This window comes from Dunckerocampus dactyliophorus, chromosome 8 (genome assembly GCF_027744805.1).
Source record: "Dunckerocampus dactyliophorus isolate RoL2022-P2 chromosome 8, RoL_Ddac_1.1, whole genome shotgun sequence".
NCBI classification, from domain to species: domain Eukaryota; kingdom Metazoa; phylum Chordata; class Actinopteri; order Syngnathiformes; family Syngnathidae; genus Dunckerocampus; species Dunckerocampus dactyliophorus.
This window is the reverse complement of record NC_072826.1, coordinates 31,600,992-31,670,961: the sequence shown is the minus strand read 5'-3', so window position 1 is coordinate 31,670,961 and position 69,970 is coordinate 31,600,992. Positions and strand designations below refer to the sequence as shown.

The window sequence follows — 69,970 nt, the reverse complement described above, 5'->3', positions numbered from 1 at the left end:
TGGTGGAGCCAGACGTGTTTGATTGGGGTGGCCAAGGTGAGACCGTTACTCACATGGGGGGGCGATAGGTTGATGGCCACTGGGGTGGCCAGAGAGTGTGCAGAGTGACCACGACTGCCTGGGCAAGACACTTCACCCACCTTGCCTCCGGTGCTGCCCACACTGGTGTAAGAATGGGAATGAATGTTTGGTGGGGGTCGCGGAGGCCGTAGGCGAGGACTGGCAGCCATGTTTTCATCAGACTACCCCCAGGCAGCTGTGAATACGGATGTAGTTCACCACCACCAGCTTCACGTCATCATGAAGCGCTTTGGGTATTTCTATTTGTGCTTGTTGGTTTTTGTTTACGCAGCCATCTTGGATCACGCGCCCAAGCCGAAATCCCGCGATACTTTAGTGCGGTCACACTTTACTATGGCACCCTGTGAGGCGCATACACGTAAGACATCCTCCGGAATCCAGGGGCCAAACAAGGACCCTCGGCGTCAGTAAAGCCGCAATGAGTCCAAAGAGGGTGAAGACCACTCTTGAATTCACGAAAGAAGTCAGTGCAAAGTTCGAAGATGGCGTCCGTGTCGCCGATCTCGCCAAGATGTACTGGAAGCCCCCATCAAGGGTAAAGTATCATCCTCAAGAATAACAACGGAATCAAGTGAGCGAATGTTGAAAGAAAGGAGAGACCTCTTTTTGCCTCTCGCGCAAAAAACGTAAAAGACGTCCAAATAGGTCCACATGATTGTAACATAGCTAAAAAAATGAATGAATTAATTAATCTTTTAAAAATTAAAAAAGGATTTCCCTCCAAGCGTAGTCTCCTCCCCTCCCCCTCCCTCTTTGCAAGACGAGGTCAAAGTCCCGTTCATTTGTCTTCACATCATTCTCTGCTTGGGAAACTAGATTTGCTGTGGTTGCTGTTATCATTTTGGGATGAATTGGATTTGCGTTATTTTCTATGGGATAGCTTGCCTTGGTTAGAGTCCGTATTGGTTTGAGTCGGACCTTCTGGAAGGGATTAATGTCGCTAACCAAGCCACGGGTGTATAAATAAAATGATTTCATTTTAGAGGACCTGTGGCTTAGCTTCAAATAAAATATGTTTGAGGACTGCGGAAATGTTGAGGAATATTTGTTGGACTGTTCTACAATTCTTATGAATACCAATACTGCTGCGTTTTCTTACCAGGTTTGGGTTTTTGCTGGTATTTTTGTACTTCTTGTACTTACTTATGTGTGTAAATTCTAATTATTTCTGAGCGTGATTCACTTTGCGTCTATTCTTTGCCATTCCACTCCTTTGTTAGCGTTTTTTCCCCTCCAGCAAGCGCAGCGCGGATGTTACGTTTTTGCCGGCGTTTGTTTGTTTGTGTTCAAAACAACTTGAAAAGTTGTGAATGGATTTGGATGAAATTGTGGGAAATGGGATACATTTCGGGGGCGATCCGGATCACCATCTGGATACAGGAATTTTTTTCAAGGATTCTCTAACGTTGCGAGATAGGACACCTTTCGGCATTTGTGCGTATAACGCCACAAAAAATGGTCAGAGCACTTGGAAACGAAGTAGAGGACTCGTTTTCCTTTTCTATGATTATGTTTTTTGCTGTTGTGTTGCTGATATTGTTGCATTGTTAATATTGTTCTACAGTATGTTTACACTGAATAAGCCTGCAGTTATTTTACACTTTTGACTTTATTTGCCTCAAACAACGTGTGGAATAAAAGGGAATGATTGTATGATTTTGTTGATATCGTTACGCTGTCACATGGTTGCGTTTATATATGAAATGACATTTGTTGAGAACAAAATATTGATTTTTTTGGTTTGCCTAAAATATGTTTTATTCTGATAATCACAATCTAACAAAACAAATGGAAGGCAAAATCACTGGATGATCTTGAAACATTTTCAAGTATCGGTATCATCAATACCTACCTTGTATTAACTTGGTAGCAGATGGATTGGCAGTATCGTTCACCCCAGTCAACACTGGCCCCCCCCCACCCTCCCAAAAAAGTACATTATACTGTATTGTATAAGTGAAACATAGTGATTGGTTTATGCAGAGACCCCCCCTGTAAGTATACCGTATGTGTCACCTCGCTGGTCTCATGACGTCCAATACAAGATTCATGTATTCACGCCACACGTGTGTATTGTTGTGCTTGTCGTGTGCAAAGCTGTACAACTCTTTCTAATATTTTGGTTCCATTCTTCAGCTACTTTCAGTGTGTCCCTAAACCCCCAATTTTGGGTTCATTCTGAAATTTCACCTGAAAGCTGAATATCCCTAACTTGTTGTGAGTAGCGTACGCGTATTTCATGAGAAAGAGGGCAGTAGTCAGTGTGTGTGTGTGTGTGTGTGTGTGTGTGTGTGTGAGGAGGCCAGCTGGGCAGGGATGTGTCTTGTGCTGCTGTGTGAGTGGAGATAAGAGCTTATCATGATGAAAGGAGGGAGGCCAGGAATTAGCCGCTCGCTGACATACACAACTTTCACACACGCGCACACACACACGCACACATAATGCACCGCACAGTGACTGTCGGTCACTGCATCACAAACATGCGGCCACTGGACAACACAGTTATCGTCTCCACGGGACACTTCGGTGCGGTGGCACTCGGTGTCGTCCGTCACTGCAGCGGACCCAAGGGACTGACAGCCAATTCTCAGGAAATCAACTTGTGTGTAGACAGTGCTCTTATCTCTGCCACACACTGGGACACGGCGTCCACCCCAGTACACACACACACACACACACACACACACACACACACTTGACTTTTACTATGCTGGGGACGTTACATTGACTTTTTGCAAAGAGAGGCGCAACCTGCGGAGCCTCGTCGTCTTGACTTTGATCCCGCCGTGGATGGTGTGCGCCTGTAGACCAGGTGTGTTCATTTGTGGTTCCATTTTGGGCGAAATGAAACACGGCCTCACATCACAACAATTCTAAAGTCAGCAGCAATCAAACACAACAATGCTACAATCATCACTTTGACATTGGGACACTGCATTCTTTTTTCAAATGAAGTGACAACATGCAGGAACATCCGTCCATCCTGACGGCCACGTGTCCTGCATGCAGGAACATCCGTCCATCCTGACGGCCACGTGTCCTGCATGCAGGAACATCCGTCCATCCTGATGGCCACGTGACCTGCATGCAGGAACATCCATCCATCCTGACGGCCACGTGTCCTGCATGCAGGAACATCCGTCCATCCTGACGGCCACGTGTCCTGCATGCAGGAACATCCGTCCATCCTGACGGCCACGCGACCTGCATGCAGGAACATCCATCCATCCTGACGGCCACGTGACCTGCATGCAGGAACATCCGTCCATCCTGACGGCCACGTGACCTGCATGCAGGAACAATACAGCAAAAGCATTCGCCTTAACAACTGATCGTTATTTATAGCTCCTTGCTTCTTTTACATTCAACGTTGATTAGGAGTATATCATATCATATACAGTATAATCATGGAATATAATATATGCTGTATAATAATAACTCCAGTATTTACGCGTTTACTCCCTCATCTTCAATCGTACTTCCTTTTCAACCGGTTATTTACGACAGAGTGTTGGGGCCACACTGAAAAAACATTCTGAGATTTCGTCAATTAAGTCGTACATTCATGAGGCTACAAATGTGACCTTTGGCCTTGGGCATGTGGAGGGGGCGGGGTAAGGAAGGAGGAAGTGAGAAGAACTAGCTAGACACGCTAATCTGTTTGTGTTCAACTGCTGTGTTTTGCTGCCACGTTCTAAATAAAAGCTTGCCTGAAGTAAGACGAAAGTTTCCTTCCTTCCTGAAGAGCTACGCTCTGTTTTACCTCTCACACGTTTGATACCATCACACCTCATATCAGCACTTTATTCTCTTAGTATCAGCCCTTTATTCTCTTAGTATCAGCCCTTTATTCTCTTAGTATCAGCCCTTTATTCTCTTAATATCAGCACTTTATTCTCTTAGTATCAGCCCTTTATTCTCTTAATATCAGCACTTTATTCTCTTAGTATCAGCCCTTTATTCTCTTAGTATCAGCCCTTTATTCTCTTAATATCAGCACTTTATTCTCTTAATATCAGCCCTTTATTCTCTTAGTATCAGCCCTTTATTCTCTTAATATCAGCACTTTATTCTCTTAGTATCAGCCCTTTATTCTCTTAATATCAGCACTTTATTCTCTTAGTATCAGCCCTTTATTCTCTTAATATCAGCCCTTTATTCTCTTAATATCAGCACTTTATTCTCTTAGTATCAGCCCTTTATTCTCTTAATATCAGCCCTTTATTCTCTTAATATCAGCCCTTTATTCTCTTAATATCAGCACTTTATTCTCTTAGTATCAGCCCTTTATTCTCTTAGTATCAGCACTTTATTCTCTTAGTATCTGCCCTTTATTCTCTTAATATCAGCCCTTTATTCTCTTAGTATCAGCCCTTTATTCTCTTAATATCAGCACTTTATTCTCTTAATATCAGCACTTTATTCTCTTAGTATCAGCCCTTTATTCTCTTAATATCAGCCCTTTATTCTCTTAATATCAGCACTTTATTCTCTTAGTATCAGCCCTTTATTCTCTTAATATCAGCCCTTTATTCTCTTAATATCAGCCCTTTATTCTCTTAATATCAGCACTTTATTCTCTTAGTATCAGCCCTTTATTCTCTTAGTATCAGCACTTTATTCTCTTAATATCAGCCCTTTATTCTCTTAATATCAGCCCTTTATTCTCTTAGTATCAGCCCTTTATTCTCTTAATATCAGCCCTTTATTCTCTTAATATCAGCACTTTATTCTCTTAGTATCTGCCCTTTATTCTCTTAATATCAGCCCTTTATTCTCTTAGTATCAGCCCTTTATTCTCTTAATATCAGCACTTTATTCTCTTAATATCAGCACTTTATTCTCTTAGTATCAGCCCTTTATTCTCTTAATATCAGCCCTTTATTCTCTTAATATCAGCACTTTATTCTCTTAGTATCAGCCCTTTATTCTCTTAATATCAGCCCTTTATTCTCTTAATATCAGCCCTTTATTCTCTTAATATCAGCACTTTATTCTCTTAGTATCAGCCCTTTATTCTCTTAGTATCAGCACTTTATTCTCTTAATATCAGCCCTTTATTCTCTTAATATCAGCCCTTTATTCTCTTAGTATCAGCCCTTTATTCTCTTAATATCAGCCCTTTATTCTCTTAATATCAGCACTTTATTCTCTTAGTATCAGCCCTTTATTCTCTTAATATCAGCCCTTTATTCTCTTAATATCAGCCCTTTATTCTCTTAGTATCAGCCCTTTATTCTCTTAGTATCAGCCCTTTATTCTCTTAATATCAGCACTTTATTCTCTTAGTATCAGCCCTTTATTCTCTTAATATCAGCCCTTTATTCTCTTAAAATCAGCACTTTATTCTCTTAGTATCAGCCCTTTATTCTCTTAGTATCAGCACTTTATTCTCTTAATATCAGCCCTTTATTCTCTTAATATCAGCCCTTTATTCTCTTAGTATCAGCCCTTTATTCTCTTAATATCAGCCCTTTATTCTCTTAATATCAGCACTTTATTCTCTTAGTATCAGCCCTTTATTCTCTTAATATCAGCCCTTTATTCTCTTAGTATCAGCCCTTTATTCTCTTAATATCAGCCCTTTATTCTCTTAAAATCAGCACTTTATTCTCTTAGTATCAGCCCTTTATTCTCTTAGTATCAGCACTTTATTCTCTTAATATCAGCCCTTTATTCTCTTAATATCAGCCCTTTATTCTCTTAGTATCAGCCCTTTATTCTCTTAATATCAGCCCTTTATTCTCTTAATATCAGCCCTTTATTCTCTTAGTATCAGCCCTTTATTCTCTTAATATCAGCCCTTTATTCTCTTAATATCAGCACTTTATTCTCTTAGTATCAGCCCTTTATTCTCTTAATATCAGCCCTTTATTCTCTTAGTATCAGCCCTTTATTCTCTTAATATCAGCCCTTTATTCTCTTAAAATCAGCACTTTATTCTCTTAGTATCAGCCCTTTATTCTCTTAGTATCAGCACTTTATTCTCTTAATATCAGCCCTTTATTCTCTTAATATCAGCCCTTTATTCTCTTAGTATCAGCCCTTTATTCTCTTAATATCAGCCCTTTATTCTCTTAATATCAGCACTTTATTCTCTTAGTATCAGCCCTTTATTCTCTTAATATCAGCCCTTTATTCTCTTAATATCAGCACTTTATTCTCTTAGTATCAGCCCTTTATTCTCTTAATATCAGCCCTTTATTCTCTTAATATCAGCACTTTATTCTCTTAATATCAGCCCTTTATTCTCTTAATATCAGCCCTTTATTCTCTTAGTATCAGCCCTTTATTCTCTTAATATCAGCACTTTATTCTCTTAGTATCAGCCCTTTATTCTCTTAATATCAGCCCTTTATTCTCTTAGTATCAGCCCTTTATTCTCTTAGTATCAGCCCTTTATTCTCTTAATATCAGCCCTTTATTCTCTTAGTATCAGCCCTTTATTCTCTTAATATCAGCACTTTATTCTCTTAATATCAGCACTTTATTCTCTTAGTATCAGCCCTTTATTCTCTTAATATCAGCCCTTTATTCTCTTAATATCAGCACTTTATTCTCTTAGTATCAGCCCTTTATTCTCTTAATATCAGCCCTTTATTCTCTTAATATCAGCCCTTTATTCTCTTAATATCAGCACTTTATTCTCTTAGTATCAGCCCTTTATTCTCTTAGTATCAGCACTTTATTCTCTTAATATCAGCCCTTTATTCTCTTAATATCAGCCCTTTATTCTCTTAGTATCAGCCCTTTATTCTCTTAATATCAGCCCTTTATTCTCTTAATATCAGCACTTTATTCTCTTAGTATCAGCACTTTATTCTCTTAGTATCAGCCCTTTATTCTCTTAATATCAGCCCTTTATTCTCTTAGTATCAGCCCTTTATTCTCTTAGTATCAGCGCTTTATTCTCTTAATATCAGCGCTTTATTCTCTTAATATCAGCCCTTTATTCTCTTAATATCAGCCCTTTATTCTCTTAATATCAGCACTTTATTCTCTTAGTATCAGCCCTTTATTCTCTTAATATCAGCCCTTTATTCTCTTAATATCAGCCCTTTATTCTCTTAATATCAGCACTTTATTCTCTTAGTATCAGCCCTTTATTCTCTTAATATCAGCCCTTTATTCTCTTAATATCAGCGCTTTATTCTCTTAGTATCAGCCCTTTATTCTCTTAATATCAGCCCTTTATTCTCTTAATATCAGCGCTTTATTCTCTTAATATCAGCCCTTTATTCTCTTAATATCAGCCCTTTATTCTCTTAATATCAGCACTTTATTCTCTTAGTATCAGCCCTTTATTCTCTTAATATCAGCCCTTTATTCTCTTAATATCAGCCCTTTATTCTCTTAATATCAGCCCTTTATTCTCTTAATATCAGCACTTTATTCTCTTAGTATCAGCCCTTTATTCTCTTAATATCAGCCCTTTATTCTCTTAATATCAGCACTTTATTCTCTTAGTATCAGCCCTTTATTCTCTTAATATCAGCCCTTTATTCTCTTAATATCAGCGCTTTATTCTCTTAATATCAGCCCTTTATTCTCTTAATATCAACACTTTGTCTTAATATTAATACTTCATTCTCCTAATATTCTTTATTCTAATAAAGATACAACTTTATTCTTGTAAATGTACAACTTTATTATAAAGTTATGACTTTGTTCTGATAAATTTACATTTTTTTTCTCAGAAATTTACGACTTTTCTCTTGTAAATTTCCAACTACTCTGATAAATTGACAAGTTTTTTCTCATAAATTTACAGCTTTATTCTCGCAAATGTAAAACTTTTTTTCTCGTAAACTTAGGACTTTTTTCTTTTCAATCTAAGACTTTATTCTCGTAAAGTTACAACTTCATTCTCGTAAATATACAAGTAAATGTATAACTTTTTTCCTCAGAAATGTACTATATTCTTGTAAATGTATGACTTTCTCGTAAACGTACGACTTTTTTCTTGTAAAGTTACTTTATTCTCGTAAATTGACTTTTTTTTTCTGTAAACGTAATATGTTCTTGAAAATTGACAACTTTACTCTCACAGTTATGGCTTTTTTTCCTCGTAAATTTACGACTATTTCTGTAAAGTTACGACTTTAGAACATAAACATATGACTTTTTGTTCTCATTTACAACTTTTTTTGTAAATGTACAACTTTTGTGTAAATGTACAAGTTTATTCTCAAAACGTCAGATTGACGCTGTTGTCGATTATATTTTACAACTAAAAAAAATAAATTCAGCATCACATAAGATTTGAAACATTGTCAAAAAGAAAACGAGTGTTTTGTGGTTTAATCAGCGAACAAAATGCAAAAGAATCGTGAGCCTTTCATTAGTTTTTTGGTCTAAACTGAAGTCCTGAAATCCAAGAACCTTTGCAGATTATTGTAACTTATTGACATGCACGTTACCTTTCTTCTCTGTTTCCCCAGATAAGCACGACGCCCGTGTATGTTTAAGATGTTTATTTTTTGATGATAAAAGATACATTACTTCCTACAGTACAAAAAAACACACATTGGAAAATACAGGACATTTCCAGGTAACCTGCGATCGGCCGAGAGAAACAAGTGTCAGTGCTGAGAGGAGTACTCGTCCCAAAGCGGGAGGAAAAGTTCAGAGACACCTCGGCAATGCTGATGATGACCTATCTAACAAGGGTGCAAAAAAGAGTGACCCTGCAAAGGTACTGAGGAAGGAAAGGACACGACTGTATACCACATGGAGAGAGGAACAAACGTATTCAATGTTTTTTTTGTTGCTTTTTTTTTCCTTGTAGAACCTTCGGCTTATGATCTAACTTAAGGCATCACTACCAAAATACACTGCTGTTGCATGCATGTCTAGTTTTGTTCAACAGACACACCGACACGCACACAAAAAATGAACGCATGTGAGGACAAAGTTCATTGGGAGAACAGAAAGCGGCAGAACGGCAGAGGAGGAAGCGGGAGCAAACGAGAAAAAGGCGACACCGGGCCAGCATCATCGCAACAAAAAGAGAGACGGTGCAGTTGGACAACACATGACGTCATTCACACGCCCGGTGATGACAAGCAAATTCTAAACATCAAGGAGACTCTGTATGTATGTATGTATGTATGTATGTATGTATGTGTGTATATATATATATATATATATATATATATATGTATGTGTGTATATATATATATATATATATATATATATGTATGTGTGTATGTATATATATATATATATATATATATATATATATTTCTTTTTTGACAAGTAGAGACAGAAAAAGGCAATGAAAATGAGCATGGCGTAGAAAGGTGTGGTGACGGGTGATTCTACAAAAGGCCAAGTTGTTTTTTTGTTTTATTCTTTGCTCGATGAGTGAAGTCATTTACAAGCGATGCAAGCTTTCCGCCCAAGACCACCTGCAACGTGTTTGTTTGCACACGGCAGCTGGCCGCCACGTCATCGGCAGGTCTGAAATACAGAGTGGTGGATTCACATACATCCTTGGGGTGGGGGGCTACTCATATCATTTGACATCGTAAGAAATAAAAAAGCAGGCGAGTTAGCACATTGATGAGCATAAAAAGCAAACGACTGAGGGGGACGTCAAGAGCGGCAGGGGTACAAACCCTGTGAAACTCTGTGTTTGGCAAACAAAGCAACACATAAGCATTGAGAAAGTGGTCGTAAACAAAGGTCTAACCTCTCCCCCGGGTCCCTTCAGTCCTGTGACCTCTGCGCTTCTACTTGGTACAAATACAAAAAGTCTCGCTTTTCCACAACCGACTGACACGAACGCACCACTGAGTGAATGCTGACTTTTAAAAAAAATATGGTGGCAACTTCAGTGCCCACCCGTCTGCCCGCAAACACAAACTATTGGAGGGGTGGGGGGTGGGTGAACAATAGTTTAAAAAAAAAAAAAAGGAAAGAAAAGAAAAGAAAAAAAGTGATGTTTTTAAAAATGCACACAACGTACACACAGAAGAAAAACAAGCTTAAAAAATACAAAAATAAACTACACAAAAAGATCTTCTGCACCATTTGCTTGCTAATTTTTTGGGAAGATTTTGCAAGATTTTTTTTTTGTGTGCGCGCGCTGCAAGTCTCGCCGTAGCAAAGTCCGTGGTTGATTCTCTACAAATGTGTTCCTTTTTGTCCACATCCAGATGCCACCAGTCCTCATCTCGGGCTAAAAAAACAAAACAAAAAAAAAAATGGCAGTGACGACGTTAGCAGATGACCTCACGGTTCTTGAAGAAGCAAATTGGAGCATAAAAGAAAGGGGGGGGGGAAATGATGTCCTCTCATTAAGGACAAGTGCTTTATTTGTTTCCATAGCGACGTGTCCTCTCATCTAACTGAATGCGGGTGCAACGCTGTACATGTCATGTAGTCTCTCTCTACAGCTCCCAGGACTGACAAACCAAGACAAAAAGTAATGTGGCGCTCAGGCTGCTCCCAGTCTGTGAAAGATGGAAATGCTTCTCTATACTGCTCAACTACTCAAACAAGCCAAAAAAAAAAAAAGTTAAAATGACGGAAGGGGGCTTGGACTTGAAAGGATAGTGTGCTTCTAAGTTTATGTTGCTCTACAAGTAGCACAGCCAACGGAAGCAGGACCAAGGAGGGGGCTTATCTACAGAAACATCTCTCAGATGGACTTTCATCTGGGCTTCTTCTGCCTCCGATGCTGAGATGTGGGGGGTGGAGGAGGATGAGATTAGAATGGTGTTCAGGATGAAGAGGTGGAGGGGTGAAGGTCAGTCTTCCTGATACAAGGACAGCGAGGAGGAGAAGGACAAAAGGGGGAGGAATCTCTGGGCAACCTCACTGGTCTGTCCTTGCCTTCTTTGGACCAGCAGCCTTCCTGGAAGACGACAAATAGACAAGCATGAGGACAGGATACATTTCACTGTTGCTCCGAAGGGAAGATGATGCACTCACGTATCAGGAGAGGTGCCTGGTCTTTTGGCAGCTGGTTTTGCAGAGGCGGCATCTTTGCCAGATTCTACAAAGCCAAACGTGGATTAAAACATTCCTTTTCTATGAAAGTGCCTTCATTGGTAGTAATTGAAGTGAATAAGACTCTAATTGTACTGATTCGATTAGACATAATACACATGATATCCTAATCAGATACTTAAAGAGTGCCTAATAATGACTTAATTCATCTAATAAAGGTAGTGTTGTCACTTTAGATCCAGGATAGCAGGACTTATTTGCCTTTCTAACGCATCATCCACCACCTGAGCACTACTGTCCATCAATATCCCATTCATGTTGATAGTAACTACATTTGTTAATCAATCCTTATGAAGCATTTCATATACAGTAAGAGGCTTATTAAGTTGCATTAGTGCTTATTATCGTACCCTGCAGCCATCGCACTTGAGTGGCAGGACCGTAGCCCTTCTCGTTGCGGGCGGCGATGCGGAAGATGATTGCCGGCTTGGTGGTGTAGTCAATGTGGGCGTTGGAGAGACTGGAGGACTGCACCAAGCAGGAGGGGTTGGGACCACAGTACACGCGCATAAACGCCAGCTGGGCCGGGGTGGAGGCCTTGGCCTCGGCTGTCTGGTTGCTCTGGATGGCCAGATACACGGAATACTCGATGATCTTTCCTGACGTCACGGAGGGAGGCTCCCAGGTCAGGTGAGCGCCATCTGAGCTCTACGTGAGACAGGAAACCACAGCAGTGTTTACACGTCTGCCCAAAACCAAAAGGAGCTAGTGTTCCCTCGTTTATCGTGGGGGACAGGTTCCCAAAACAGCCCGCAATAAGTGAAATCCCCAAAGTAGCCAACTTGATTTGTTTCCAGTGATTGTATATGTTTTTTTTCTAAGTCAGGCATGAACATTTAAACACTCAAAAATGTTCAAACCCCCGTGGAATTGTAATGATCGACCTACAAGGTTGGACACAAGACATTATTAAGTGACTCACGCATATGTCACTCCCCTGACCGTGCCTCTTTGCCCTGGCGCTGTTCAACTGTAGCATTTTGGTATCCTTGTTCAAACATATTGCTCCTGTCATCGTCCTACCAATTTAGCCGGTTAGCTTCTTCTTCTACTGTTTATTGGCGGTTAGCAAGCAGCTCACACCGTCAGCTAGTTTGCTAGCGACTATTGACCACAACACGAAATGGCAGGAAGGACATTGATTGATGATGGTCTACAGCCAATCAGGATGCAGAACACGATGGGCGGGTTCTCCCTTAGCCAATCAGGACTGCTGTGGCTCTATATTCAGTACAGGCACATAAACACATCCTGACACCAGGTGGATCTCTCAAATGAGTAGACAGCACCCTCTACTGGTAGCAGTGGTAAATACAATAACAGACACAAACAATAGAGAACTGACAGATAGATGGCTCTAATACACCACAAGGATGCGCAACACAGTGTGTGTTCATAGGCCGTTAAAAAAAACAAAAAACATGCAAAATAGCACTTTAAAAAATCCAGGAAGGGTGGACCACGATGTAGCGAGGGAACACCGTACTCGTGAGTTTACCTTGCTGATTTTGATAGCGCAGGGTGCTCCGGGAAACCCGGGCAGGCAAGTCTTGAAAGCAGATATCTCTGAGAAGGCTCCACGGCCACAAGCATTAATTCCCGCTACACGGAACTTGTATGCGGTCCCAGGCTGCAGCTCCATTTTCTTCATCTGGCTGTAGTCTGGCATGATGCCCGAGTCGTCCTATTGGACATAAGGAAGAGGCCATGGGTACATCATTAGTGACGGAAGCACGAAAGGGGCCACTAGAGATACTTACATCCCCTTGAGAATCATCTGCTGGCACATAGAAGTGAGTGACAACCATATTTGTCACTTTGACAATTCCAACATCAAACCATTGGTTCTCTTTCTTTACAACGGGCTTCACTGGGGCTGGCTGGGGGGCTTGTTTCTGCGTAAAAAACAAAAGTTCAGTTGAAACACCGTAACAAAGGCAGCTGGCTGTGCAATGACCCACCTCTCCTTCAATGCCATTGGCTACTTCAGCTAGTGCAGCTGCTGCTTGCAGCTTAGCTGGACTTGCCACCGACACAGAAGGTGCAAATGTACTCGAAGGGGCTAGCGCTGTGGAAGAGGAAGATAGACGAGATCAAGCCACATGTTTTGAACAAAACCTCCAGTGGGGAAAAAAAACACACAAAACAAACTCTTACTCTCCGCAGTGGTACGTGGCAGCAGGGAGGCCACAGCACTTGTGACTGCAGCAGTCATCTCGCTGTGTCCATTGCTCTCCACAGATGGGTCGTTGAGGCTGTCGGCAGGAGCAAGGCCCTCAGTGGGCATGCTTGCATCCACGGTGCCCTGCTGGGCAGCAGCTTGGGCTTCCTGCAGCTGCTGCTGCTGCTGAACCAGCGCTGCAAGCTCCTGCTGGGTCAGCATGATGGGGATGTTGGTAGTTTGCTGGCCCTCTCCGGCTGCTTCACCTTCATCTGCACACAACGTATTTTTGTCAATGTCTTCAGATACAGGTACAACAATTTGGGCTGAAACAACTCACTCATTACGGCTTGCTGAGCAGCCTGAAGGACAGCCTGGATAGCGAGGGCCTGAGCTTCTTCAGTAGCTGCTGCCTGAGCAGCGGCCTCTGCCGCGGCAGTCACAGCTAGCTCCTCGTCTGACAGACCAGTCACCATCAGGGTGGTTCCCTGGCCCTCAGACATGAGCTCAGACGGCAGGTTCAGGGCTGTGGCTGTGGCTACTGCTGATGCTTCTCCCTGACACGAACATTACAGTGATGGCATAGCGTGACAAAACACTTAGCAACAGTCACCGTGGCGATTTACAAAGATGCTTTCTCTGAACATGAATAGCTTGATGTACTTCTGCCTGAGTCTCCATAGGAGTCGCTCCTTCCACTGCAGGTGCGGCTTCTGCTGATGCTTCTTCGGTCTGCATCGGTTCTTCTGTGGAGCTGGCTGCAGTGCTCACCCCCTCTGTGATTGATGAAATCGACTAGGGGGGGGACATCAACAGACCCATTAGCAAAAATCCTGCTGACATGACCCAGTCACAGCTTCTACATGTTTACGGAATGAGAGCTATTCTTACGGGTACAGAAGGCCCGGGGGCAGGTGTAGACTGAGTAACGGTCGTAATGGCCCTGCCCTGGGTGGTGGTAACTATGCCAGCTGTTGGAGTGGTGGAGGCCTCTTCAGTGTTGCTGGTGCCTTCAGTTGCATCCTCTGGCTGCTGAGCTGCTGACGGACAACAAATGTAATCACGTTCAAATCCCCCAAATTGTAAATGCATAAACAAATGATGCAAAAAACAGTGATCTTAGTACCTGTGCCATCTCCTGTCTCAAGACTGCTGGTGGCAGTGGTGGCTGTGTTGGTGGTCCCAGTCTCGTGTGTTTCACAGGGTGGGTTTGAGCAAACCCTCTGAACTGCGCCGGTTGCCGTGCTGGTCTGGTCTCCTCCCATGTTGGAAGTGGCTGTGGACGGCGTGTTAGTTGTCCCCGTCTCGTGGGTTTCACAAGGCGGGTTGGAGCAAACCCTCTGCACTGTGCCAGTTTGGCCTTCGCCCATGTTGGAAGACGCCTGGGTGGCTGTGTTGGTGGTGCCGGTCACATGGGTTTCACAGGGTGGGTTGGAGCACACCTGCTGGGCTCCCCCCATGTTAGCAGATGCTGTGGTCGCAGTGTTGGTTGTCCCGGTTTCGTGGGTCTCGCATGGCGGGTTGGAGCACACACGCAGAGAAGTCATATTTGATGCTGCGGTTGTAGCCGTGTTGGTGGTGCCCGTTTCATGGGTCTCACAGGGAGGGTTGGAGCACACCTGCCCTGATCCAATCGTAGCGGAGGAGGTGGTGGCTGTGTTTGTGGTTCCCGTTTCGTGGGTTTCACAGGGTGGGTTGGAGCAAACCTGCCCCGCTCCGATGGTGGCAGAGGACGTCGTGGCTGTATTCGTGGTTCCCGTGTCGTGTGTCTCACAAGGCGGGTTAGAGCAGACCAACGTGACCGTCCCGGACCCGTCCCCAGCAGCTGCAGCCTCAGAGGAGCTGGGCTGCTCAGAGGTGGGTGAAGCCAGGATGGACACTGGTAGATCCTGCACTGGCTGGGCTTCTACACCACTGGGAGTTGTGATCAGTGTCACCTGGGTGGGCTGCGTCAGGGGAAATTACAAACCATGTAAGCATGTTATAAAATCATTCTAACAAAAACACACAAAACAAGCTTTTACTTTGAAACTGCCAATTGTCTTGGGAGCCCATTTGCAGTTTGAGAAATTAAACTGTCTTTTAAAGGCTTTGCGACTTTGTCAAGAATAAAAACACACACAAAAAGCAGCAGCCTGTCACCTGCACAGTGATGGTGGACGACGGCAGTGTGGTCGCAGACGTTAGAGTGGTCTGGGCAGCTGACACAGTAATTGCAGGCGGACTGATGACCTGGCTGGACAGGGTCGCTATGGTCCCCAACGTGGTGATGGGAGTAGCCAGTGATGCGTTGGCAGTATCCACGGTGCCACCTGCCAGGCTCGTGGAGACGGTGCCAGTCACTGTGCCAAGAGAGGTGACACCTAGACGGGACGTAAACAGTGTTGAATATTAAAAAAAAAAAGCAAAGGTTAATATCAATATGTATATATGTAAAATGCTACATATTTCATTTCATACCAGTTGTTCCCTTAACAACCAGGGTTGTGACAGTGGGCTTAACAGCAGATACCGTCACAGGCGTAACAAGGCGAACACCACCAACTGTGCTCATGGGGAGAGTGCGCAAAATAGTCCCTGGTTGGCCAGGAGCGCCCTTCAACACAACCTAGAGATAAAACTCAGGATGAGTCTTTTATTTGAAACAAAGCTGCGCATGGTCTGTAGCATGCCCGAGCATCAGCAATGGGTTTAGTATTTCACATGTTAGTGTTGCATACCTGTGTCAAACCCTGCTGGCCCGCTGCAGTTGCCAGCTTGGGCACTGCAGTGATGATTTTACCGGGTGTTCCAGTCGTCATCACCTTCGTCGTAAGGATTGTGATGGGTGTTTTGATGCCTGTACTGCTGGTTACACCTACAGGACCAACAGCACAAATGTGTGACGTTAATATTGAAGTCTTATGTCACGTCGTAACAACTACAAGCTTAAACATATGAGGTTTAGAACTTTTCAGGAGAAAAAGTAACAATGACAGCAGTCTCCAACAATCAGATACATAAAATATTTATCTGTTTTTAAATGGGATTAAAAAAAAAAGGTCAAGTGTAAATACTGAAATGTTAGGTAACTGTTGAGTTAAAATGTTCACACCCGTCGCTCCGGGCTGGGTCATGATGGCCGACATGGGGATGGTCTTAATGATGGTGGGGCCCTGTTTAGTGGTATTTGGAGAGACCCCGCTGATATTGAGGATTGTGGGCTTGTTTCCTGTGCCTCCAGCTTGTGAGGTGGTGATGATTGTTGCAGGCTTTCCATCTGCAGAAGTCACCAGCTTCAGAATAGTGCCGGCTGGCAGGGGACCCTTTGTCTGGTGAGCGAGAGGGCCAAAGTTATGCAAACTGTCCAGTGAAACAAGTTCTTGTCTTGTGTGTGATGTGCTGAACAAGAACACTAATGCAGACAGCTGACCTGTATGATTTGAGTGAGAGGGTTAGTGGAAGCCTGGCCTGCGACCGTAGATGTCTGTACTGGTTTGGTCTGAACCACAGACATCATCTTGCCAAGGTTGGAGATCTACCAATATGAGAAAAGAGACTCATCATTCAAGATTAAAACCGACTCATTGTCATGCAGATCAATAACACTGCTCAGTGCTCATCGGGCCTGTCACGATTGCACATTTTGCTGGTCGATAATTGTGCGACAAATTATCGTCAATATTGGATATTATCGACATTTTTTTTTTAGACTATTTCTTCTTAAAAATTATTGTCATAAGGTGTAATTCACATTTGAACCACTAGATGGTATTCAAGTATAGTACACCTGTGCCTGTAGAGACTCACCGTCTCTTAATAAAAACTACACACACACGCGCATGTACGCACGCAGTTATTAGTGTACACTAGGTCCTCAACTTACGAACACAATTGGTTCCAGGCAGCCGTTCTTAAATCGAATTGTTCTTAAGTAGGGGAAAAGGTAATATTACCAATGATATAGGTACTACATGTACGTGTATACATATACAGTATATGTGTATGTATGTAAATATGAGTTTGGATGCAGTAGTAATATTAAACCAAGATAATTAATGAAAAAAACAATAATAAAAGTGATATAATAATACGTAATGACAAATGTTATTTACCTTTGAAGAGGAGTGGTCGAGCATATGTCGTTGTGGTGGAGTTGGAGGAGGAGATATTGGAAAAAAAAGGACAAATCGTCGTCTTCGTTATACTCTTCTAAAAGAAGTAGTATTCTGTGGGTTGTGTAGAATTAAGCAGGCCTATTAACTCTTCATAAACTTTAATCACACGCTCTGTCCCCGTTGTATCATACAGCTAAAACTTAGCTTTCTATTTACAAGTAGCTTTCTCTGCCCAGCGTCTGTTGGTCCCATTAGCAGTGTCACAGTGCCCTCTGCTGGTTAAGTATTTACAGTAGCAGAATAAATACTGATTGAGTGACTACAAGGCAAAATAAAATAAAATTTAGACCAGTCGGCTTGTGTTCGTATCAGCGAGTGTTTGCTAGTCGGGTGTTCGTAAGTTGGGGACCTAGTGTATTGTTAAACTAACATAGGGGGTCATATTTGAGCTGGATCACATATCTGTTGTGTCGGCGTAAAATGCAATGTTGCCGATTGTCCTTCAACACGTCTTCTTTCACTTCAGCAGTTCAGGAATTGCCGTTTGTGACACGTGCATGTACGTTCTCCCAGCCAATTCGTACTGTCTGTCAAACATTTGTAACATTTTCCGAAATGTTGGCTTTTCAACCGTATAGAAAGGTTGGCTCTGCTGCACCTCCACACTGGAGATGTGGCATTCGCCTTAGAAACTATCGCTTTTGTGCCTTCATTCATATTAGCGTTTGCTTGCTAACTGCTAGCACTCTGTTTCAACTCACTACATAGCCCACCTCCACGTACTGGGACAAAGAGGCTGAATGGCTGACAGTTCATTCATTCCACTATAGAAACAATGTGCACAGACACATGCAGCGTGAATCCTTGTCATCCAGCCTGTGTGGTACCGAGACACAAGGAAAAGGAACAGGCATACGAATACGCACACGTGGATTTATTGAGGCGTCAAAATTATCTACCTTGTTTTTTTTTGTTGTTTTTTTTTGTTGTTTTTTTTTTTTTTTTTAAATCGGTTGATTAATCGATAACCGTGACACACCTATGAGACATGCACACAAAATATTCTAGTGTGAGAAATGTACTTTCAGAAAGCACATGAAATCCTCAAATGATGCTCACACCACCATGCCAACCTTATGTTGTCCACGGATGAGCATTTGCCAAGTAATGTTGTAAATGCTGCCCAGTGACAGCTGAAAACAAAAACAGTCCCACCCGACACCTCCCTGTTTGAAGTTTGAACTGAAGCTGGTTGCTGCCATGTAGCAAATGTCAGTTTGTCTCCATCACTTCCAGATGGAGTCTACTACGCAACACTATCGCTATAATACTTAGTTGCTCATTTACTGATTAGAAACATTCCCAGTTGTGCAAAATGTGACTCTCTTCTTACCAGAGTTCCACCACTGCCCATGGTGAGGGGACTCTTGACCAGAGCAATGGTCTTTGTGACTCCTCCCATCACAGTGGTTACCACCTGCGCCTGCTGAGCCACGGTGACCGCACCAGACTTGTGCACAGTGATGATAGGTCTGGTGGTCGTGGTGGGAGAGGAGGCGGTTGCTGTGCCCACCTGGGCTGCGGCAGTCTTCAGCATGCGGGTGGCAGGGTTGCTGACCTGTAGGGACAAAACAATTTGAACGCCTGGCCGGAGACTGCCGCACGTGCACATTTGGAAATGGAAATGTTTCAATATGTACCATGACCGGGGAAGCCATTTTCACTGTGGTTGTGCCTGGGGACACGGCTACTGTTTTGAGAATTGTGGCACCTGCAGGAACATTGAGCACTGTTGCTGCAGAGGACGGCGGGATCTTCTGTGTTGCTGCGGCTGCAGCAGCCAACGCTGCCATACCGCTCATCTGAGGGCTACTTCCAATTGGCTGAAAACCGAGGAAAGTCAACTTACTCATCTGACCATGCGGCTGTAAAGAAATGCTACAAAATGTACATACCGATCCTTGGGTGGTCTGAGCAGGCACGACCATTCTGACACCGGGAGGAAGGGATGTCACAGTGACGGGCGATTTCCCAGGCTGGCTTGGGCGGACTGTGACAACAGATGCACCTGTGGCAGATTGCTGAGCAACCTTCAAAACAGCTGTAAAATTGACAACGATGCAATAAGCATTTATGTCCAAAGCATATAGAGAAATGCGTAAGGAGGAAAGACCATTGTAATACCAGTTTGTGGCAGGCTCTGTGGGGACGGGGCTGCAGCAGCCGGTGCAGGACTCTTAGGAGAGTTCAAAGGCTGCATAGGGGTTGTACTCATGGCTGGCGAGGCTGCAGCTGGAGTTGCAGGGATGTCGTACTTCTGCAGCTGTAACAAGTACGTGTCTGCAGTGGATACTGCACCCCAGCTCACCTCCAGGGAGTTTGTATTGGCACGGACCAACTGCACCCTGGCAGGGGCATGAGGCCGTTCTGGTGGCGGTGAGAACAAGGAACGTCAACAGCTCTGACTGATGGCGAGACGATGAAAAAGTGAAAAACAGCCAAGGGAAGCATACCGGTTTCCAGGTACCAGAGGTCTTTACAACAGACTTGGTTGTTCCATGCTTTACGGTATCCGTCACGGCCGCTCCAAACGTACAGCCTGGAATTGATAGCCACTGCACAATGGCCAGCACGAGCCCTGGGAATGTTGTCTTCAAGGGTGTCCATCAACACTGTCTCCCAACACATGGTGTCTACAGGCAATTGACAAACATGAAAATGTAAGTCTTGCACCCAATGACCATAAGTATGATGCACTTGCGAACCCTCTGACACCCTACTTTGTCTACGTGTTGGCCATAAGTGGTGAAGTGCCAGAGGTTTAAAAAAAAAAGGTTTCAAGGACCACAAAATGGGTCAACAATTTAAAGCTGTTGTGCAGAAGTGGAGGTTGATCAAGCCTTGGCAGTTGTTGCAACTCCTCATTTCTACAGCAGGAGTTACTGCCTCCTCTGTCTGCATAAAAACACACTGGTACGATATACCCTCGTCAACATCGTTTGAACAGCATTGTACTGACTAAAGTCATTTGTTGCTACAAAAAATGGCAAGAAAAAAGGAAATTAACAATGGAAGAGAAACGGAACATCTTAAAAGGGGTAGTTATGAACAAATATGTAAGTTTGATGGTTATTCTGTGCATTATTTATGTGTATCGTGTGTCAAAGCGGTCACTTTGAGTGGGGATTCCCTTGAAAATGAGACTTTATCGTTGGTTGTATGTACAGTATATTTGTATTTGGAATACTGCTTTATCACGATTGTTAAACATTCCCCTTCAATTTGGTATTAAATAAATGTGCAGATTTAAACCACAGCCACCATGAGTGGACAACAAAAGTGAAGATAAAATTGCTTATCCATGTATCAGTGCTCATGTAAACCTTGATCAAAATGTGACCATGCAAAATACACATTTTGGACCCAGAATTACTATAAATATAGTGATCCAATTGTGTTCAATATTAAGATTAAAAGGTTTCTGTTTTACGTTTGTAAGTGAGCAGGAGTAGGGGGCACACGGCTTCAGGTCAAATGTCTGAAGGGGTACGTGACAGTACAATGTTAGGGAACCACTGCACTGCAATCAACTTCATGTCAAAAATCCCAACTATCCCTTTAACATTAAAAATTTAGTTTTTTTTTGACCAGAGAAATTGGAGCGTTCTCAAACTTTTGACCGGTAGTGTAAATACAAATCAGACTTACCGAGATTTAAGCAAGCCAGAGTGTTTGTGCACTTCCACTCTTTCTCATGCGTGGCAACCTTCACATCATCCATGACCAACGGAACCCATCCTCCAAAAACATACATCCTGGACAGCAAACACATGAATCATGAGAGGCTTAGGAATACAGCACTAATAAGCATGTGTGTAGTGAAAGTAAGAGTAGTTGTCTCACTTGTTTGTGATGGTGGTGGCGGAGTGAAGACTCCTGGGGAGAGGTGCTGTGCCGCTCACTGACGGCTTGTTCCACGTCAGGGTATCTGGAGGTAAGACCAATGTATTGGTTACAGCCACAACATCACAAAAATAAGCGTCTCAAAAGGTCACATCCCTACCAATATCAAGAGTCCATAAATCTCCAAGGCGGCACCCGCTCATCCCGCCATAGATTATAAGACGAGATTTTCTGCTGGTCTTTTCTGTGTAAACCACCGCTGTGTGGCTCTCACGGGCAGGAGGCAGGACTCCATAAGTGATGGGAATATCCCATGCGACTACGCTGGATCCGGCACGGAGCTCGAGTATGTACAGATCATTCAGGTATCTGGGAACAACCACCCCACACGTGAGCCATGATCATGTTTGCGGAATGGGAACACACCAGCTCAAACATGACGGTGACAGTACCTGGGAATGTTATTTTTCGGGTCCTCGCTGTCATTGGCGAGTCCACCAAACAGGTAGCATTTGTTTCCTACTAGGGAAAAACTGTGACCAAGGCGTGGACAAGGAGGGGGGCCATTTTTGGGATTTTTGGCTTTTAACTTTTTCCACTCCCATCTGCTGGCCTGAAAGAGAAACCTCCAAGTCGTTAACTGATGAATTGATGTACAGAGCATGCCTGCTTTTCCTGGGAGTTATGTTCCACACCTACTAGCGAATGACAAGTCTCAAAGTAATTCATACACCCATAAAAATGTCATATTTTTAAATACATAGCTTGCTCCTACCCACCAGACCAGGGGTGTCCAAAGTACGGGCCCTGGGCCATTTGCGGCCTGCGGCGGTGATTTTATCGGCCTGCCGCACAGTCCAAAAATGTAATTTAACAAGGAAACTTAAAAAAAAAAAAAAAAAAAACAGCAGAAGCAAAAATGGGAAAAATCAATCAAAAGTCAAAATAAGAGAAAGAGAGAAGATAAGAAGAGTTGTAATCTAGCAAGGAAAAAAAAAGTTATAATTTTTCAAGACTAAAGTCATAGTATGAGGAAAAATGTCATTTTAGGAGCATGACATTGAAATCGTATTTTTTTTTTTAAGTAAAAAACAATAAACAAAGTTGCAATTTTTGGAAACTTAGGTTGGGGGAAAATTTATAACATGGGAATAAAGTCAAAATATCAGGAGAAAAGAAGTTGAAATATTGGTAAAATACATTGTTTTAAAAGATATAAAGTTATAATTTACAAGAGGAAAGCTGAAATGAAACGGTTGGAAAATTTTTAAAAATCTGCAGAAATGGAAAAAAACAGCTAAAATTTTACGGGAATAAAGTCAAAATATTAGTCATATTCGAATGAAGAACAGAAGCGCCAATTATACAAGAATAAACTCGTATTATTATAGATAAGGTCATTTTTAGTAGCATTTGACCTCTATTAGATACTCTATATTCCAAAGGTGAAATGCAGTTGTTCCTTGAGCTACATATACTGTAGCTTCTTAGCATATCTACATGTGTTGGTTTCCGAAATATCAAAGCGGCCCTTGCATCCTTTCATTTTTCAGTATGTGGCCATCGCTGGAAAAAATTTGGACACCCCTGCTCCAGACCCTCCTGCTAGCTTGACGGTGACATTCACGTCTATCAAAATGTACAATAAAAGAGACTGTTGGGACAATCAGAGTCAGCTCCAGAATACTCTTTTCAACTGCCATTGTACACTCGCGACAAAAGCCCATCTAGGCATCCTTCTGTCTCCAGAGACAATGGTAGCACCCCAGAAAGTCAATAATCACACCAAGTCAGACGGCTGGACAGGGGCCTGGCTCTGCTGTCTGTTTTCTTCGTTCTTGCTTGCTCTCCGGCCGGAGGTTCCTCTACTCCTCACCTCTCCAGACTCCCTCATGCACAGAGCGGCGCCGGCAACTGCCATCAGCTGCCACTAGCTCCCAACTGTTTGGGTCAATGTCTGCCAGCTTCATCTTAAATTTGGTTTATATTATATCATTTTGAGGTTTTTATTGTATTTTAAAATACATAAGAAAGTTTTATATTTTTAACACTGTGATTTCTGTAATGTTATACTTTAAAATATAAGCAAAATATAAGCCAAAATACATTTTTATCGTGTTAAGAAATGTGTGAGAGCCAGATGCAGTCATCAAAATATCCCCATCTGGCTCCCGAGCCATAGGCTCCCTACCGATGCTTTAGTGAAAGAGGGGGCAAACCCCCTGATCAAGACCAAAAACTCACCACTGTTTTTTGTTGTTGTGTAAAGCACAGTAAAACTGTGTACAAGCTTTGTACAAACACACAAAACACAAGACTGACAAAAATAATAGTTACCTGGAGTTCATAAAGATCATTGCTGTACTTTCCATATTCCACCATACCACCAAACACCAACAATCTTGTGCCGTCACAGACAAATCCATAGGCAGCGCAACCCGGTGGGATGTCACCACGGACAGCAGGGATAAACCACTGGTTTGTTGCTGGAAATGAAAAACAATACACATCGACAGGACATTTAGCCACAAACAATTTTGATGGCAATTTGCCTTAAATGTAGCATTAATATATATATATATATATATATATATATATATATATATACGCAAGGAGGACGGATGCGACAACACATCAAAACAGATGTCAGTCATCAATGCAAGCGCTCTCACGAGCATCAACCATTTTATTTTAGCCCGCCTTTTTTAATAAGCAGTGTCGACCCTTCTCCAGCAGAGGGAGACACAAGCACACACACACACACACTTGAAATTGTTTAGGCCTGCTGCGGCCTGTAAGCGTCAACAGCCTGCATGTAAACAGTCCAATTTGACTAAATAAATATTGCTCATTTCTAGACATTCAACAGACGGGAAGGTGTTACAGTTTAAATTGGGACACTGATATTTGTATGTATCTTACTGATGAAAGAGGAGTAAACGTGTAAGTTCCAAATGATTCTTACCAGTATTGTAGACATGTAATTCATCCACTATCCCTTCGTTTCCTCCGCCAAACACAACCATCAGTTCTTTAATCGCCACGGCTCTGTGTCCATGTCTGGGCCGGGGAACAGGACCGGACCATCCGAGGACCCGTTTCCACCGCGGCTGCAGAACCGACGCCGAGGTTCCAGTCACCGCGGAACCAGGGACAGACATGATTCTGTCAGGAAAAAGAATACTGGAGCATTAATCCACTGAAATGACAACTATAAACCCTATAGCCCGAACATAAAAACAATAACTGTGCACCGGGCAAACTTTGCAGTTTGTGCGCCACTAGCATTACAGTTAGCCTTGTTTGGGATAAACTCCCCCCATAATGAAATTCAAGCGAGCGCTTTGAGTCGCATCTAACAAATGTCAGTGAAAGAATAAAATCAGAATTATCCAAGTTTGGTCTTAGTTGTTTCTAACCATTGAATCCGATCCATGGAAGCAGCCATCTTGTAACCAAACAAGCCCCCGCTAACGCTACTGCCAGTCTGAAAAATGGCGGAAGCGAATGAAAGAGGAAAAATACACGACGGCCGAATACATTTACACAGGACTGTTAACCGATACTGCAATTAAAAATAACTAGAATGTGTCGACGCAAAGAGCCATACAAAACGAGAACTCACGTTTAAATCACAGTTAAAAGTCATTAGCAGGAGTCGGCTTTTTTCATGCCTCTCTGGGAGTCGCCATATTGTAGCTAATAAACTTAGCATTCTCCAGAGCCATTCCGACCCATATACTAACAACGGAACACAGCATTTAAGTTCACCCGTACGCCACCAAACACTGCAATAACCTAATATCTTAACCCACACATAGAGCAGAGTTAAACGCACATTTATCACATTCGCTAGCTTACATTTCGTTAGCACTGGCGGCTAGTTGCTCAACCCAAGAGCCCAATGCTAACAGTGTTAGCTTAAGCGGCTAGCATCTGTCAAAGCGTCGCACAATTTTACAATTAAAGGCAATGTATATGAACACTATTCTGTCATGCACACATTACCTTCTATGACCAACGTTGCAACAAAGCTCTTAGAGTGTAGCTAAACCGTGTCCAACTGCAAAAACTGAGTGTTATTATGTTTCATGCCGTCAGTGGAAGCAGCCATCTTTTCACAATTGGCCTAGTTCTACAGCTCCCTCAAGAAAAATGGCCGGACGGTTTGCCACAACAAAACATTAAAAAATAAAGACGGGCAAATATATGTAGAATGCACGTACCTAATTCGATGCAGTAATTGCAAAAGCACTGATGGGCGGTCTGAGGTTGTGGTAATAATCCAGATTCATTCAATTTGCGAAGAAATATTTCCTCTCATGCCTCCCTGGAAGCTGCCATCTTCTTGACAACCAGAGGCGGAGGAAAATGGAAGAGAGTTGGCGTCACCCAAAGCAAACATGGCGACGGAGAACAACTTGCTGACTATGTCGGAAAGGAATTAACACACATTTTCTATTTGCATCAGTCAATCAGTGTACAATTGCATTCGCGACGAAGGCATTGAATGAACACTTGAAATACATATTATGGTACCGTATAATATCAGTTTCAACAAATTACAAGAAGTTGCAATATCGTCCAAGGTTTATTGTCCCTTACTAAAGATGGCGACATCCGTTTTTGAGTTCCTTTTTATTTCAGTGTTGCAGGTTGTTTTCGCCCCACACAAACAAAATTATACATGCACATCAATTCACAATTATCACATTCAAGCAATGTAACGTAAATATTTTTTTGCTCATGCTTTATAAAGTTACCACGCCCACATTCACTGTAGCAATATAGTGACGCCCTCCATCGTAACAAATATTATTTTGTACAAACAAGTCCTATTTTTGTATATTTAATATTTTTATGATATTATTTATTATAAATATAGTATATTTATATGATATTATTATTATTTATTTTATTATTTATCTTAAACTGCTTTAATAAAAGTGAAAATGCGAATAATTGTCTGATTATTATTATTATTATTATTATTGTTATTATCATTATTATTATTATGTGGCGGTTGCTTGCAAATCTGACCACAATAGATGCATCTTGATGTTTATACTATATTAGTATTAATAATATTATTACACATTTATATTTTTTGTTCTTTATTAATATTATTAGCATTATTAACATTAATACCAATATTAATACCGATATTTTATTAGGACTGATTAGAACTGTACTGTATTAATAACATTAGTTTGTCAGATGCTGATCCAACAAAAATAAATGTAATATGAAAAATATAGTAGAACTAGAATAATAAAAGTTATATATTATATGCGTGTGATAACAGAAATAACTTACCTAAGCATGTCAAATAATCCAGTTAGATCTATATTCATTTTTTAATGACAACGAAATGATAGCAAAAGCTATTAGTCCACCAGATGTCAGGCTTTCTCTTATTTTGCCTGAGCAGTCAACTACTTTAGATTCTTTTTTAGTTTTCACCATTTTCGGTATAGAAGAGTCATTTCATGGATGCTGAAAAGATCCCAGTAAAAAAAACACACATGGAAAAACAAATACATATGTTCACAGTTTTCATCATTTTTAGTGTTTGTTGCGTGACATGGTTTGTCGGTATTTTGATTTGAATCCCAGCTCAGTTTGTCTCGAGCTTGCAGAGTGTTCTCCTTGTTCTACCCTTTATTTGGGTTCTCACATTGTAGCCTTTGTCAATTTCAGGAATCTTTCAGCGGATGTGTTCTCGAGTTCTAGAGCGAGGGTGATATTTCGTGTTCGTGGAAGTTAAAACCTTCCCATGTGTTCTTCCGTTTGGCTCATTTGTGCTTTAACTGACTGATATTACGGAATTCTTTTCTCATTTTTAATATTCTTCAAAGCAAACACAAGCATTGCATAGTCCTCGGTTCTCGTATTATCGTACACGCACCTTCTGGGAGAGCGCAAGCGGCTTAAATGGGTCAGTAAGGCTCAGAGAAATGCCTTGATCTTCTGCACTGCTTGGGATGGTTTATACACAGTAAGAGCATTAGGGAACAATCATTACAACAACTAAAGAGATCGTGATGTCAAAGCCAGGGTTAGGAAGTAAGACTCAAGCACTCTAAACCAAACATTAAAAAGTGCTAACAATTGCATTTTTGCATGATTTGTGCTGAATGTGAATGTAGTCGAGTCTACAATGAAGGAGAAGCTCCGGTATACGACAGGAACCAAACTCTCATCACCACTGAGATATTTTTGCTCCAGCGTTCAAATAACGAGGACATGCCCTGCTTCATGACTGTTAATATCGGTCCAACGTTGAAAACTAGAAAGCTATCATGAACAGCGGTTTTTATTCTGGTGATAGAAGCGAGGAAAACCATCAAAGAAGGGAAAAGGAACATATGCTCTAATTTGGCAGTGGAAGGGACGGAAACCAAAATGTTCATCTCTGACCTCGTCTCTGATGTACGCTGTCCTTCATCAACGACAGCATACGTACTCTGTTGTGGTCTATGTAAATACAATATATGCTATCACGATGTGTGAAAGTCGAAGTGATTATTGGGAGATGAACATAAGCTATCCTTTCTTCAACCTGATAAAATCACACAGGTAGCGCTCATCCACCCTAATGCTAACAGAAAGTAGGTTACCCAGGGACAGATTAGCAAGTGGAATACTTTGGAGACAGGATTAAGCCATTTCGAAACAATTCCTTCCAGACAGGATCCAAATGTACGACGGCCTATTAGGGCCACACTGGAAAAAAATAATATAGATTTTGATCATAAAGTCGTAAACTTACAAGAAAAAAAGTCATACATTTCCGAGAAGTGATTTTAGTTTATTTATTTTATTTTGAAGAAATGGTGGACAATTTTAAATGAGCAAAGCGAATCACGTTTATTTGCAGTTCTAAACGTAATTAAGGTGTTTTTACTGGGGATGTCTCGATCTACATGTCTTGGCTTGCGATGCGATCTGATTTTTTTTATTGTCTTGCTGATCTGATCCGATCTGGTGCCAATCCTTTTTCCTATTTTTTTGCAGACCTGCCAACATGTACACATTCATTGCACCAAACATCCAATTTGACTCTTCAACATGCTTGTATGCTTCATTGCTCTCCATTTTGTTGCTTCAGTTTCAAGTTTAGTCTGCCCAGTACAGGTAAATAAATAGATAGTACCAGTTTCTCAATAGTATTTTAAATGGGGGGAGCGTGAAAACATTTCTGTCCCCTAAAATAATGGAGAACCAGCGAGTTCATTGGTGACTCTGAACCAGGGGGGTCCAAACTTTTTCCAGCGAGGGCCGCACACGGTAAAATCAAAGAACACAGGGGCCACTTGATATTTGACATTTTGTAAACCGACCCATGTCGATATGTTTGCTTTAATATTTCAACTGTAATAACAATTTTGTTTCGTTCTCATAGTATTACAACTTTATGCTTGTAGAAACATTTTGTCTGTTCACATTGTGACTTTATTGTAATATTTCGTAAAATTGCTGCTCTCTCTTACACGTCTTTTATTGTTTTTGTCAGTTTTCATGTTTAATTGTATTTTTTTAAATTTGACGGCCGATAAAAACACAGCCGCGGGCCGCACTTTGGACATCCCTGCTCTAACCCGTCCACAGGTATGAATGCGAGCGTGAATGCTTGTTTGTCTATATGTGCCCTGCCATTGGCTGGCCACCAGCCCAGGGTGTGCCCCGCCTCTCGTCCAAAGTGCTGGGATAGGCTCCAGCGTACCCCCGCCACCCTAATGTGGCTAAGCGGCGTAGGAAATGGATGGACGCAAACATCAACAGACTGTATCGAGCTCTTGGTCTTCCCAATTGTATGATGTTGTGAGTATCTTGCACAGTGAAGAAAGAAAAATGCCAAAGAGGTAACACAAATCTCCAGCTAAACCTGCAGAGTGGATTACACGGGGCTGCAGCAAGTGAGATTATCGGATTTGATGCTGCTGGAAACCAGATTAGTAGGTAAAAGCCTGCTGTGCTCTTCCTTAAGAAAGTGGGATTAACCTGCTTAAAGGACTCGTGTTGACGTTTAGCTGCAAAAGCCCATGCTGACAACATTTGGACCCCGGTTCCAGATAAGCTTGAAACAGCATCACAGCTTTGATGAGGAACGTCATGCACAAGTACGAGCAACATATTTTGAGACGCGCGTGGACGCATCGTGCCCTGTGCCGTCCTGACATTGACATTGTGCCTGCACACACTCACAAAAACTTTAATCCAAGAGCTGTTTAACCTATTTGGCAGCAAAGACCCAACAGGAAACCACTAAATGAATTACATCAATTAATGCAAACTTAAATAATTGAGTCAATTATAGAAGTGAGTTATCCGTTAATGGGGCTAAGTGGTTTTTTCGGCTCCCTATATAAATACTCCTCCGAAGGAGCCGAAGAAGACGTTGGGACGCTGGTGATGCAGTCTTCGCTTCTCTTTGGTAAAACGTCGATACATGTGATTGCTTGAGCCACGTCATTAACAAGGAACTGGTGAGGCAGCTTTTCAATTGAGCAAAATGAGGGGAAATCGTGGTAACGAGCTGCCAGAAGACTTCTGGATACCCATCCCGCTGGACACAAACAACATCACGTCACTAAGTCCGTTCCTGGTTCCTCAGGACCACCTGGGGAGCGCAGCCACCTTCTACAGCATGGCTGGATTCATGTTCTTTGTGTTTACCATCGGCACTGCCATCAACGCGCTCACCATCGCTTGCACCATCCAATACAAGAAACTGAGGTCCCACCTGAACTACATCCTGGTGAATTTGGCGGTGGCAAACCTTCTTGTGTCTTGTGTGGGCTCGTTCACTGCTTGCTGCTCGTTTTCATCGAGATATTTCATCTTCGGACCCCTGGCATGCAAGATTGAAGGTTTCATGGCAACACTTGGCGGTGAGCGACAACCTGCAACACACAAACCTCAACTGTAATGATGTGAAAACTGGTTTAAACGCCTCTTTGTTTTGCACCAGGCATGGTCAGCCTTTGGTCTCTTGCTGTGATTGCCTTTGAACGATGGCTGGTCATCTGCAAGCCGCTCGGCAACTTTATTTTCAAGCCGGACCACGCTTTGGCGTGCTGTCTCTTCACTTGGATCTTTGCACTAATTGCTTCAGTGCCTCCATTATTTGGATGGAGCCGGTAGGTATCAGCAAAAGCCACACATTTATTGTCATTGCACGGGCAGACAGAGATGGTTTCTGTTTTACAGATATATCCCTGAAGGCCTGCAGTGCTCCTGTGGTCCAGACTGGTACACTACCAACAATAAATACAACAATGAATCCTATGTGATGTTCCTCTTTGGCTTTTGCTTTTCCATTCCGTTTGCCACCATCGTCTTCTGCTATGCTCAGCTGCTCATCACACTCAAAATGGTGAGACAAAGCGGGGGCTGTGACATGCGCTTGCTTATTTTCTGTGTATTTAAGTGTCCCGTCAAACGTTTCCTTCCTTGCAGGCAGCAAAAGCCCAGGCGGAGTCAGCCTCGACTCAGAAAGCAGAGAGGGAGGTGACCAGGATGGTGGTCCTCATGGTGTTCGGCTTTCTGGTGTGTTGGTTGCCCTATGCCAGCTTTGCTCTTTGGGTTGTCAACAACCGTGGGCAAACCTTTGACCTACGACTGGCCACCATACCTTCCTGCTTTTCAAAGGCCTCAGCTGTCTACAACCCCATCATCTATGTCCTATTCAACAAACAGGTCTGCTTAGTGTCGTGCTGGCCATCCAGTTACCCTTATGGCCATGTATGCCAATTACTGCCAAAGTAGAAACCCATAGACCCGAAAGATATAGAGCAGGGGTGCTCACACTTTTTCAGCCTGCGAGCTACTTTTAAAATGACCAAGTCCCAAAGATCCACTGTACCTCCTGCTCTAAATATGGAAAATATATATATTTACTATTATTATTTAGGATTTATGTAGGTTATACATGCATATCAGGGGTGCATGCAAGTTACAAGTCAAAATGATCTACCTCTTTCTATAAAACATATAACATATATCACATCTACCTGGTAAACTTTGAAATACTATTGTAATTATTCATGATTAGTATTTCACCTTTTCAAAGTTTACAGGTAATCAATGGTAATTCTATTCAATATGGCAATAAAGGTAATCAATAGTTGTGTACATAAGCTGAGTACTGGTAATATGTCGTACGTAATGCACGTCATGTATTACACCCAGTTAGCATTTGCTATCAAACATTAGCCATACACAAGAATGGAAAATGATGATGCAAAACACCATGCAGCCCAAGTCAAGGCAACGTTTTCAAAAGGTTTCAGCAACGGGCACATTTTCCATTTCATCCTGAAATAATAGTTTAAGAAGCAGACGTGTAGAAAACACTGATTTCTGTGGTGGACTTCATGACATCGAGCAAAGCCAGTAAACAATACACTTTTCTTTCTACGTAACTAGACAACTACAAGTCCACACATAACGTTTGTTATAGATATAAGCATCTTACCACTGAGGTCATCAGAATAATAAAAGATGAAAGTTGCATCTCATTGTGTAGCTTGAAACGCCGCGGGGGAGTAAGAGCAAATCAGGAGAGGAGCTAAATGTCAGCTGACTGACAAAGTGACGTTTATGCCATGGACCCAAACTACTGGTCGCTCGCCATGGACGTAATGGGCACCCCTGCTATAGAGTCCAGTGTGGTCCTAATGTGTTTATTTGTCATCTTTTTCCCATAACAGTTCCGTTCATGCATGATGGGTATGATGGGAATGAGCAGCGGTGAGGAAGAGACATCAACATCAACAACATCAGTGACTGAAGTCTCCAAAGTTGGGCCTGCTTAGACCGCGGACTTGTTGATTTGTATGCCACTAATGAGTTGTATGAGTCAGTTGTAAATAACTACAAATGCATGTTTCCGCATATTAAAAAAAAAAAAAATCATTATAATAAAAACACACTCTTTAGCAAGTTGCTGAATTGTATAAAATGCATTAAAAAACAACATAATGTTCCTGATGGAAACACATGTCTCGTGTTTTATCACAGATTCAGCTCTCAAACTGCTGCTAGGCATTTCTCACATCACACCCACACACTTTACACAAAAGCAGGGGTGTCAAACTGGTGCCATGGAGGGCTGAGACACTGCAGCTTTTCTTTCCAGACAGTCACTAAAGCAGGTGATTTTAATGATCAACACCTGCTTCAGTTTGAGGGAAGGAGCTCATCAATGAAATCACCTGCTGGAGAAACTGGTTGAAGAGAAAACCTGCAGTGTCTCGGCCCTCCAGGGCACGAGTTTGACACCCCTGCTCTAAAGAATCCGTTATTCATTCACTCCACAGTCACACACTGGTGGTGGCCATTTATATTTGTAGGGTAGAATGATGGAAACACGACATTCACATTCATTCACATCAGCAGTATGGGCTGCAGTGTCTTGCCAAAGGACGAGAAAGCAGTGACCAGTTACCAGCGGCCAAGCCAGAAATGTTTCATTGGGGCGGCCAAGGTGAGACCATTACTCACATAGGGGTGGCAATAAGTTGATAACTGAAATGTCTAGATGGCCGGTGGGGTGGCCACAGCGCCGCCACTGTCTGTTAGAGCAGTTAATAGCTGAGCAGTGTGTCGAGGACATGTTTTCAATGCACAGTTTGTGGATTCTGCTCACCAACATGGCGGCCAAGCCCGCGAAGGGCATGGAAAACATGTAACATGGAAAACTCACCTACCGCTTGCAGTTCATGCAAGACGCTCTTTTATTGACAGCTCCTCCACACGGGAAGTTGTGTGCTGCAGTGAAATACGTCCTAGTGGAAACGGCGGTTAAGCTGAACTAATGTTCTGCACTACAGAGCCACGTTTGTCAAAATTGTTTGTCAAAGGGTGGCCGCCCAGTTGCTCCACCACTGGCGACCACCTCACCTCTTGCCAAAAGTCAGCTGGGATAGGCTCCGGCATACCCCCCCAAACCTAGTGAGGAGATTCTGCATAGAAAATGGGTGGATGGGATGGATGGAAGCTTCTAAATGGAGTCCTTGGACATGTTCTTTACTGAGTTAATGCCACCAGGAAATAACAACAATGAAAATAAAAGTGAAAATACTTCTCCTGAACGTCACAACAAGTACGTATGGATGTAATGGATGAACACATGTAAAAATAATAACTTGATGAATGACACAGGCCCAATGCTTTTGTCAACGTTCTTAAGTGGAAAAAGAAATGAACCAGTCTTTCTTCTAAAACTGCATCTCGAAACCACTTGAAAAACAAATTAGACAAAATAATAATAACAATAATTGCACATAATAAACGCACAGAATCATCCCCCGACTGAAGAGCAGTTTCAGTGGAAGATGACTATCACCGCCCTGCCCCACCGATAGAATGAGCACATCATTCCTCCCCCACGCCATGCCCCTTTTCAACACGACAGAGTTGGAGCCTTAAAAATGCACACAGGACTGGACTTATTATGTATTATTATTATTATTATTGTGTACAGTATTATTATTATTTATCATGTATTGTAATGCAGAATTTGTACATGTCTAATGTACAAATTTGACATGATCGATTCTGTATTTATCTATCTATCTCATCTCTGTCTATCTATCTATCTATCTATCTATCTATCTATCTATCTATCTATCTATCTATCTATCTAATTTTAGTTGTAACTTTAAGGCTGGATAACAGTCACAATGCGAAGGATACATCTCAACCAGTCATTTTTTTAAGTGTTAAAAGAAGTTAACCTTATGGGACCTCATGCTTTCATATAGTGAGAACCCGCCCATTGTATTGTGTGTCCTGATTGGCTGTAGACCATTGTCAGTCAATCCCCTTCATGCCGTTTCCTATTGTGGTCAATGGTCGCTAGCAAACGAGCTAACTGTGTGAGCCCTAGACATAGATAGACGCTGCATCGAGTGGTTTTGTGTCCTTACCGCCTCCATCACTGTTTGGTACGGTAACTGTACAACACGTGATAGGAAGGCACTCCAGCGGGTGATCAAGACCTCACAGAACATTGTTGGGGCAGCCCTCCCCTCACTGCAAGACATTTATACATATAGAGTCCTACGCAGAACACACAACCTCATCAAGGACAGCACACATCCACAACACTCATTATTCACACTCCTACCGTCAGGCAGACGCTACAGGAGTTTGAAGTCCAGGACCACAAGGCTGGCAAACAGCTTTTACCCACAGGCCATCAGGCTTCTCAACCAAGCACTCACACACGCCACACGCAACACACGCACACACTCATAGCACTTTATTTATTTATTTATTTGTATTATTTATCTTTATTAATGTCTCTTCTGTTGTTGTTGCTTAATTTATTGGTATTTATGTTTCTTATGTTCTTATTCTTTCTTCAATAAAACTCTCTTGAATCTTGAATCTTGAATCTTCTGCGATACGTCAACGTCGCCGCCATATTGGATGTGTCAAGGCTGTGCTGTAATTGAATTCAAGTACAGTGTTCCCTCGCTCTATCGCACTTCACCTTTCGCACATTCGCTGACTTTTTTTAGTGCTTCTTTTTTATTACAGCATATGAACGACGTTACAGGCTGAGCCTGGCCCCTTAAGAAGGATTGCATTGTGGGAAGTTGAGTGTCTCTCTTCCCTCTCTCGTCTGTCTGCGCCACCCATTGTTTTCTGCGTCCTGATTGGCTGTAGACCGTTGTCAATCAGTCTCCTGTGTCAGCTGCTAGCTTGCTAGCTTGTAAATGAATCCAAGGAGGAGTACTGCAGCAATATGTTTTAACAGGGATACAAAAACGCTACAGTACAGCGGAACGGCGCCAGGACGACAGGGCAGATGCGGTCAGATGAGTGAAATACATGCGAGTGACTTAATAGTTTCTTGTTTGCTTCGAGAGTGTTTAAACAAGAGAGAAATGAGAGAAAAGTGTATCAAGTGTACGGTGAGGGCTTTTCCAGCCTTAAAACATATACAATCGTTGGAAACAAATCAAGTTGGTTACTTTGTGTATTTCACTAATTGCGGGCTATTTTGGGAACCTATCCCCCGCGGTAAACGAGGGAAGACGGTACTCTATACGTTTGTAATGGATGAGTGCTACATAAGAGAAGTTGAAATCAAGCGTAGCGTGTGCTCCCTTGTGGTGGTTTAAACCAAATCTTCAAATCCTCGCCTTGAGCCAATTAAGTGAAGCCTAAGTAACATTGAAAGTTCCTACAAATACGGCTTTAGGTCACAATGAGAGAGACCTGCAAGGCGACCTGCCTCCGAGAGAAGATCTGCATTATTACAAAAGAGTTATCTTTTTCAGTTCTTCTTCCGCTTTTGTGTGAGAAACAAACACACCCAGATAGGAAAATGAGAAGAAATTACCCCATGGAGCTCCCAGATGACTTTTGGATCCCTGTACCGTTGGACACCGACAACGTGACTTTATTCAGCCCCTTCCTGGTTCCTCAGGATCACCTGGGGACCAAGGCCATCTTTTATTCCATGTCGGCATTTATGTTCTTGCTATTTGTCACTGGCACCACCGTCAACGTCCTCACCATCACCTGCACCGCTCAGCACAAGAAGCTACGCTCTCACCTCAACTACATTCTGGTGAACTTGGCTGTGGCAAACCTGATCGTCTCCTCGGTGGGTTCCTTCACGTGTTTTTATTGCTTTGCTTTCCGATACATGGTCCTTGGGCCGCTGGGGTGCAAGATTGAGGGATTTACAGCAACTCTTGGGGGTAAGTGACATGAAAACATACTGGACATTATTCTGACATTCAATAATATACATTTCCATACGTGTTGTGTTCCTGCTGTGTGCGAGTGGGCCGGACGCATCTCCGGTGAGGTGTTCCGGGCACGCCCGGCCGGGAGAAGCCCACGGTGAAGACCTAGGACACGCTGGAGGGATTATGTCTCACAGCTGGCCTGGGAACGCCTCGGTGTCCTCCCGGTGGGACTGGAGGTGGTGGGCGGGGACCGGGAAGTCTGGGCTTCCCTACTGAGAATGCTGCCCCCGCGGCCTGGACCCGGATAAGCGGAAGAAAATGGAGTGGAATGGATTGGAATGGGCAAAAGCAACACACCTCTCAATTAATGAATGCGGGGTTGGGCAACACCCTTAACTTTCTTCCCAAATCTTAATTATTCGTCTTACCTGTAAACATTTTGGACAACACGGCAAATTCTAAGCCATGGGTGTCCAAACTTTTTCACATACAGAGAAATGAAAAGATGCAAGGGTCACGTTGATATTTTGTAAAGCAACAGATGTAGACATGCTGAGACCTTGTGTATATTTCAAGAAAAAACTACATCTCAGCTTTGTGATATGGATCAATATTATTAGTATTATTTTATTTTATTTATTATTACTGTTTGTAAAATTTCGCTCTTCGATCTTTTATGTCCCATTTTTGCTGTTTTTTAAAGAAATATTTCTTCCTAAGTAAGCTTCCTAAATGTTCTTTTTGTAATATTATGACTTTATTCCCAGAATATTATAACTTTTTTTACCCGGACTTATTTTCCGAAAATTACAACTTCATTTTTTTTATTTGTTCCTCATAATATTCAGACTTTGGAAAAATAACGTATTTTTGTCTTAATAGCTCAGCTCTATGCTGCTAAAATGACATTATTTTTAAGTTTATTCTTGGAAAATTGTGACTTTTTTTCTTGTTACGACTTTTTTTCTTTTCATATTTTGACTTTATTCTTGTACAAATTACAGCCGTTTATTTATTTATTTATGTTACTTTTCTTGTCAAATACATGTAGATTGTGCTGCGGGCCAATAAAAAACAGCAAATAGCACCCGGGCATCACTTTGTAAGGGCACTGTGGCCTCCAGGGGGTGCCAAAAATTGGGGAAATCACCTTCAATAGAATTCTATTAAAACTAGTAAATACAATTTAAACACTAGTTGCATAGTGTAAATGTAGCTGTGTGGTTATTTAAATAGTTTGTTGTTGAATGTTATATTTATAATTTATTGCTACAATTTTGTGGTAAGGGTATTTATATTTTATTTCAGATTTTTGGGGGGGGGGTATTTATTAGGGATGTCCGATCATATCGGCCGGTGATATTATATTGGCATAAAAATATCCGTATGGGGTTTTTCCCTATAATCAAGCAGCGCCGATACGTGGACATACTTGCTCACGCCCTGTGTTATTCCTCGCAGTGGGAACTGGGCTTGATATGTCGAAACCACAGACGTGGGTGTGCCGCAGACAGCACTGACGTCAGCTAACTCGTTAGCTTGTAGTAGCGCCGGCACGGCCTCGTTGTCTCTGTTGTCGGTCGACATTTTTACCCACGTCGAGGGTTACCAAACGTGATACAGGAGTGGAGGTGGGCGGCGCCGATCAGTTCGCTCTCCACTAAACTCAACAACAAGCAACAACTCTTTAGCAATAGCTAAGTGGCTACAACCTCGTTTATACATCCACACATGCACTAATATACTTTGGAAACCCAAAAAATGTATTTGATCTAGTCAATTGTTTGTCCATAAAGCGTTTACTACATTTGTGTTTGTGCATTCTGTCTTCTTGCAGGTATGGTAAGCCTCTGGTCTCTGGCAGTGATAGCTTTCGAAAGGTGGCTGGTTGTGTGCAAACCTCTTGGGAACTTTGCCTTTAAACCCAACCACGCCATAGCTTGCTGTGCAGCGACTTGGGTGTTTGCTTTGATGGCTGCAGTTCCTCCGCTGCTTGGATGGAGCAGGTAGTGTCAAACAGTGTACAGAGATTTGCTGTGTTGTTCTGCACATGTTGTTACATGTGATGTTTGCGTGCCTTCAGGTACATTCCTGAGGGGATGCAGTGCTCCTGTGGTCCGGATTGGTACACTACCAACAACAAGTTTAACAATGAGTCCTACGTGATGTTCCTCTTCTGCTTCTGCTTCGCGGCCCCCTTCTGCACTATTGTTTTCTGCTACTCACAGCTGCTTTTTGTGCTGAAATCTGTACGTTTCATGTTGCTCTCTGTCATTTATACCTTTGTGAGTATCAGCAAGCCTGTTCTCTCTTGTGAAACAGGCAGCAAAAGCCCAGGCGGAGTCTGTTTCTACCCAAAAAGCAGAGAAGGAGGTGAGCCGGATGGTTGTCATCATGGTCCTGGGTTTCCTGGTGTGCTGGATGCCCTATGCCTCCTTTGCCATTTGGGTCGTGAATAACCGTGGGCAGCCTTTTGACTTGAGGCTTGCCACCATACCCTCCTGTCTCTCTAAAGCGTCCACAGTCTACAACCCAGTCATCTACATCATCCTCAATAAACAGGTTGGAATCTTGTCACAGAACTAGGGATGTCCGATATTGGCTTTTTTGCCGATATGCCGATATTGTCCAACTCTCAATCTCTGATTCCGATATCAACCGATACCGATATGTAGACCTGTCACAAGTTTTGCTTGTCGATAATTGTGCGACAAATTACCGTCGATAATACATTTTATCGGCATTTGTTGATACCCATTTTTTCAGCACTGTCATGAGGTGTAATTCACATTTGAACCACTAGATGGTACTCAAGTATAGTGTACCTGTGCCTGTATAGACCCTGTCTCTGTAAAAAAAAAAAAACTACACACACACTCACATGCAGTTATGTAGTGTATTGTTGAAGTAATGTAGGGGGTCATCGTCCTTCAACACGCCTCCTTTCACTCGGTTATACAGTTGAGGAATTGCTGTTTGTGACATGTGCACGTATGTTCTCCCTGGCAACTCGTACTCTGTCAAACATTTCTAACATTTCCCCAAATGTTGGCTTTTCAACCGTATTGAAAGGTTGCATTTCTTTTGCAATGTAGCGAGCGACACTGTGAGCGCGCACCATTTTGCGTTGTTTCGCGACAATCAAACGCCTCAGTCAGCGCCGACTGTCGGGAGGAAGGCTCCCTCCGTTCATTCCGCCATAGACAGACTCATGCAGTCAACCCTGTCATCCAGCCTGTGTGGTACAGCAAGACGAGGACAGGGAACAGATATCCGTATGTGCACATGTCAATTTATCAAGGCTGTCAACATTATCGTTTGATTGATTGATTAGCGATTATCGTGACAGGTGTACCGATATGAGTAACATCACATACTGTATCTCCTGTGGTGGAGTGAACACATATCTGTTGTGAAGCATCAGCAATTAGCTTCTGGACGTGGCCGTAAACAACGTGGTACAACTGCAAGCAAACATCTGAGAAATACTTGCGATGGGGCGTGGCAAAGCGTGGCTCGATTGCAAGTATTGAAGGAAGAAGTCTTGGTTCTGCCTCGCATAACCGGCGCTTTGCAGTCGTCGCAAGTTTAACATCCGAAGGAGACATCACAGACATAACATTAGTCATTAGCTGGTTGCGAGCCACCCACGGTTGTTTGCTTCAGACGCTGTTTGATGAGGTCGTCATTTGCACACCGGAAATATGGGAACCCATAGGCCTCTATACGACATATAGGGAAAAAACCCGATACCAATATCGACCGATATTACATTTTTATGCCAATATCGGGCCGATAATATCGGTGGGCTGATATTATCGGACATCTGTAGTCTGAACTATTGTAGGAAACATCATGAACTCGATAGACAGAGAGCAGACCTCCGCCAAGCGCCACATTTCCCCCCCAAATTGCGATTCGGACCGAAAAAATAATCTTACATTTTTTGGATCAGTATTTGATATTTTGTAGAACCTGTTGGAAACTTGTCCTGTATTTTTTTCCCGAGTGCTCTGACCATTTTTTGTGGAGTTATACGCAAAATGGCGAAAAGTGTCCTAGTTTGCAACGTTAAAGAATTCCTGGATCCAGACGGTGATCCGGATCACCCCCAAAATCTGATCAGTTCTTCCACATCCCATTTCTGACAATTCCTGAAAATTTCACCCCGATCCATTCACAACTTTTCAAGTTATTTTGAGCACAAACAGATGAATGCCAGCAAAAACATCCGCGCTGCGCTTGGCCGAGGTAAAAAACACTGGCAACAAAAGTGAGTACACCCCTATGCTAAGCTGTACAAATACGGCCCAGTTAGCCATTTTGTCTCCCCGGTGCCACGTAACTCATTAGTGTTACGTGGTCGTAAGTGTGAATTTCTCTCATACTGGATTCTGGAAGATCAACATAGCACTTGGTGGCAAGAAACTCTTAGGAGGTGAAAAAAAGATTTGTTTTTCTACATAACGATGTTCCAGGGTACAGGAAGATTGTCAACACGCTGAAACAAAGTGTTGCCTCATCAGTTTTGTCCCGTGAAAAGGTATAAGACATAAATGTGAGGGGCATGCTCACTTTTGTGGCATATACTGTATATGCATGTTCATGGCGTGAAAGAAAAACAAAACTACTTTATCAACCAATCTTCTTGTGTTGTTGCCCTCCCCCTCAGTTCCGCTCATGTCTGAAGAAGATGCTCGGCATCGGTGAAGGTGATGAGGATGAAACATCAGCAAGTCAGTCGGTCACTGAAGTCTCTAAAGTTGGACCTGCTTAAATTCTTCATCACTTGCACAGTATAAAGAATGGCGACTGGAAAACAAAAAGGCACTTAGCATGCCTTCTTCTGTACGGGCAGATAAAGTAACAAAAAGCAAGCAAAAACATAACAAAAAAAAAGAGTACTGATTTTTGATTTCTAGAAGAGATGTGTTTTAGAGAAAGAAAGAGAGCGTGTTGTAGAAGCAGTTTCCATTGCAAGTTGACAATTGACATGACATACTTAATACATGTCTCAGTCCTACTTCAGCTGTGAAAAGATCCAGGTGAATAAAAAAAAAATTCCGTAAAATTGGAAGGAGGTAAAATGACTCATATTTGAAGAATTTGTATAAATGAAGTATACATTGTTAGTGGGGATGTCCCCATCCCATCTTCAGGATCGGGATCAGCTGCCAATCCGCTGTATTTTGAAGATTGGATAGATAACTCTCACGGTGGGTGAGTTAACGCGCCTCAAAGCTGGTTGCCGCTCCACTACCGCCACCCGCAAGAAGAAAAGGCAAACCACCATGCAGACATGTCCAAGGTGTACCCTGGTGAACTTAGTTTCACGTTGGAAGTCGGATATTGGGCTCCGTAGCCACAGCGGTAGTTCCCCCTCACTGTGCCCGCACTGCTGTATCATGGTGCGGGGAGCTTGCACGGGAAGTGCCGCTGTACAGAGGCGGATCTACGTGGCCGTGGCCGCCCCGGTCACTCTTCGGCCACCCCACTGGCCATTTAGACATTTCAGGTATCAACGTATTGCCACCCCTGGCAATGTGAGTACAGTGTTCCCTCGTTTATCGCGGGGGATAGGTTCCCAAAATAGCCCGCAATAAATGAAATCTGCGAAGTAGCCAACTTTATTTATGTTTTAAGGCTGTAAATGCCCCTACTTTATACACTTTTCTCAGACAGGTATTAAGATTTTCTCACATTTCTCTCTTGTTTAAACACTCTCAAAGTTCAGATTCCGCTTGAATTTTAATGATCAATCTACTAGGTTGGACACAAGAAATTATTACGTGTCTCACACGTGTTTCACTCCTCTGACTATGCCTATTCGTCCTGGCCCCGTCCTGCTGTAGAGCTTTTGTGTCCTTGTTAAAACATGTTGCTCCTGTCGTTGCATTTTCCTCACAAGGTTGGCTTCTTCTGGTTCTTCTATTGTTAACAGGTTTGGCGGTTCACGAGCAGCTCACACGGTTAGCTAGTTTGGTAGCCATGACCACAACAAGAAAGGAGATCGACTGACAATGATCCACAGCCAATCAGGACGCGGAAGACAATGGGCGGTTCAGACAGAAGAGAGAGCATCGAGAGACATCGCCGTCTCCTGCAAAAGCACAGAATTATAACTCTCAATTTCCCATAATGCAATTCTTCTTAAAGGGCCAGGCTCGTCCTGTAACAGTGATCATACGCTGTAAAAAAAAAAAAAAAAAAGCACTAAAATTGCACCAAAAAAATCAGCAAAACAGCTAGTCTGCGAAAGGTGAACCGCAATGGAGCGAAGGAACACTGTACTTGTCTCACCTCAGCCACCCCAGGGAAAAATTTGTGGCTCCACCAATGCTGCTGGTTGTTTATACTAGGGACCGTCTTATATTCCACGTCATATATTCACACCACAAGTTGATGTACAACCATGTCAAATGACTAGTCCGACCCTAAATGCATTTTGCACACCCATTTTTTCCAATTTGATTTTTTATTGGGTCTTTTATTGGATCTTTTATTGTATTAGGGAGCTGACTCACAGAGGTTTGTTCCAAAAGCCAAACAATATTGTATATATGGAATAAATAGGTACATTCAGTAATACAGTAGACGCCCCTACAACGTAAATAATACGTTCCAAGAATCTTTATGTTGTAGGGATTTTATGTTATACAAAGCATAAAATACATGTAAATAGCCTAATCCGTTCCAAGATCTTCCCAAACTCAGACCTTTGGGCCTTCAAAATATTCAAAGTCCACCAAATATGGTGGGAAAATATAAGAAAACAGCATAAACATAGTAGAGTAACATTCCAATATAAAATAAGGTAAATAAGGTATAATGGTCGATGGGGAACGGCGGTATAGTCTAGCAACATCACTTCATTTCATACCACCGTCATGCTTCTGGATCATTTCCTGCTTTGTTTCGATCGACAACTTTTCCCTTTTTTTCTTCTCACTTACACTTGGTTTAGGGCCCATGACTCCGCTCATTTTAACACAAAGAAAAATAAACAAATTAAAAAGAGATTTCAATGCGTGCGAACTAATTTAAGGGCGACTATGATGAGGAACAGAGCAGCATGTCTCTCATAAACACACCGATGCGCTGGATTAGTCAGCCAATGAGATGAGAGCATAGGCGGCGCTCCGATAATCAGCCAATGAGAGCATGAAGCGTCAGAATTTGTGGATAACTTCCTGCTTCCTTTCGATCGACAACATTTCCCTTTTTTCTTATCCCTTACACTTGGTTTAGGGCCCATGATTACGGTAATTTTCACACAAATAAAAGTAATGAAATTAAGAAGAGATTTCAATGCGTGCAAACTAGTTTAAGGGCGACTACGATGAGGAAGGGCGCTCGCATACAAACTGGACGCGCTGGATAAGTCAGCCAATGAGATAAGAGTGTAGGCGGTGCCACGATAATCAGCCAATGAGATGAGAGTGTAGGCGGTGCCCCGATAATCAGCTAATGAGAGCGTGAAGCCAGAAGGCATCACCAAGTGTACTCTGTTAGTCTCTCTGTCGCTTGCACGGATTTGACGCTTTACGTTATATGGAATTCTTTACGTAATACGATGCAATTAATTTACATAAATTCTTTACGTTCAGTGGAATTTACGTAAAAGGAGGTTTACCTTATGCGAGGTACTACTGTACTTTGTTTGCATTCATTTTAATGCTTTGAAGAGTTATTTTCATTACCATATTCAATTCCACAAATTCATGTTTGGAACAAAAGCTTATTATTAAAAAAATAAGGATCGGATTGGAGTATTAAAAAAATCGGATGGCATTTGAAGCCACAAAATGTGGATCGAGACATCCCTAACTGTTAGCAAACAAAGCACAACATGAATATAAAAAATGTCTTTAACAAAATAAAAAGTGATGTTGGCATGCTAAATGTCTTACAGATATACTGTACGTACAGAATGTATCTCCAACTTACAAACACGTCTCTCGTCCGACACTTCCTCATTATATATAACAATTCCGTACAGATAACCCCCAAAAATTACAGTAACATGCACAAAAGCAGTTTCTTACTTTCCACATCTGACTGAAAGGTAGGTGAATAACGTTTTCGGTAAAGTAGAAAATCTTTAACAGTTGCTACCAGTGAACGAATCGGCTCTAAGAGCCAACTCTTTGAAATGAACGACAGGAGCCGGCTCACGTCGTTGGGAGCCAATTGAGAGCCGATTAGTTTTTTCCTCGTCTTTTTTTCTGTTAAAGTGTGACACCGTAGGGGCGGTTAAACGCACACAGCGTACGGAGGAGGAGTCTCTGCATGCCGGTCTTCAGTCAAGCCACAACTGTTACCGGGATGCTGCTTTTTCCTTTTGTTTTGCACATTTTAATTAATGTTTTGTTGTGTGGTGTTTTGTTGATGTTGTGTTGTCTGACTGTAAATAGTGAAAAATTTGCATGCAGAGATTTTGTTTTTGCCTATTGAGATGGGTCTTGTATTTTAAGATTAAGTTACGCCTTTATTAGTCCCACAGGGAAAGTTCAAGGTTTACAGCAGCCAAAGCAGAGTACAAAAGCACACAAGAACATAGAAAGTGCAAAATCAAGGTAATACAAATCAAGATTTAATAATATATATATTGTAGCTGTTCATTGATTATTTAAATACATTTATTTCAGTAATAAACATTTGATATGATGTATTTTTACATTTGTAACGCTTTTTACACAATACACAGCATTTTGGTAATATATTAATTTAAGACAACAAAATCTGAGAAGCCACTTGGGAGCCGAAAGAGCCGGCTCTTTTTAGTGAACGGAGCCAATTTCCATCACTAGTGGCGACAGACCGTTCGTTTTTCCGCTTACCGCTAACTTTTATTTTGAAGTTATACAGGATGTTACGCATCTAATAGTGCGCATGCCCACATCGTCGACACAGTCGCGCACGTGAAGTCGGTGTGGAGAGAGCTATGTCTAAATCAAGTATGTGGCGTTTCAAGTTCGACTTTGTCTCAAAGTCAACACGATTTTAAACGTGTCCTATATATATTGTATTTTACAGAACAAAAACGAGCGAAGCGCCTTGGTTTTCTTGGAAAGTGTAAGGTAAGCGCCTATTGACAAATGTCCGCCTCGGCTAACTTGTTGTGTTGACGCTTGACTCACAAATATAGTATAGTGGTTAACAATGATAGCTGTAGCGTATGCGTCAGCTTTTTGTGACGCGTTAACCTACTAGCCAACTGTCTCCTATTTGTACAATATATTTTGGGCGGAGTCAGCTGGTGTGATGAGCATAGAGCTGCATGGCATGGACAGCCTGCCTGCGGCCACAGCTTGATTACTGAATCGCTTTGCACTCTTGTCAATATATATATGGGAAACACAGTATATATCCGCTTTTACACACACACACGTATTGTTAAATGTACATTATGTTGTAAATGTATTGCGTAATACTGTTGAATTTGGCACAGTTGGTTATTAATGTTGATGGTTTCAAGCTGCATCAAGTGTTTGTGGGTTGTTTGTTTTATTTGCTGGGGAGTCAAGATGATGTCGTCTTCAATATTTGTCCAGTTCCTTGATGTTTTTGACAAGGTCTTTGGCTTCTGCCGGTTTGCAGTTGGAGCTCTAAGTGCTACGAATATTCTCAGCGTGGCATTTTGCTGGGTCCGTCTGTCCTTACAGGAAGTGATGATTAACTCATACGATCCTAGCCATTTTTCAAATTTCACCCCCTTTAGTAGCGGCCCTTTTAGGCTATTTCAAGGCACACAGAATATTGTGTTGTATGGCTATATAAACATGGAACCTACCAAAAGAAAGATTAGTCTCTTGTCTTTCATGAAACAAAAAAAGTTTGTTTCTACCTTTTTCTGTTCTGTAGTAATCAGCAGTAGAACATATGTAAGTTTCAGGAAAATATCAGCTGAACTATCTAAACAACTATACCACAACATAAACGACACAAAAAAGGGTTGTTTGACATCAAAATAACAATTTATTTAACACCATATATAACACCATGAGCTACTAAACTGTGTGGGTGCGCATGCGTTGAAATTTCCCTACAATGCATAACCTTCTGCAAGCTACACTCCTCCACACTCCCTCACTTCCTGCTTGCTGTCCAGTGTGTTTACATGCAAAAGAGCCATGTCGAGTGCTTATCAAATGCACTTCTGCTACCTTGTGGCCGTTTTTATGGCTTAAAACTGCTCTAACAGTGACATCTTTTAGTGTGCAGTTGCCTCTTGCGCAAAAAAACGTAATACGTCTTTGGTGTTGAATTCGTTTAATAAAAAAGTGTTGGACTAATAAAATTGTGACAACACATTTGGCATGTTCTTTCTCCACAGAATAAAGACGGGAGAAAAGCTGAGGCTTCGGGGCAGACAACCAATAAAGAACATCAATCTGCTCAGCAAGTCAAGGACAAAAAGCCAGAAGAAACCAGGAAGCAAAGGGTAAAACATCTGTGAGACTTTTACCTGATTTAATGTTGAGGTTTAAAGCAATGTGTACAGTATACTGTATATTTTTATATTGATTTATTTTTACCAAATAAGCTTCAAGCGTTCCAAGAAAGGCAGAAACTCTCCAGAGAACAACAGCTGTTGAAGAGGAGGAATTTACAGAGCTTTCAAAATGACGTTCTTCAGAGGCAGAGAGAGTTTGAGCAGAGGGTAACTATCCAGCAGATGTTTGGGATGTTTGACACACACCTGTAAATATCATAAATTTTGGCATATAAGCCGCTCCTTTTTTCTTAAACGTGGAACCATGCGGCTTACACAGCGCTGCGGCTAATTTATGGCTAAATTCTAATCTTGTGACGTCTCCTTTACTTCAGAACTACCACTAATTGTTTAAATACTGTGCCGCTCGCGAATCAGTGAGGAAACAGTGGCTCTTTCTTTGGCAGGAGCCGATCTCGATCTATCATTGCACTCACGACGACCTTGTCAGCCTATTGGAAATGGAAGATCATCATTATACAATATATAACAGCATGGCAACATAACAGTCTGACTCATGTTTTCATTTTACTTTAAACACCAAATTCATCACTTTACATCCCAAAAAAGTGTCCCTCAGAAATACAGAAACATGCACCAATACAAGTTTAAAATGAAAAAAACAACATTGGGACACTGCAATGACGTCAGCCTCCCTTTGGGCTCTGCGCGCTGGGTTCATCTGGCTCCCTCTGGTGGACAGAGACAGCATTGCAGCACCATCCATCGATGTTGCTTGTCCTCCAATGAACTGCTCTTCTGGCAGCAATGCATTATGGGTAGATGTTAAAATAGCCGCTGTTTGCTATTTTAAACTCTTATTGGTACACATAATGTATATTTCCAAAGTACATGCTGAGTGTAGTTGCTGTGTGATGAGTTTAATGTTGTTTGGAAGGTGACACCTTGAGTCAGACTGTTATATGGAGTAATGACGTCCTGCAATTTCCAATGGGTTGGCAAGCATGTTGAGTTTTTCACAGCTCATGATTGGCTCCTGTTAAATAAAGAGCTGCCGTCGTGCATGCCACAATATGTCATTTTATTACATGGCCGTATGCGGCTTCACCACCGGTGCGGCTTCTATACTGTATGTACAAATCAGTTGTTTCCCCTAAATGTAGTGGGTGTGGCTCACACACCAGAAGTTACGGTAACTGCTGTCATCAACGTTTGCCTGTTTGTCTTCACAGGAAACAGAGATGCAGAGTTTGGGAAAGCATGTGAACTTTGAAAATGAGAATTCAAGAAAAGCTTATTATAGAGAATTTAAAAAGGTACTTGTCAGCTTTGTTACATGAATCCTTTGAGCTACGATTGAATCGTTTTGAAACCTTGTCTTGTAGGTAGTGGAGGCTGCAGATGTCATCTTAGAAGTTTTGGATGCACGTGACCCTCTGGGGTGCAGATGTCCTCAGGTTGAGCAGGCAGTCATTCAAAGCGGAACAAACAAAAAGATTGTGTTGGTGCTCAATAAAATTGGCAAGTTTGACCCAACACATCTAGAGTGCTTGCATCGAGTGTGACGTGTGTTCAGATGCTTGAAAATGGAAGGCGCTTGTCTTAAATGTGTCTGTTTATGCTGATCCTAGATTTGGTGTCAAAGGAAATCGTGGAGAAGTGGATCAAGTATCTGCGGAATGAGTTTCCCACCGTGGCTTTCAAAGCATCAACTCAGCAACAGTCCAAAAATTTGGTACCTGTCAAACATTTCTGCACGTTTTTCATTTATTTTATTTCATGTTCAGTACAGGCCAACCCCATTAATAAGGCAAGACATTCCACTAAGTAACCCTGACAAGCCACACCTGTGAAGTGAAAACCATTTCAGGTGACTGCCTCATGAAGCTCATGGAGCGAACACCAAGGGTTTGCAGCCCTATCAAAAAAAATGAGAAGACATAACATTATTCCACATGTTCATTCATAGTTTAGAGAATCTACAATGAAAATAGTCATGGAAATAAACGTTTGCCCTGTACTGTACTTTCAACCATTTTCAGGAATGCATTGTTTAACAACGCTGAGTTATGCTTCTTGACTCTGACAGAAACGCAGTAACGTATCGGTGACTCAAGCCACCACAGAGCTTCTCAGCAGCAGTGCTTGCGTTGGCGCAGATTGCTTGATGAAGTTACTGGGCAATTACTGCCGCAACCTGGACATAAAGACGGCCATCACTGTTGGCGTTGTAGGTAAGAAGAACACAACTGACGGTCGCTTCATTTCCACACACAGTGTGGTACTTTGTTTGGATATGTGGTTACCTGTTCTGAAGCTGTACTTGATCTGCATGAGAAATTCTATAGCAGCGCCACTGAGAAATGACACGTTGAAGGAAAAGTGCACTTGTTTTTTTGTTTTTTTTGGAATGTTGCCCATAATCCACAATCCTTATATGAGACATGGACACAAATGCCTATGTCTTTTCTGTGTTCTAAAGATATAAAAACAGATAAAAAGAGAAAGCTCACTACTGCACGTAGTGGGACACAACTATGCCGCCTACAAAGACCACCATTAAAACACCTCCAACAAGGTTTTCTGTCCATGCTGTGACCATGTAGAAAGAGATACGTTCATGATAACATGTGATACTTACACTAGTTTGCTGTATTTTGGTCCTTTTAAGCATTATCAGAACTTCCTTCCTGGGCGCATTGATTTCAGTAGAAACGAACACTACACCTAGACCTGTCACGATAACACATTTTGCTGGTCAATAATTGTGCTACAAGTTCTCGTAAATAATCAGATGTCATCGACAACATTTTTGGAGACCATTTTGTCCTGAAAAAACAAATATGTAGCTACCAATATGTAGCTCTACCCGTCGGTTATGAGCGGTGTGATGAAGCTAATCGCTAGCCGGCTAGTAGCTAGCCGGTGTTGTGTGGCAAAGTGTCAATACACCAGTAGAGTAGTTCGATCGGCCTAACTATGTTAATAATAATAATAATAATAACACTTAGGTGTGATCTGAACAATCGGCCACCGATCAGTATCGGCCAATTTCCATGAAAAAGCATGGTAGCGCCATAAGCCGATACTTGCTTTATAATGCCAATCAGCTCCGCCCCCATTGCAGAATCCAGCCTATAGGATATCAGTGTTGCACCCTCCAAAACATTAGTTTGTTGCGGCATTTGGTGGGCGGGCACTTGGCAGGGTGTGGTGAGCTATTGAGGCTCGTGATGCCATCAGTTGGGTGGCGGCTAAAACATGTGAGTTCTTTTGTTAATCCTCCCGCAATGATGGCAAGCTCTGAATTCATTTGCTTCACTTGCTTCGTTTGTTTCACTTCACAAATGTTGTTTTGCAGCACAGTGGTAGAATAGCTACCAAAGGCATGGTGGAGGTAAGCGTACGTATTACGTAATGTTCTCTGTTGCTTTATCGCTGCCAGCGTACGTACTGTACATATGACGTCCCCGTGTCAGCGGGAAATGGTCCGACAGTCAATCAACATTTTTACAGATTTTGGAACTCAGTGCACATGTAAGGTGCACCGGATTATAAAGCGCACCGTCGATTTTTGAGAAAATGAAAGGTTTTTGAGTGCGCCTTATAGTGCGGAAAATACGGTACACTTCATCTGTGTGATAGGTAACTGTTGATTTGACTCATGGATAATGGGTATCGGCAGCATAAAACCCTGATGGGAGCATCCCTAATAACGATGGCGCTGTAGCTTGGTTAATATGCACGTCACATTACATGGAAATGGAGCACCGTTGGCACTTTGGAGTTTTTTTCAGAAGGCTTTATAGGTGGAATATATGTTTCCCATTATGTGCATTCTTAGCTGCGTCTTTTTATCTGCTTTTATATCTTTAGAACACACAGAAAAGAGAAATATGTGTTCACACGCCGATTGTGGATGATGGGCAAAATTCCCCACAAAGTGTACTTTTCCTTTAAGATCTTGTTATGATGATGCCGTGTACTTTTTTACCTCTGTTTTTTCAGGTTTTCCTAACGTGGGAAAGAGCAGTTTGATCAACAGTCTCAAACGTGCAAGAGCGTGTAATGTTGGTGCTACTCCTGGTATCACCAAGTGAGTAAATCACAGACCCGTTTATTTGTTTTTATGAACACTTACAGACATGTTTGCTTCTGACCCATAAAGTCTCACTTCTCACATTTTGATTGAGCAGGAAGTCTGCTACGGCAGGGGTCCCCAACAACCGGGCCGGGGCCCAGTACCGGTGGTTGGGCCGAGGAAACCTTTCAGGCGCAGTGATAATAAAAAATACGCACACAAAAAAATACATTTGTAAATAACTAAATACAATTTTAAGTAAATACATAGCAATTTTGGAAATATGGACCATTATTTTATTCTAAATATTTATCCTATTTTATCCTAATATCCTAAATTAAACAAATAAAATGAGTAAATGAGCATTTATTAACACATAAACACACACAAAAGTACCAAACTGGTACCGGTATGGATTGCCAGGTAGCGGGTATTGGTTCAAATGTCAAAGGTAGCCATCCCTAGTCAAGATAGACTCTACTGTTAAACTTGTTTTTATATTCATTCTCATTTATACTCATTCTGTGGACAGCTAATCTAATGACTGTATTCATACTGGGGCCATATTGTGAGTTCAGTTGTTTTTTTTAGATGTTAAATGGGTGTCTTGTGGCTGTCAATAACGCCAGAAAGTTTTGGTTTATTTACGTATTTATTATATTGAATAATTCATATACCTGGGGGGGAGGGAAGTCATTTTTTGCATCACTCACCTATTCCCTACACCTTATTCCCACTTAGCCATGAAATAGTTTGAATGATGAGTTTCCTACGTTTTAGGTGCCTTCAAGAGGTGCATTTGGACAAACACATTAAGCTTCTTGATTGTCCCGGAATTGTCATGGCAACGTCAACAACCGACGCGGCTATGATTCTGCGTAATTGTGTGAAAATCGAGCAGCTTGTCGATCCGCTCCCTCCGGTTGAAGCCATCCTGCGACGCTGCAACAAGGCACAGGTGTGTTGGTCTCTTTTCAGACCGTCTGTTCAGTGATCAAGCATTCAAGCCCTGACACCAGTTTTCATGGATGTGCAGATCATTGAACACTATGGAGTCCCCGACTTTAATACAGCTCTGGAGTTCCTGGCATTGCTGGCACGACGTCAGGGCAAACTGAGAAAGGGAGGGCTGCCCGACACTGACAAAGCGGCTAAGAGTGTATTGATGGACTGGACGGGGTGCGTAAAATGTTCCAAAGCTATATTCCATTATGCTGTTAATTCCAGCGTGTAATGCTATTTAGGGGAAAGATCAGTTACTTCACACACCCCCCTGAGACGCACACGCTTCCCACACACGTCAGCGCCGAGATTGTGACAGAGATGGGTCAAGCTTTTGACTGGGATGAGCTTGAAAAAGGAAATCGGGAGGTTCTCGCAGGTGACGCCATCACTCGTTCATGTCACTCATTCTCTTATTTGCTTTGGAAATTCAGAAAGTTGGTAGAAATGTGACTGGCGCAACAAGCCTTATTTGTTACTTGCCACAATGTCATCTTCACTTTTATAGAACACAGTGTTCCCTCGCTACAGCGCAGCTCACCTTTCACAGACTCGCTCTCTTGCAGTTTATTTATTTATGTATTTTTACAGCGTGTGAACATGCATTGTGTTCTGCGTCTCAGATGTTTCTTAACATGCTAACTTTTTTTTTTTCTTGAAATATATGGGACTTCTGTTGCTCTACAACAAAAAAGGTGCGGTCCGGGTGCATTTTTCATTGGTCTGCTGCACATTCTAAGAACACAATTTAACAAGAAAACTGGAGGGGGGAAAAAAGACTAGAGTCAAAATTTTAAGAGAAAAAAGTTGTAATTTTATGAGAATAATGTCGTAATATTATGGGGGGGATTCATTTTAGTAGCACAGAGTTGAAATATGACAAAACATACTGTATGTTGTTTTTTAAAAGTGGTAATATTACGAGAAACAAAACAATAAATTAGGTTGCGGAAAAGGTTATAATGTTACGAGAATAAAGTAAAAAAAAAAAAATGACGGGAATAAAGTCACAAAAGGAGAATCTACAAGAAAGTTGGAATATTTGGGGGGGGAAAAAATTGCTGTAATTTTATGAGGACAAAGTCCAAAAATTAAGAGGAAAAAAAGGTTTAATTTTACGAGAATAAACTTGTAATATTATGAGGAAAAATAATGTCATTTTATTAGCATAGAGTTGAATAAAATTGTTTATTAAAAAAAAGTCATAATATTATGAGAAACAAAATAAAGTTGTCATTTTTGGAATATTAGGTTGGGGAAAAAGTTCTAATAATATGGGAAATAATATTGGAATAAAGTTAAAGTATTGTGGGAATAAAGTCATAATATGACAAAAAGAAATGGGTGGCATTTTAAAGTAGCCTTGTGACTGTGGCGCTTATACAGGCGAGTGTTGCACAGCGACGCACCGTCAGCCTGGAAAACTCGCCAGACTCCAAGTGTTTGTTGTTTAAATGCCGTATTAAATTTAACGGGCTCCCTCTGAGAAATTTCCGTGGCGTGTTACAGGATGCAAACTTTTCATCACTCCCACAAATAGAGAGTGATGAAAAGACGAATAACCCTAATGTTTTGGAATGAAGAATCGTCAAAGAGGAATGATTATGACTTCATTCCCATAATATTTGGACTTTATTGCTGTAATATAACTTTTTCCCAACCTAATATTCTAAAAATTACATTTTGTTTTGTATGTTTCTCATATGACGACTGAATTTTTATTTTTTTTTTTGTCAGTATTTCAACTTCATGCTATGACATTATTTTTCCTCATATTTTCAGTTTATTCTCATAAACGTGCAACTTTTTTCTTGTTAGAATTTGACTTTTTTCTATTAATATTTTGACTTTATTCTCGTAAAATTACAACTGTTTTTTTTCTATTTCTGCTGTTTTTTTTGTTTTTACTATTTCAACTTTCTTCTTTTAAATTTTCTTCTTGTAATTATTTTCTTCCCACATTTTGAATATTTTATCACATGATGCCTTTTCTGCAACCTAATTTTCCAGAAATGAAAACTTTATTGGTTGTTTTGTTTGCTTATCATAATATTATGACTTTAAAACGTATTTTTTCTTTAATATTTAATATTTCAAAATGATGCTACTAAAATGATTGTTTTTCCTCATAATACATATATGTTAAAAAAAATACAAATGTTTCCTTTTATATTTAAACTCTGTGCTAATAAAATGTCATTTTTCAGTCATTTTGAGTTTATTCTTGTGAACGTGTAACTTTTTTTCTCTTAATATTTTGACTTTATTTTTGTAAAATTTTCCAACTATTTCAACTTTCTTCTCCTAAATGTCCTCACATGGTTTGCTTTGTTATGGTAGGTGCACATGTGTGATCTGCTTTCATTGTGTTGCAGGGTCATCTTGTGCTGATATTCAAATGGCATTTTGCATCGAAACCACTGGAATGACGAACGGTGACCAGACTCAAGATCCCTCTTACCAGGAAACAGAAGGTGAGAGAGCACAGGAGCCAGAATTGAGGGACGAAGCTGAATCAATGGAGGATGATCAGGATCCTGAGGTGTGGTCCCCAGCCATGGAAATAATGACTTCTTATCCAATTACACATTGGTGGAATGTGGTTTCTTTAACCTTTCAACGGTCTGTCCTGCCGTAATAGTTTGGACCAATGACTGTGGCAATCAAATCTCAGAAGTCAAAGAGTGATTTGCCTGAACGTGATCCTGCATCCAAGGCTCCAGATTTGAAGGATATTGTGAATGTAGACCCGTTACAGCAAGGCCAGGCCCTCGTGGCTGCCAACAAGAAGAGGAAGAAGCAACAAAAAAGAGCTGGTTTGTATCTCAACGTAAAGTGTAAATGGTTGAACCACTGTTATTTACAGTTATGTTTAATTTTGCTCAAATGTTTTTTTTGTTTCTTGCAGACAAACTTGCTACCAAACTCTCAGACACCTTGACATCTGCAATGGATTTGTCATTTTGTGACAGTTGATTTAAAAAAAAAATAGTGAAAAGATTGTCTATACTTTCTTGCAACAAAATGATAAACAATGTGTGTTTTTTTGGTTTGCTCAGTGGCATTATTTATAATGGAACAGAAAGATTCCGCATATATCGTAACGGCTAGCATTAGTCAACAACTTCCGGGTTAAAGTCGTAGGATGACCTCAGCGCGTTGGCCCGAGGTAAACAAGGCTGATCAGGGCGGCCGTGGCTATCGGCTGCTGCTATTAATGAAAGCATTAAAAATGGCCAGAGAAGCTGTAAACTATCTGGATTCATGGCTCTGATCCCGTCGGATACTGTCTTTGATACAGTACGTTTAACGTCCTATCTCTACCCGTATTATTTTAATCACGTTAGCTGCATTTAGCTTCTTTGGCAATTATTAATTTGGCTAGTTAGCTAGCTAAGCCACAACTTCCCCTTTTTTCTACTGACGTTGTGCTTTTTACTGCCATACACTGATTGTCTCTTACTTTTCCAGCTGGTGTACGGGGGGGAGAAACGTACCCGCTAGTTATTGGAACCTCGTCGTGTACGATGTCTATCTTGAGCGTTAAGTTGGAATGTGGCGGGCCTCTCAACACTGAGCTGTCAATTTTGTGACGTTGTATTTGAATTTGTTCAAATACGTGCGGACGGGCGCAGCGCTAGTTAAATGAGCCACGAACAAAGTGCATAAACAACAACATAAACTATGAAATAGTATTATGGAGTGTTGCGCGAGCGGCTCTTTGGACAGCCAATGACCACCCCACGAGTGAGTGAATCGTTTTAAATAGTCGACTCATAATTCTGACAAATCGTTAACTCTGTAAAATAAGTGGAAGCTTGCTGATAGAGGCTATTGGCAAGACAACCATTAGTTCATGATCATTTTTCAAGGGAAATACGTACAAAAAAATCCTTGAGTAATTATTGGCATTTAATAAATTACGTAGACATGTCTTGCACGTATAGAATGTATATGTACTCCTCATTAAAGGGAAATCCGCATTATTTTTCTCCGTATTTGTTACTTGCTAGCAACAGTTGCCCTGATGCGATCAATCTTATTGATGTCTTCTATCAATGGGATGTTTTGGGGTGTTTTATGAACTCTAGACGAGCCTGCTGCATGCTGATTAATGGTCCTTTGTTGTGCAGGTTAAAAAAATAGTTATTGTGCCGCATAAAGACCTAGGTAGTGGCAAAACGACTCACTTGATGTCCATTTTTCATGACTTGGTGGTGACTGCCGTGGATCTCTGACTAGTACCTACTCAGTACCGAGTTAGTACCGACTTAATTTTTGTAATGTTTTTTTCTTATCGTAAGAGTATGAATTTATTCGCAGAATGTTATAACTTATTCCCCTAACCAACCGTTGTTATTTAGGTTTGTTTGTTTCTCATCATATTATGACTTTAAAAAGAAAATAATATTTCAACTCAATGCTACTAAAATCATGTTATTTTCCTCATGATGTTTAGAGTTTATTCTCGTAAAAACTTCAAACTTTTTTTTCTGTTAATATTTTGACTTTATTTAAAATTTCCCATTTTGCTGTTTTTTATTTTTTGACTAATCAAGTTTCTTCTCTTAGATTTACTTCTCATAATTAGGATTTTCTTCACATATTTTGACTTTATTTTCATCAGCATAATTTCCACAAATTACAACTTTATTCGCTGTTTTGTTTGTTTTCGTAATATTATGACTTAAAGTATTGTTTTCTTGAGAATTTCAAAATTGTCACCAAAATGACATTGTTTTTCCTCATAATACACAGTATATGTTTGTCTTTTGTATTTCAACTTCGTGCAAATAAAATGTCATTAATTTTCCTCATTGAGTTTATTCTCGTAAACGTGTAACTTTTTTTTGTCTTAATATTTTGACTTTATTTTGTGAAATTACAGGTTTTTTCCTATTTATGCAGCTGTTTTCCCCCAACTATTTCAAGTTTCGTCTCATAAGGAAATCTATTTTGACTTTATTCTCGTAACATTATAACCTTTTCCGCAACCTAATTTATTAATTTTGTTTCTCGTAATATTACCACTTTTAAAAAAACAACATACAGTATGTTTTGTCATATTTCAACTCTGTGCTACTAAAATGAATCACCCCCATAATATTATGACATTATTGTCATAAAATTACAACTTTTTTTTGTTAGATGACAACTTTTTTCTCTTAAAATTTTGACTCTAGTCTTGTAAAATTATTGATGATTTTTCCTTTTTTCCCCCTTTTTCCTGCGACCTAATTTTCCAAAAATGCCAAATTTAGTTGTTTTCTTTGTTTCTCGTAATATTATGGCTTAAAAAAAAAAGTATTTTTTCTTTAATATTTGCACACGATGTTACAAAAATCACATGATTTTTTTTACGTTATTCCCGTGAAAGTACGACTTTTAGTACAACTTGTCTTAATATTTACACTTGATTCTTGTATAATTGCTGCTTTTTAAAAAAAAATTCTTGTTATATTATTGTTTGAGAATGTGCCGCGGGTCACAAATGGCCGCCGGGCTGCACTTTGGTCATCCCTGCTGTTGCTGGAGCTGCCAGGGAGGAGGAGATGCGGTTAGAGAGGACATGCAGGTGGTTGGACTGAAAGAGGAAGACGCAAAGGACAGGGCAGGATGGAAACACCCCTCACGGGACAAGCCGAGAGGAGAAGATTTAACAAAGCAAAGATTAACATCTTGATGTTGCTCTTCTCTGTTGCTTTTGTACCTCCGTATTAGATCGTGAGCGCTCTCCTCCGCCATGTCGTCACGTGTGTTGATGCGGCAGCAGCTGATGCGAGAACAAGCTCAGGAGCAGGAGAGGCGAGAAGCCCAGCAGCAGGCGTCCGCCTCTCAGCTGCGGGCCCCCGACTCCACTCCAGCCATCTCTGTCACGCCGCATCCAAACGCCACCCGGCCACCTCCGGCGCAGGTGCCTGTGGAGGTGCTGAAAGTAAGAGCGGCCTGCGTGTCGCCCATCTCAGGTGTGTGGAGTTTGTGTTAAAGATTTTCAATTTTGCAGGTGCAGAGCCACTTGGAGAACCCCACCAAGTATCACATCCAGCAGGCACAGAGGCAGCAGGTGAAGCAATACCTCTCCACCACGCTGAGTAACAACGCCGTCGCTCAGACCCTGGGTGTGTCGCCTGCGCCGCAGTGCAGTTCTGCCCCGGAGGTGGCCCCCTCTGCCGGCAGCGCCCCTAACAGCCCGATGGCCCTACTTAACATCGGCTCCAACAAGGAGGAGGTATGCCAAATTCTTTATTTTTCAAGGGCACTTTGCTGACACAGTAGATGGCACAGTTTTGTTGTGGAGAAAGATGTTTGAAGTCGAGCCTCCTGCTTACTTCATACATAATTACTTTCGATGTGGCCCGACGTCCTACTGTGATGTTGCATGCCTTTTGTCATCATATACTTGTTGGCCTGGTGTCACAATATGACGTTAAATACTGCACCCACGGACGGCCCGCCCTCCTCTTGCACACGCCCGCATCTTTTGACATGAGGCTGAATTGTTGTTCCCATTCAAAGTGATGTGTACGATAGATGGAGAAATTCACGTTCCCAGCAGCTCTGCCAAAGTGTCCTAATAGTAAACGTCATCACTTCACAAGCAAAATAGGAGAGTTAAGAAAAATACTGTAAGAAAATAGAATAAGAAGAAATAAATACCCAACAGATAACTTCAGTTTCAAGAATAGATAATTAATAGTCAATAAGTCCAGTCCTGTGTGTGTTTTTATGGCTCCCTCTCTGTTGTGTTGAAAAGTCGCCTGGTGTGGGGGAGGAATGATTTCCTCATCCTGTCAGTGGAGCAGGACAGTGATAGTAATCTGCCACTGAAACTGCTCTTCTGTGGGGAGATGATGCTGTGCGTTGGATGATGCTGGTTGTCCGTGATACGCCACAGAATAACACTTGCGAATCTGTGAGACTGATGACTTGACTTTTATGGTGCCGCATGTGTTTGTTCTCCAGATTGAAGACGTCATTGATGACATAATTAGTCTAGAGTCCAGTTTTAATGACGACATCATCACATTGATTGACTCGGGTCTTCAGTTACCCAGCACGGTAAGTAGAACATTTCCATGTTTACGTTTTTCAAAAAGTGTTTTCACTAGGGATGCTCCCATCGATCGGCCCCCGATCGGTATCGGCCAATTTCCGTGAAAAATCATGTGCCTTTCAACGCCAGTCACCTGCGGCCAGCACTACTGCAGACCGCAGCGATCCTTTCGTGCAGTGTAGCGTCTTACCCTAGCTAGCATCTTGGGCAGCGTCGTCCTCCCACTTTCCCTCAAAACAAAAACAATCACGTCTGCTGTGTGGAACCTAACTGCCAAAGCATGCCACGGAAACTATCTTGCGGGGGTAGCACGTTAAAAAGTGTGTGTCTGTGTGCGTGCGTGCGTGCGTGGGTGTGTGTGTGTGTGTGTGTGTGTGTGTGTGTGTGTGTGTGTGTGTGTGAGAGAGAGACGATCAGAAGGCTAAGCTAATAACCCCGAAAAAGAATTGAATTCATCGGACGAGATGACCAGCCTTTCCCAGTGGTGGAAGACACGGGGGTCGCCGAGTGCTCTCTCACTTACCTGGAAGTCCTGCTGGAGCGCCACCAACGTCATCTCACATCCAAAGAAGGCGTCTCATCCTCTGGAAGTTCTACCGGTCATATACACTACCGGTCCAAACTATTAGAACGCTCTAATTTATGTGGAGGGAAAAGCTACATTTTGAAGTGTGAAGATGGTGTCTCTCTTCCGTTGTTAATCCCCTTTTTTCTTGCCACTTTTGTAGCAACAAATGACTTTCTCCAGTACAATGCTGTTCACGAGGGTATAGTACCACAGTGTGTTCTTATACAGACACAGGCGGTAGTAAGTCCTCCTGTAGGAATGAGTTGCACCAACTGCCAAGGCTTGACCAACCTCCACTTCTGCACAACAGCTTTAAATTGTTGACCCATTTTGTGGTCCCTCAAGCAGAATCTTTCTGAAATACACATTATTTGTCACTTTTGGCTAACCTTATCTTTTTTTTTTAAAAGAAAAAAAAAACCTCTGGCACTTCACCACTTACTTTTGTACCATTTCAGGCTATTCATTGGACATTAACCACTTGAATTTCAATAAATAATTGGAAAATGCGCTGTTCTAAAACATTTGACTGGTAGTGTAATACTAATTTTATTAGCAATTACCCATCTTTTGGGCCCCTGGCAGTCAAGGGACCTTGGAGTTGTCCTGGCTTGTCCCCTTTATACGGCAGCCCTGGCCAATAGCACTCATCATAAATACATTGAAAGATCTGTCATTAATCCATGTGATGGCTGTCGGCCAATTTTAGTCCTGGATTTTCGGTATCAGAATCAGCACCATGAAATAGGCATGTCCCGATCCACATTGTTTTTTGGCTTGCTGATCTGATCCGGTACCGATTCTTTTTTTTTTTTTTTGTATGTGGTTATGAAAATAGCTCTTCAAAGCATTAAAAAGAATACAAGCAAAATATTACTGAATGTACTTTTTTATTCCACAGCATGACCAACAATATTGTTTGGCCTTTAGAACAAAACCTCTGTGAGTCAGCTCCGTAATGCAATAACAGATCAAATTGGAAAAAATGGGTGTGCAAAATACTTTAGGGTAGCACTAAGCATGTGACATGCTTATACATCAATTTGTGCTGTGATTTAGAATATATCACTTTTTTTTTTTAAACAAACTCTCTTCAACGCAATAGTAATTTATTGACGGTCCCTAGTATAAGCAACCAGCGGTTGGAGCAGCACTTCCCGTGCGAGCTCCCCGCACCATGCCACAGCAGTGCGGGGCACAGTGAGGGGGAACTAGCGCTGTAGCTACGGAGCCCAATGTCCAACGTCAAGGTAAGTTCACCACGGTACACGGCGGACATGTCTGCATGGTGGTGTTGCCTTTTCTTCTTCTTGCGGGTGGTGGGGGTCGAGTGGCAACCGGCTTTGAGGCGCATTACCTCACCTGCCGTGTCGGAGTGTGGCCCACAGTTACCAACGTTTTACGGCAACCGGATTGGCTCGATCTCGTGGCGGAAGCCGATATTATCCCATCTTCCAAATACAGCGGATCGGCAGTCGGTCCCCATTCTGCAGATCGGATCGGGACATCCCTAGCATAAAACCCTGATTGGAGCTTCCCTCGTTTTCACTAATAAATGACATATTAACAATCATGCAATCTTTGTAGATATATACTATAGTTTGTTTTTCCTTGAATGGACTGTCTCTTTGGTGTGAGGAATTCTAGTTGTAGGAGTAAATATATGCTTTGGCACTCACTTACCAATTGTCACAAACGTGCTGCCTGGGCGGGGTATGTTATCAGAAGATACGAGGCAGAGAAGTAGCGCTCACTGAAGACTAGCTTGCAAAGCTGCCACATTTACACGCACACACCACTTGCCAAACTAGCCCCACTTCACGGAAAATGAGGATTATGGTGATGTTGGAGGAAAGAAAAAAGAAGCACGCCGAGGTAAAGCCAGTTTGGGATCTGCACGTCGTATTGCCGGGTGTTTGTTTACGTGTGACACTTGAGAAAAGCAATGTGATCTGATACCGTGCCAGATTCAGCTGTGATACCAGGGATGGGGAAAGTTCTGCTTTATTTTATGATTTTAATTTGAACAATGTTGTTTCCTTTTAGCTCCCAGGAAACCTACTAGACGTGTATCACAGTCCTGGGATGGCAGCACCCACTCTCACTGTTAGCAACTCCTGCCCTGCTGATCTTCCCAAAATAAAAACAGAAATGACTGGTATGGTCCCATACGTGCAATTTTTTAATATGTTGAAAAACCTCTAGTGCAGGGGTCGGGAACCTTTTTGGCTAGGAGAGCCATGAAAGCCACGTATTTAAAATGTATTGCAATTGGAAATGTGTATTGTAATGTCAGTGGGGAAATAAAAAAAAATATTTATTTTTGTAAAATTATGACTTTATTCCAACAATATTTGAACTTTTGTCTCATAATATTGCAACTTTTCCCCTAATATTCCAAAAATTACAACTTGATTTTGTTGAGTTTCTCATAATATTCAGATTTTTTTTCTCTCTATGCTACTACAATGACATTATTTTTACTCATAAAATACAAGTTTATTCACGTAACATTGCGACTTTTTTCTCTTAATATTTTGACGTTCTACTCGTACAATCACAGCAATTTTGTTTCCCATTTCTGCTTATTTTCCAAATATTTCGACTTTGTTGTAAATTCTCTTCTTTTCTGCAACCTAATAACTGTTTTGTTTCTCATAATGTTTTAAAACCACTTTTATAAAACGACACGTTTTGTTTGCTACTAAAATGACATTTTATTCCTCGTAATATGACGTTATTCTCGTAAAATTACACCTTTTTTTGTTAGATTACCACTTTTTTGATGTAAAGTTTTTGACTTTATTCTTGTCAAAATGCTGATGATTTTTCCATTTTTTGCTGGTTTTGTTTTAGTTTTCTTGTTAAATTGTATTTTTACAATGTGCCGCGGGCCAATACAATTTTTGTTGAACACACCTGTTGTAAAGCAACACATGTGGACATGCTAACAACTACATTCAATTCGTTTGATGGCGTTAAGCCAGATGCAGTCATCAAAAGAGCCGTAGGTTCCCTGCCCCTGCTCCAGTCGAATACATTTTGGATTATTTTCCTTGCAGATGCTGACACAAAAGCCCTTTTGAAGGAAAGACAGAAAAAAGACAACCACAACCTGAGTAAGTTGAGGCTACTGACTCTTAAGCATGAAATCCAATTCTATTATTGAATGACACACGGTGGTCCACGATTCTTTCTCTATTTGTTCTCAACAGTTGAAAGGAGGAGAAGATTTAACATCAACGACCGTATAAAGGAGCTTGGTACTCTCATACCAAAGTCGAGTGACCCGTAAGTGTAATGTTGGTGTAGCATTGGAAGCACAGTGTCATTTTCCTGCATCTGCGTGTTGTCGTGCTGTGAACAGTGAGATGCGCTGGAATAAAGGCACCATTCTGAAGGCCTCTGTGGATTACATCCGGAAGTTACAGAAGGAGCAACAGCGAGCCAAGGACATCGAACTGCGGCAGAAAAAGCTGGAGCAAGCAAATCACAGTTTAATGTTGCGTATCCAGGTTGGTATTAACATCTGCGGATTCGAGGTGGCACAAGCACAAGCGTGGCCAGTGTTCCTTGCCTTTTGGTTGTCTGTGGGATGGGTTCTAGCTCACTTCCTGTTTAGTCGTCTTTTATGGCTCAAAGCACCTGCTTTGCAACAAATTCATCAACCGCATCAAAGACAAATACAGTCAAACCTGTCTTAGCGGCCACCTTTGTAGAACGGCCACCTGCCTATAGCAGCCACTGAAAAATCCCCCCCAGCAAATTTACATGTTATAGGCCCTGTGTATAGCAGTCACCTGTCCAACACGGCCAGTGGCCACCCATTTTGTCTCCCTTGGTCAATATCTGACCACATATAGCGGCCAAATTACCAACTCAAGTAGAAGCTTCATGCACGAAAAAGTTTGGTTTTTCAATCAATGAAGCCGTCGTGTGTAGACTTGAATTACTGAGTCCTAGCTCAGTCACAATCATTCACAAGATCCACACAAACTGTCAGTTGTTCCACAAAAAAAGCCGTTTTCTTTTGAGCTTGCTATTTCCTGGTCAAACATGTAACTTTAAGAGCATTTGCACCAAAACATTACCGCAAAGTAGGCTGTGAACAGGACGTGCTCCCAGCGACGCTACAAAAAAAAAAACATACGCTAGCATGCATGCGGCAGCGGGAGCAAAACTGAGTTGGGTTGTACCTAATTGAAGTATTTTAGAATGTACTCACGTTATTTTTCATCAATCCTCATCCACAAATCCATCAAAGTCCTCATCTTCTGTATTCGACACAAACAAAGCCGTCTTCTTTTCCGTTTGCTACTAGTCTGTTAACTTGTCAGTGTTATTCAGCTCCGAAGCAAAGAAGGAAACTTCTCCTGTTGCTTCTGCCAACTTTATTTATTGAACGCGGCCACCAGACAGCAGCTCAGAACACACACACATCTCTCAGCATCGTTTCTCATAATAAACACACTTCCCAACTCTCTCCAAACTCACAGCTAGCACTGAGCCTAGCTCTCCTGCTCGGGACGCCCACCGTCACTTCCCGTCACTTCCTGATGAACTAAAGCTGTAATGACACTCTGCCGTATAAAAAGTAAAATATTAAAAACAAGCGTAAGACATTACTAGCACAGCTTTGTTCTGTGGGTGGTGGATATATTCTATCAGTTATTATTAAGCCTCTAGCTTCCTTTCAGTAAGTAAAAACCTTGGCTATGATTGCACTACATTGTCATGTAGACCTACAAAGTACACTTGGAAGAACAAGAGGTGAATAAATGTATTGCAACTGATGTGAAACTGATGAGGGGTAGGATTAAATAAGCTTTGCTTCTTCCTACTCCTTTTTGGACATGCAAAATGGTGAATTGTACTATGTGATGTGCTACTGTTTGACTCATGCATGTTCAGGATTAAAACCATGAACCATGATAATAACAAGCCTAGTAGTGCTGTACAACTTTTATCCACAGTCCGCAGTGCCCTCTACTGGTCAACGTTATTATTATTTTTTCCCTTTTTTTTCCTTTTTTTTCCCTCTACTGATCAACATTCAAACTGGACGCCAACCTGTCTATAGCGGCCACTTTTGCAGACTCCCTCTAGTGGCCGCTATAGACAAGTTTGACTGTACTAGTTGAATTTTAGGGTCACTTTGATTTTACTGAAATGGTTGCCAACGCCAAAGGAGCTACGGTGTTGTTGAGACTTTGAATACGGTAGTGAGAAACAGTGTTTGCCCCTTCCTGATTTCTTTTTTCTTGCATGTTTGTCCCACTTAAATGTTTCAGATCATCAAAGAAATGTAAATATTAGTCAATGACAACACAACCCAACACTTCATGCACTTTTTCAATGAAACTTTTTACTATGAAGGGAGAAAGAACATCCAAAGCTGCATGTCCCTGTGTGAAAAAGTGATGGCCCCCTAAAGCTAATAAGTGGTTGGCCCCCCTTAGCAGCAACAACTGCAATCAAGCGTTTGTGATAACTTGCAATGAGTCTCTTCCAGCGCTGGGGAGGAATTTAGCAGAATGGTTGTCATTCAGCCACATTGGAGGCTTTTCCTTGTTAAGGTCATGCCACAGCATCTCAATAGGATTCAGGTCAGGACTTGGACTAGACCACTCCAAAGTCTTCATCCATTCAGAGGTGGACTTGCTGGTGTGTTTTGGATCATTGTCCCGCTGCAGAACCCAAGTTGCTCTCGGATGAGCCAGCAAGTCATGGGAAGGTTCACCACTGTTCCATGTTTTGGCCATTTGTGGATAATGGCTCTCACTGTGGTTGGCTGGAGTCCCAAAGCTTTAGAAATGGCTTCGTAACCTTTTCTACACTGATAGATCTCAATTAATCTCAGTCATGTTATATTTTAACAAAATATAACATTTTAACAAAATATAACATGGCAATCACTTTTTCACACGGGGCCATGCAGCTTTGGATGTTTTTTCTCCCTTCATAGTAAAAAGTTTCATTTAAAAAGTGCATAAAGTGTTGAGTTGGGTTGTCATTGACTAATACAAAACATTTGTTTGATGATCTGAAGCATTGAAGTGTGACAAACATGCAAACAGAAAAAAAGAAATCAGGAAGAGGGCAAAGACTGTTTCTCACTACTGTGTGTTGGTGTTCTCCTCAGGAACTGGAAGTCCAGGCACGCGTCCATGGCCTCTCTTCTACCAGCAGCATCTCCTCTGGTCTAACCTCCAGTCCCGCCCTCCTCCAGCAGCCGCAAGCCCCACACAACGGCCGGTGCTTACCCCACACTGCAGAAGCAACGTCCGGGCATAACCTCCTCAGTCTGGGTGCGGCAGCCGTCGGACACCCTCTGCCCACTGCCTTCCTGTCGCCACCTTCATCAGAGTCCCCTGCTGGGGTCACCATCAGCAGCCCGTTGGACCTGGGCAGCTTGAGTTTTGCTGAGCTGGAAGACTCCTCCGCTTCAGCGCTCTACCCTGATGTGGGCTTGGGAGACATCCTTATGGACGACGGGTGCGCCCTCTCTCCAGAGGCGGTGGTTGAGCCCCTGTTCTCTCCTTTGTCACCGGGTGCCTCTAAAAGCAGCAGTCCCAGGAGCAGCTTGGATATGGATGAGGACTTATGATGAATTCTGAGTGTTTGCAGAGATTGAATGTCAGCTTGCAGTCTGTCGTCATGTCAGGTGAGTCTAGACCAGGGGTGGGCAGGTAGTTTACCAAGGGGCCACATGACACAGCAGTGATCAGTGAGACATCAGCCATGTTTGCTTTTCATATTGTGCTTAAAAGAAATAGCGTTCACTCGCTCTATCGCGGTTCACCTTTTGCAGATTTACAGCATATGAACGCTGTTACAGGCCGAACCTGGTCCTTTAAGAAGAATTGTATTGTGGGAAGTTGAGTGTCTCTCTCTTCCCCCTCTCGTCTGACTGCATTGCTTTCTGCATCCTGATTGGCTGTAGAGCGTTGTCAATCAATCTCCTGCCGTGTCTCCTGTGTCATCCGCTAACTTGCTTGCTTGCTAGCTTGTTAGCTTGTAAATGAATCTTCAGTTCCAAGGAGGATGACTGCAGCAATATGTTTTAACAAGGATACAAAAACGCTACAGTACAGACGAACGGCGCCAGGACGACAAGGCACGGTCACAGGAGTGAAATACATGCGAGTCACTTAATCATTTCTTCTTTCCGACCTGCAGGTTGATCAAACATTTCAAAGGAAGGTTTGAACGTTTTTTGAGAGTGTTGAAACAAGAGAGAAATGTGAGAAAATGTTCATGCCTGTCTGAGAAAAGTGTATGACGTGTTTGGGGAGGGCTTTGACAGCCTTAAAACATACACAATCTTTGGAAACAAAGTTGGATACTTCGCGGATTTCGCTTATTTCGGGCTATTTTGGGAATCTATCCCCCGCAATAAACGAGGGAACACTGTATTGATTTAAAAATATCGATATATCGCCCAGCCCTACATTTTGGATTTTTTTTTTTTTTCAAATTTTTGATTAACTTTACATGGGCCGGTCAGGCACAGGTAGTGTGGGATGTGGCCCCCGGGGGCTGTACTTTGCCCAGGTCTGGTCTAGAATGTTTAAAGAAAAAGAAAAGTCCGATTGAAACTAACGTAAATGTTTTTGTTGACTTCTGGAGCAGGTTGAATGATTCCGTGTGTGTTTGTAAATGCAATGGTGAAAAATAGAATATCATACGTACCCCAGGGATGCTTACTTTTCTATGAAACATTCTCAGATATTTTTGAAAGAGTAAGAGTAATATCAATTTAGCTTGAATTTAAGATGTGGTCATTTATAGGGAATGTTTATTTAGTTTGAATCACATGACAATGTTGGCGAAAGCAGACGTTATCCATGCAGAGACACACAGTAGCTGTTCTTTTTTGACAGGAATCAGGGTTCGCATGCTTGTTGTGTGGGGGCGGGTGCAAAAGGGATGATCTTAAAGTGAATTGGCACATTGTGAAACATTTTCCCTCGTTGTAAATAAGAATATTTTATTCCGAGCAATGGCACTGCACCTTATGTTATTGCGGTCTATGCATTTAGTCAAATATAAGATCCTGTTTGTTTTCCTACAACGACACGCTGTGGGAGTGCAAACCCCCACGGCGCAGGTATGACTAGAATACCCAATGAGCTGCCGCCGCTAGTTAGCCAAAGCAGTGTAGCCACAAATGACTTGTCACTGTTGTATTTGTCAGCAGTACAGTATTCAGCTTCGCTGTGACAAATGCAGTTGATCGTTTTATGACAGCCGCCGTAGTTGATCATGTTTTTGATACCTGAGTCGTTTGTTTACTTTGAGTAGTTTGTCGTTCGGTGTGACTAATATCTGTTTTGTCTCCATTTACCTGGGTGATCACTGGCTGATTTGACCAGTTTGTGTTTTTTAGTGGAGGCGTGTCGGATGATCTCGGAATGCAGACCACTATTTTCTACAAGACGGCTTTTCATTCGTTAAACGTGTCGTGCAACTTTTGGGGATGAATGCGTTGATTTTTGTGGTTGGTTTTTAAAACACTGACGTACTGTATTTCAGATAACATATTTTCAAAACGCATATGCTGGAATTTCCAATGTCTTTCGTGTATTATTGGCTAAGCGAGAACCCGCCCACTGTCTTGTGCGTCCTTATTGGCTGCGGACCACGGTCAGTCAGTCTCCTCTGTGCTTGAACTGCAATGTTTCCTGTTGTGTGATGGCTAGCAAACAGCTTGCAGAGACTCCAAACTCTGTATGTTTGCACGTTTTCTCACCGACAAAACCCACAATGTCCACTAAACGTCGTGCACCCAAAAGGCAGAGGATGATGCTCGCCGTCGCACGAAAAGTTGGACTTGTGACATGCTGAAGGCAGGTAGATGTTACGCGGGTGTACGACGCTGTTACGGAATACTGTAAATGAATCTCGGGTTGGAGGAGGACGACGAGGATACAGCAACAATGTTTCAACAAGGATACAAAAACGCTTCAGCAGAGAGGCCGAGTCAGAGGAGTGAAATACACGTGAGTCACGTGATCATTTCTTGTGTCCACCCTAGTAGGTTGATCATTAAAATTCTAAGGAAATTTGAACTTTGAGTGTTTAAACAAGACAGAATTGTGAGAAAATGTTAACGCCGGTCTGAGAAAAGTGTATCAAGTGTACGGGGGCAGGCTTTTACAGCCTTAAAACATACAGAATCATTGGAAACAAATATAGTTGGCTACTTGACAGATTTCACTTATTGCGGGCTATTTTGGGAACCAGTCCCTCGCAATAAATGACGGAAAACTGTCATTTTTTTTGATGATCAACAACCAACAAGCAACTCCGACCCTTTCACAAATGCACGTTTGGTGTCTTCCGCCATAGAGCACATTGTAACAAATAAAGCATCCTTTTCAGATGTGTCAGTGTGATCACATGCTTGCTAGTGGTACAGCATCTGTGAGATTTCCATCGCTAGGTCCAGGCACTCTGTGGCCTGGAGGCAGAGATCACAGATACTGCAGTCGCAGTGAGAGCAGCACAGATCTCGGCACCAGCAGACGCCACAGTGTCGAGCGATATCCGAGAGAGGCCGCAGGGCGGTGGACTCGCAGCAGAACAGCATGGAGCACAGCGACCAAACGCACCGGTTACACCCGCTCACTGTGGCCAGCAGACAGTCCAGGGGGTGGCAGAAGAGACAGGCCAGCAGGATGGCGGCACAGAGGTCTCAGGGAAGGACATCATGGGGAACGAGGTGAACATTTTGAAGGAATGACCAGGTTACACTGATTGAACTGACCACAGCTGGACTGTAGGAAGGTACACGTCGCCTCTCGTCTGAGCGGGCTTCATCAGTCCATGCTCAAAGACTGCACCTCAACAAGAAAGAGTACTCTTTTGACGACACATTCTGGTAGCGAAGGCAGATGGTTTGAAAGAGGAGTGAGGGAAGCCATCTCTAACAGAGGGGGAGGTCTGCGGCACCACGTACAATGCTGTCCTTTCATCCCCTTCATCCCCTTCATCCCCCTTTCACCGTCATTTGACACATTCCTGTGTGGACATGCCTCCTCCTTTAGAGCAGGGCTTCTCAAAGCGTCTCAACCCGGGACCCACATTTTACAATGGTCATGATGTCGTGACCCACTTTTATTGAGGTCATTTTACATTTGTATTATTTTGTTTTCTTTTATTTCAGTCTTTGTTATTTGTATTTTTTTTACACTTTAAGTCATGTTTTATTATTATTTTTTACACTTTTATTTAAGTATTTTTTATTAATTGATTGATTACTTTTAAGTAATGTTTTATTTATTTACACTTAAATGTGACTTTTTTTAATTTGTTTATTTTTGTTACACTTTCAGTTTTATTATTTTTTTTTTTTACACTTTTAAGTAATGTTTTATGGTTTATTTTTTATTTTATTTTTTTTATTTTTTTACACAAGTCTTTTTTTAATTGATTTTTTATACTTTTAAGTGATGTTTTATTATTTTTAATTGTTGCATTGATTTGCATTTGCATTGCAATTTGCATGATTTCATTTAATTTTTTTTACACTTAAGTAATGTTTTATTATTTTATTTGTATTATGTTTTTACACTTTTAAGTAATGTTTTATTTATTTATTTTTATTATTTTTGTACACTTATTTAAGTAATGTATTTATTTTTATTACTTTTTTACACTTAAGTATTTTTTAAATGTACTTGTATATTCTTACACTTATTTAAGGAATGTTTTATTATTGATTCATTATTTTTTTACACTTATTGAAGTATTTTTCAATTAATTTAGTTATTTTTTTCACTTTAAGTAATGTTTTATTAATTTATTTTTATTATTTTTTTACACTTATTTGCGT

The 69,970-nt window shown here is 41.8% G+C and overlaps 6 protein-coding genes across 11 annotated transcripts in view; 4 read left to right on the top strand and 2 right to left on the bottom strand.

Annotated features, from left to right (window-relative positions):
* Nucleotides 1-9,416: 9,416 nt before the first annotated feature.
* hcfc1a (host cell factor C1a) lies at nucleotides 9,417-25,649 on the bottom strand. 2 transcript variants are annotated; one of them, XM_054785355.1, is made up of 28 exons: nucleotides 25,485-25,649; nucleotides 24,224-24,423; nucleotides 23,596-23,744; nucleotides 21,711-21,871; nucleotides 21,419-21,627; nucleotides 21,259-21,343; nucleotides 21,064-21,170; nucleotides 19,869-20,048; nucleotides 19,540-19,782; nucleotides 19,311-19,456; nucleotides 19,056-19,238; nucleotides 18,749-18,973; nucleotides 16,671-16,775; nucleotides 16,353-16,569; nucleotides 15,979-16,115; nucleotides 15,719-15,866; nucleotides 15,401-15,621; nucleotides 14,385-15,204; nucleotides 14,150-14,298; nucleotides 13,922-14,053; nucleotides 13,599-13,815; nucleotides 13,255-13,530; nucleotides 13,059-13,165; nucleotides 12,858-12,992; nucleotides 12,596-12,781; nucleotides 11,448-11,745; nucleotides 11,020-11,083; nucleotides 9,417-10,942 (listed from the first exon to the last, which is right to left on the bottom strand). In XM_054785355.1, exons 2-28 carry the CDS (start codon nucleotides 24,417-24,419, stop codon nucleotides 10,903-10,905), a joined length of 5,136 nt encoding a protein of 1,711 aa, XP_054641330.1. In that variant the 5' UTR covers nucleotides 24,420-24,423; nucleotides 25,485-25,649; the 3' UTR covers nucleotides 9,417-10,902. The 2 variants fall into 2 exon arrangements, with proteins under 2 accessions (XP_054641330.1, XP_054641329.1); XM_054785354.1 differs by having other exon boundaries at nucleotides 12,858-13,165.
* Nucleotides 25,650-29,639: 3,990 nt separating this feature from the next.
* LOC129186914 (blue-sensitive opsin-like) lies at nucleotides 29,640-32,259 on the top strand. The gene is made up of 5 exons (XM_054785650.1): nucleotides 29,640-30,152; nucleotides 30,233-30,401; nucleotides 30,472-30,637; nucleotides 30,721-30,960; nucleotides 31,974-32,259. The coding sequence occupies exons 1-5, from the start codon at nucleotides 29,774-29,776 to the stop codon at nucleotides 32,076-32,078; spliced, it is 1,059 nt and encodes a 352-aa protein (XP_054641625.1). The 5' UTR covers nucleotides 29,640-29,773; the 3' UTR covers nucleotides 32,079-32,259.
* A 3,343-nt stretch (nucleotides 32,260-35,602) lies between these two features.
* On the top strand, nucleotides 35,603-40,785 carry LOC129186915 (blue-sensitive opsin-like). Its single transcript, XM_054785652.1, has 5 exons — nucleotides 35,603-35,981; nucleotides 37,810-37,978; nucleotides 38,056-38,221; nucleotides 38,295-38,534; nucleotides 40,645-40,785. Exons 1-5 carry the CDS (start codon nucleotides 35,603-35,605, stop codon nucleotides 40,747-40,749), a joined length of 1,059 nt encoding a protein of 352 aa, XP_054641627.1. The 3' UTR covers nucleotides 40,750-40,785.
* Nucleotides 40,786-44,868: 4,083 nt separating this feature from the next.
* Nucleotides 44,869-56,328, top strand: gnl3l (guanine nucleotide binding protein-like 3 (nucleolar)-like). Its single transcript, XM_054785646.1, has 15 exons — nucleotides 44,869-44,929; nucleotides 45,009-45,052; nucleotides 46,309-46,416; nucleotides 46,519-46,635; nucleotides 47,661-47,744; nucleotides 47,814-47,949; nucleotides 48,060-48,163; nucleotides 48,518-48,662; nucleotides 50,437-50,524; nucleotides 51,290-51,467; nucleotides 51,546-51,688; nucleotides 51,754-51,890; nucleotides 53,887-54,053; nucleotides 54,153-54,327; nucleotides 54,420-56,328. Exons 1-15 carry the CDS (start codon nucleotides 44,917-44,919, stop codon nucleotides 54,485-54,487), a joined length of 1,707 nt encoding a protein of 568 aa, XP_054641621.1. The 5' UTR covers nucleotides 44,869-44,916; the 3' UTR covers nucleotides 54,488-56,328.
* On the top strand, nucleotides 54,661-69,468 carry tfe3b (transcription factor binding to IGHM enhancer 3b). Of its 3 annotated transcripts, none has more exons than XM_054785649.1 (9): nucleotides 54,661-54,811; nucleotides 57,233-57,437; nucleotides 57,516-57,740; nucleotides 58,475-58,570; nucleotides 61,180-61,291; nucleotides 62,196-62,252; nucleotides 62,349-62,424; nucleotides 62,501-62,648; nucleotides 65,276-69,468. In XM_054785649.1, exons 2-9 carry the CDS (start codon nucleotides 57,255-57,257, stop codon nucleotides 65,738-65,740), a joined length of 1,362 nt encoding a protein of 453 aa, XP_054641624.1. In that variant the 5' UTR covers nucleotides 54,661-54,811; nucleotides 57,233-57,254; the 3' UTR covers nucleotides 65,741-69,468. The 3 variants fall into 3 exon arrangements, with proteins under 3 accessions (XP_054641624.1, XP_054641622.1, XP_054641623.1); XM_054785647.1 differs by having other exon boundaries at nucleotides 57,233-57,446; nucleotides 65,276-69,467; XM_054785648.1 differs by having other exon boundaries at nucleotides 54,676-54,811; nucleotides 57,222-57,446; nucleotides 65,276-69,467.
* The window catches only part of si:dkey-245f22.3 (uncharacterized protein LOC492819 homolog), a 7,498-nt gene continuing 2,647 nt past the window's right edge, over nucleotides 65,120-69,970 (bottom strand). For all 3 annotated transcript variants that reach the window (XM_054785655.1, XM_054785653.1, XM_054785654.1), the window contains one exon: nucleotides 65,120-68,829. In XM_054785655.1, the coding sequence (XP_054641630.1) occupies nucleotides 68,543-68,829 (287 nt within the window). In that variant the 3' untranslated portion in view covers nucleotides 65,120-68,542. The remainder of the gene's footprint in view (nucleotides 68,830-69,970) is intronic.

Coding starts and splice junctions, on each gene's coding strand:
- hcfc1a (XM_054785354.1), bottom strand. CDS start 24,419: ATGTCTGTCCCTGGTTCCGCGGTGACTGGAACCTCGGCGTCGGTTCTG. Junction 21,344..21,418: donor TTTATGGACTCTTGATATTG/GTAGGGATGTGA, acceptor TCTTACCTCCAG/ATACCCTGACGTGGAACAAG. Junction 11,746..12,595: donor GCGCTATCAAAATCAGCAAG/GTAAACTCACGA, acceptor TGTCTCACGTAG/AGCTCAGATGGCGCTCACCT.
- LOC129186914 (XM_054785650.1), top strand. CDS start 29,774: ATGAGGGGAAATCGTGGTAACGAGCTGCCAGAAGACTTCTGGATACCC. Junction 30,153..30,232: donor TTTCATGGCAACACTTGGCG/GTGAGCGACAAC, acceptor GTTTTGCACCAG/GCATGGTCAGCCTTTGGTCT. Junction 30,638..30,720: donor TGCTCATCACACTCAAAATG/GTGAGACAAAGC, acceptor CCTTCCTTGCAG/GCAGCAAAAGCCCAGGCGGA.
- LOC129186915 (XM_054785652.1), top strand. CDS start 35,603: ATGAGAAGAAATTACCCCATGGAGCTCCCAGATGACTTTTGGATCCCT. Junction 37,979..38,055: donor CCGCTGCTTGGATGGAGCAG/GTAGTGTCAAAC, acceptor GCGTGCCTTCAG/GTACATTCCTGAGGGGATGC. Junction 38,535..40,644: donor ACATCATCCTCAATAAACAG/GTTGGAATCTTG, acceptor CCTCCCCCTCAG/TTCCGCTCATGTCTGAAGAA.
- gnl3l (XM_054785646.1), top strand. Junction 47,745..47,813: donor ATTATAGAGAATTTAAAAAG/GTACTTGTCAGC, acceptor CTTGTCTTGTAG/GTAGTGGAGGCTGCAGATGT. Junction 47,950..48,059: donor GTTGGTGCTCAATAAAATTG/GCAAGTTTGACC, acceptor TGCTGATCCTAG/ATTTGGTGTCAAAGGAAATC.
- tfe3b (XM_054785647.1), top strand. CDS start 57,255: ATGTCGTCACGTGTGTTGATGCGGCAGCAGCTGATGCGAGAACAAGCT. Junction 61,292..62,195: donor AATAAAAACAGAAATGACTG/GTATGGTCCCAT, acceptor TTTTCCTTGCAG/ATGCTGACACAAAAGCCCTT. Junction 62,253..62,348: donor AAAAGACAACCACAACCTGA/GTAAGTTGAGGC, acceptor TGTTCTCAACAG/TTGAAAGGAGGAGAAGATTT.